This window comes from Oryctolagus cuniculus, chromosome 1, assembly GCF_964237555.1.
Source record: "Oryctolagus cuniculus chromosome 1, mOryCun1.1, whole genome shotgun sequence".
NCBI classification, from domain to species: Eukaryota; Metazoa; Chordata; class Mammalia; order Lagomorpha; family Leporidae; genus Oryctolagus; species Oryctolagus cuniculus.
In genome coordinates this window covers 16,446,378-16,518,466 of record NC_091432.1, presented here as the reverse complement: position 1 = coordinate 16,518,466, position 72,089 = coordinate 16,446,378, and the positions used below count along the sequence as shown (strand labels likewise).

The following is a 72,089-nucleotide window of genomic DNA, read 5'->3' as shown; positions in this document are numbered from 1 at the left end:
AATACTCCCAGTCCACCAACATGGAAGATTTTTTACATTTTTTGTGTTGTTTTATATTTCTCCTTTCTTTCTTTCATCCTTCCTTCCTTCCTTTCTTCTTTATTTATCTTTAATTTTTTGTAATTTTCATGGTAGAGATCTTTCACGTAGTTGGTTAAGTTTATTCCAAGGTATTTAAATTTTTGTAGCTATTGTGAATGGGACTGATCTTACAAATTCTTTGTTAGTCATGTCATTGTCTATGTATACAAAGGTTGTTGATTTTTGTGTGTTATTTTTATATTTTGCAACTTTACTAAGCTCTTGTATGTTCCAAAAGTCTCTTAGTTGAGCCTTCTGGTATATATATATATATATATATATATATATATATATATACATATATATATATATGAAATAGTTGGAAGCATTTCCACTAAGTTCTGGAACCAGACAAGGATGCCTACTTTGACCACTGTATATATATACAGAATCATATCATCTGCAAATAGGGATAATTTGACTTCCACCATTGAAACTTCTATCTCTTTCATTTTTTTTTTCTTGCCTAATGGTTCTGGCTAAAACTTCAAGGAATATGTTGAATACCAGTGTTGAAAGTGGGCATCCTTGTCTGGTTCCAGAACTTAGTGGAAATGCTTCCAACTAGTTCCCATTCATTATGATCTGTCTGCCAATCCCTGGAGAAAGAATAGTCTGTTCAACAAATGGTGCTGGGAAAACTGGATCTCCACATAGAGAAGTATGACATAAGACCCCTACCTTATATTTTATACAAAAATCAACTCAAAATGGATCAATGATCTACATCAATGATCTGATATCACTAAGTTACTAGAAAGGAATGTTGGGGTAAACTCTGCAAGATATTGGCATAGGCAAATACTGCTTATAAAAGACCCCAGAAGCATAGGATATCGAAGCAACAATAGACAAATGAGGTTACATCAAGCTAATAAGCTGCTGGACAGTAAAGAAAGCACTCAACAGAGTTAATTAATAAGTATTTGAAAAAATGGGAGAAAATATTTGCAATCTATGCAACTGATAAAGGATTAATACCCAGAATCTCTAGAGCTCAAGAAACTCAACAATCATAAAATTAAAAAAAAAAAAAACTAGTTAAGAAATGGGCAAGACTTGAAAAGGCATTTTTCAAAGAGGAAATTCAAATAGTCAACACACACACACACAGAGATACAGAGCACAGGATCATTCGTCATCAGGGAAATGCAAGTAAAAACCAAAATGTGGTTCCACCTCATACACGTTTGAATGGACCTCACACAGAAATCAAAAAACAATACCTGCTGGTGAGGATGTGAGAAAAACGCTCCCAAATCTACTATTGGTGGAAATGCTGGCTAGTATAGCCATTGTGGAAGACAATATGGAGTTTCCTCAGAAAGCTGAAAACAGATCTATCATATGACCCAGCCATCATACTCTTAGGAATTACCCAAATGAAATGAAATCAGCATATGGAAGAGTTATCTGTACCTCCATGTTTAGTGAAGATCAATACACAATAGCTAAGATATGGAGTAAACCCAGATGCCCATCAAGTGCTGACTAAATTAATAAAATATACATATACAGTATGGAATATTATACAGCTGTAAAAAAGAAGGAAATACTGTCTTCCTCAACAAAGTGTATACAGCTGTAAATCATTATTCTTACTGAAATAATTCAGTCCCAAAAAACAAACCTCATATGTTTTGTCTGATCTCTGGTAACCAATAGGGTACCAGAATATAATGTATAGTTATTTCCTTTGCAGTGCTGCATAAAATTATTCCTGTGCTTAAACTGTTGAGAGGAAATGGCTTATACCCAAATTGAACTTAATCAATATCTTATAGCTGCACAGGGTGTATTTAGATGTCACATTATCATTGGATATGTTTCACTGAAAGAAATCGTGAAAAACTATTTGACCAAAAAAAGTATATGAGTGAAATGATCATTTATTCACTCAATTATTGTTTGCAGTTGTTGTGTATATTCCCACTAACCTTGGGTTCTTTTGCTTTTTACTTGTTACATTTCCTATTCAGTGAAGTATTACACCTTTTTTGCTGTAATGCATCTTTAAAATGTTGTCTTAAAAACTAAAAAAAGAAAAGAAGTTAGAAGGAAGGAGGGAGGAGAGTAGTTAGGAGAGGAATATCATTGTGTTCTGACTTGTATCTACAAACCATAGTGGACCTGCTAAATTAAAGTTAAAAAATTAAAAAGGAAACATTTGCTTAAGTTATAAATTGTGCTAAAGTTTTAAAGTTAAAAAGGATGCTTATCAGTTTTGCTAAAAATACAATCTTGTCAGACATTATTTTAAAAAAGTACATATTTTTAAACATTAATGATTTTTCATGATCTCTGAATGAAACTCTGGGCTTTTTGGAAATGAATGTAAAAGGTAAGTTTATCAAAAAAAATGACCCAAAATTTTGAGATAAAAGCATTGTTTTTTCATCATAGGCTTTTTCATGAAACTTTGCCACTCTTGTTCAATGTCTGCGTTTTGCCTATTTTTGTATTAAAAATAGCCTGTCTATATGCTAATAAAATTAACTAATTTACTTCTCCTTTTATCTTATTTTAGGAGAAAGTCTAAACTAAATTTTAGATCATAAAATAGAGGATAAACTTTAGATTTCTACTGCAACTAACATACGAAGTGGGAACATGGTTGAGGAAAACTGCACTGCTGTGACAGAGTTCATTCTCTTGGGATTATCAGATGCTCCTGAGTTGAGAGGCTTTCTCTTCCTGGTGTTTCTTCTCATCTATGGAGTCACGGTTTTGGCCAACCTGGGCATGACTGCACTGATCCAAGCCAGCTCTCAGCTTCACACTCCCATGTACTTTTTTCTCAGCCATTTATCCTTCGTGGATTTCTGTTACTCTTCAACCATTGTGCCGAAGATGCTGACAAATATCTTAAACAAGGACAAAACCATCTCCTTCTTGGGATGCATGGTGCAATTATATTTGTTTTCCACATGTATAATCACTGAGGTCTTCCTGCTGGCGGTGATGGCCTATGACCGCTTTGTGGCCATCTGTAGCCCCCTGCTGTACATGGTCATCATGTGTCAGAAGCTCTGTGTGGAGCTGGTTTCTGGCTGCTACCTCTGTGCATCAGTGTGTTCTCTGATCCATTTGTGCTTAGTTTTTAAGATCCCATCCTATAGGTCAAATGTGATTAATCACTTCTTCTGCGATCTACCCCCTCTCTTAAGTCTTGCTTGTGATGATGTCACTATGAATGAGATGCTTTTGTTCATTGTGGCCACATTCAATGAGTCTATTACTATTGTGGTCATCCTCACCTCCTATTTGTTCATTCTCATCACCATCCTGAGGATGCGCTCTGCAGAAGGAAGACGCAAAGCCTTTTCCACCTGTGCCTCCCACCTCACAGCTATTGTTGTTTTCCATGGAACAATCCTCTCCATTTATTGCCAGCCGAGTTCAGGCAACAGTGAGGATATTGGCAAAGTGTCTGCTGTGTTCTACACAGTCGTGATTCCCATGCTGAACCCCTTGATCTACAGCCTGAGGAATAAGGATGTGAAGGAAGCTCTTAGGAAACTGGGGGGCTCCAGAGTACGTCTTTAGGGAATATTTTTTTTTCTTTTCTTTATTTATGTATTTATTTATTTGATGTGAACATAAGAAGCTCTAATTAAAGGGTGAATATTTTTATTCACTCTTCTTTTTGACTTTTTAATATGTAAGTGTAGATTTGAACACATTCCCAAGTTTGAAGCCCATTTCGTTGCTTTTCTTCAACACATTGATACAAATGATAGTGCTATTCAAGCACACACATTCAGTTTCCTCTACAACACTCATGAGTTTCATGAAACACTCCCAAAGTCACACTTAATTTCAGTATCTACTATAGAAACTATGATTCTCTTCAAAATAGAATTGCTGTTGTGTTGTAATCCAGATCACAGCGCAATCCAACAGTGTATGCCCAGAATACGGATTTCATACACGTATGCAGTTTCTTACTTGTCTTCTTTTGCTCCTTTATGATTACTTATTTTATTTTCTCTTTATCAGATTTTGTAGTTGTTTTTGCAGTTTCCAGTGTTCTTTTAAATTTGGATCCTACATTGTTTGATAAATGGAGAATATTAATAATAGCTATACACACACAGGAGCTTTGAATAAATCCTAGAATATAACTAGTTCCCACTTCATTCTGTCTCTCCTCTTCTGACCTCATAGCTAATTCAGAACAGTTGTTGAAAAACAGCATTTCTGACTCATCTTCATTCTAACTCTATATTGTCATGGGTGAAGTGCTTAATGAAACTTGTTAGAGGATTTGTAGCATCTCTTTATCTTCTTTGCATATGTTTTCTTGAAATGACCTCTCGTCCCCATTTGTTCCATGTAAATAAACCACATCCCTTCATTCAGTCCTCATTCACATGTACTACTAATGCTTTATTTGTAGTTCTGCTATTATTTATATCAATTAATAAGTTTCATGTGCTTGTTGAAATGAAGCTTCTCTCTATTTTGATGTATATAGTGTTGGAAAACTAACAGATTTCAGTCTATGAAAACAAGATTGATGCTTTGATCTTGATTTTTAATTGGGTGAATATTACCTACTTCAACTCCAGTCATCCTCTATTTTAACAATGGTTAATATTGCTAACCTCATGGACTTTTGTTGAGATTAAATTTTCAAAATGCTTATGTACTCAGTGACAATGAGAAGCTACTCTGTGTACAAATGAAGCCATGAGTGAAGAGTTATTTAGTCGTTTTTCTGGTTTACCATAAATGGAACATGACAATTTCTCATTATTTTTCTTTTTTATTAAATGGGTGAATATGTAAGTACTGGTGAATTAATGATATGGAATTAATAAATGAGTTTAGAGTACTATAGGAGCTATTAAGAATTTTGAATTGGCTCTGCATTGTCCTACAATATCATAAGATTTCTATCAATGGGGTCCACTTCAGAAAAAAAAATCCCCAAAAGGATTTAATGTAAGAAAAGTTAGGTATTAGAGGACTGAAGGAATGTAGAGATTTATTAATTGAAGGACTGTTAACAGCAGGATGTAGCATGGCTTTTGATGTTGGTGATGAGTAGGAAAGAATCAGTCAGTCAGAACCTCAGAGTTAAGAAGACCCACTCCATTCAGCTGCCTTTAATCTGCTGGAGAAGATTTTGTAATTCTCACCGAAGAGAACTTTAACATCCTTGGTTAAGTTTACTCCAAGTTATCTGATTGGTTTTGTATTGTGAATTGGATTGATCTTAGAAATTCTTTCTCAGCTGTGGCATTGCCTGTGTATACAAAGGCTGTTGATTTTTGTGCATTGATTTTATATCCTGCTACTTTGCCAAACTCTTCTATGAGTTCCAATAGTCTCTTACTAGAGTTCTTTGGGTCCCCTAAATAAAGATGATATCATCTGCAAAGAGGGATAGTTTGACTTCTTCTTCCCTAATTTGTATCCCTTTAATTTCTTTTTCTTGCCTAATGGCTCTGGCTAAAACTTCCAAACTATATTGAATAGCAGTGGTGAGAGTGGGCATCCCTGTCTGGTACCAGATCTCAGTGGAAATGATTCCAACTTTTCCCCATTCAATAGAATGCTGGCTGTGGGCTTTTCCTAAATTGCTTTGATTTTATTGAGAAATGTTCCTTCTATACCCAGTTTGCTTAGGGTTTTCATCATGCAAGGGTGTTGAAATTTATCAAATGCTTTCTCTGCATTTATTGAGATATTCATATGGTTTTTCTTCTGCAGTCTGTTAATGTGATGTATCACATTGATTGATTTGTGAACATTGAACCATCCCTGCATGCCAGGGATAAATCCCACCTGGTCTGGGTGGATGATTTTTTCTGATGTGTTGTTGTATTCTATTGGCAAGAATTTTATTGAGGATTTTGGCATCTATGTTCAACAGGGATATTGGTCTGTAATTTTCTTCCAATGCTGCATCTTTCTCTGGCTTAGAGATGAAGGTGATGCTGGCTTCATAGAAAGAATTTGGGAGGATTCCATTTTTTTGAAATGTTCTGAATAGTTTGAGAAGAATTGGAGTCAGTTCTTCTTTGAATGTCTTATAGAATTCAGTAGTGAATCCATCTGGTCCTTGGCTTTTCTTTGTTGGGAGGGCCTTTACTACTGTTTCAATTTCTGTCTCACTTATGGGTCTGTTTATGTTTTCTATGTCCTCCTGGTTCAATTTAGGTAGATTGCATGTGTCCAGGAATCTATCCATTTCTGATAGGTTTCCCTGTTTGCTGGCATACAAGTCCTTGTAGTAATTTCTGATGATTCTTTTTATTTCTGTGGTGTCTGTTGTTACGTTTCCTTTTTATCTCTGATATTATTGATTTGAGTCTTTTCTCTTCTTTTTTTAGTAAGTTAGGCCAATGGGGTGTCGATTTTGTTTGTTTTTTCAAAAAACCAGCTCCTCGTATGGCTGATTTTTTGTAATTTTTTTTTTGGATTTAATCCTATTGATTTCTTCTCTGATTTTAATTATTTATCTTCTCCTACTAGATTTGGGTCTGGTTTGCTGTAGCTTTTCTAGAACCCTGAGATGCATTGAAAGCTCATTTATTTGGTGCTTTTTCAATTTCTTGATGTAGGCACATATTGCTATAAATTTCCTCTTTTTTTAAATTATTTTTTGACAGGCAGAGTGGACAGTGAGAGAGAGAGACAGAGAGAAAGGTCTTCCTTTGCTGTTGGTTCACCCTCCAATGGCCACCGTGGCCGGCGCGCTGCGGCCGGTGCACCATGCTGATCCGGTGGCAGGAGCCAGGTACTTATCCTGGTCTCCCAAATGGGTGCAGGACCCAAGTACTTGGGGCATCCTCCACTGTGCTCCCTGACCACAGCAGAGAGCTGGCCTGGAAGAGGGGCAACCGGGACAGATCCGGCGCCCCAACTGGGACTAGAACCCAGTGTGCCGGCACCGCAAGGTGGAGGATTAGCTTAGTGACCCACAGCACTGGCATAAATTTCCTCTTAACACTGCGTTTGCTGTATCCCATTGTTTTGATATGTTGTGCTGTTGTCCTCATTTACTTCCAGAAAGTTTTTGATTTCTCTTTTGATTTCTTCTATGACCCATTGTTCATTCAGGAGCACTTTGTTCCATCTGGATGTGTTTGCATATGTTCTAGGGATTCCTGAGTTGCTAATTTCCAACTTCATTCCACTATGGTTTGAGAAGCTGCATCTTATGATTCTAATTCTTTTTGAATCTGTTGAGACTTGCTTTGTGGTCTAGTATGTGGTCAATCCTAGAGAAGGTTCCATGTACTGCTGAGATGAATGTAAATTCTTTATGTGTAGGATGAAAAATTCCATAGATATCTATTAGATCCATTTGTGCAATAGTGCTGTTTAAATCTACTGTCTCCTTGTTGATCGTCTGTCCTGTTGATCTGTCTTTCTGAGAGTGGAGTATTGAAGTCCTCCAGTAGTATTGTATGGGAATCTAACTCTCCCTTTAAGTCACTTAACATATCTTTTAAATAAACCAGTACCCTGTAATTAGGTGCATATACATTGATAATCATTGTATCTTCCTATTGAATTGATCCCTTAATCATTATATAGTGTCCCTCTTTGTCTCTTTTAACAGTTTTTGTGTTAAAGTTTATGTTGTCTAATATTAAGATGATTATGCCCGCTCTTTTTTCATTTCTGTTGGCATGGTGTATCTTTTTCTAACCTTTCACTTTCAGTCTGTATGCACCTTTGTGTTTCTTGTAAGCCGCAAACAGATGGGTTCTGTACCTTAACCCACTCAGCCAATCTGTGCCTTTTAATTGGAGAGTTGAGGCCATTAATATTTAATGCGACTATTGATAAGTGGTAACTTTGCCCTGCCATTTTCCCAAATAGATTTTCTAATATATGCTTTGAACTTCCTGTGATCTTTTGCTGTGAGGTTTCTTTCCTTTACTTACTTTCTTTTTTTTTTAAAGTACGGCTTGTGTATTACAATGGCTTCCCCCCCATAACGTCCCTCCCACCCGCAACCCTCCCCTTTCCCACTCCCTCTCCCCTTCCATTCACATGAGGATTCATTTTCGATTCTCTTTATATACAGAAGATCAGTTTAGCATACATTAAGTAAAGATTTCAACAGTTTGCTCCCACACAGAAACATAAAGTGAAAAATAATAGATGATTTTTTAAATGATGATGAAATCAAATCAGACCTATTGTCATGTTTAATCCCAGTGATGACTATGTTTCTGTGTTTCTGTGTGTTACACATCTTTAAGCATCTTTTGCAGGGCTGGACGAGTGGTGACAAATTCTTTCAATTTCTGTTTGCTATGAAAGGTCTTTATTTCACTTTCATTCAAATGAGAGCTTTGCAGGATATAATATTCTGGGCTGGCAGTTTTTCTCTCTTGGCACCTGGGCTATGTCTCACCATTCCCTCCTAGCCTGTAGGGTTTTTGAGGAGAAATCTGCTGTGAGTCTAATTGGAGGTCCTTTGAGAGTAATCTGACGTTTCTCTCTTGCACATTTTAGAATCTTTCCTTTATGTTTCACTGTGTTGAGTTTGATTACAACGTGTCATGGTGAGGGTCTCCTTTGGTCATGTTTACTAGAGGTTCTATGAGCTTTCCGTACTAGAATGTCTCTGTCCTTCTCCAAACCCGGGAAGTTCTCTGCAAGTATCTCACTAAAAAGGCCTTCTAATCCTTTCTTTCTCTCCAAGCCTTCAGGAACTCCTAGAAACCAAATGTTGGTGTTTTTAATAGTATCTTATAGATTCCCAACAATATTTTATAGATGTCTAATTTCCTCTTCTTTTCTTTGGTTTGACTGTATACTTTCCTGTGCTCTGTCTTCTATGTCCAATATTCTCTCTTCTGCTTCATTGACACTGTGTTTAAGGCTCTCTAATGTGTTTGTCATTTGAGCTATTGAATTCTTCATTTCTTTTTGATTTCTCTTCACTTTCACACTTTCCTGTTCTACTAGTTTCTGCATTTCATTTTGATTCCTCCTTAAGATTTCATTTTCATGAGAGAAATTTTCTATCCTGTCCAGTAAGGATTTCCATAGTTCAAGAATTTGTTTTTGAAAACTTCTAAATGTTCTTATCATATATTTTTTTTGAAATCTGTATCTTGCATTTCTTGTATCTCATCATTTTCATAATCTTGTTCATTTTGGGGTGGCATAATGTTTTCCTTGTTCTTGTTTCCTCGGTTTCTGTGTTTGTTGCTTGGCATTGTATAGATATTCTTTGAATTCTTCCCTCGCTGTGGTATTTTTTTCTTGTTATAGTAAGACTGTACTAAGTGGACTGTTGGCATTTGGAGAAGCCTTAGAGGCTTGAGATGGGTGTGGCCAGAGAGCTCTGCTTGGTTCTTCAGGGTTAAGGGTGTGCTAAAGTTGACACACTCAGGTTAGGCATGGTAAATCTCTCTCTCTCTCTATTAATTAATCAATTTATTTTGATTCATAAAGGAAGTAATACTGCACAGCTGTGTGGAATTGAAGGTAGTCAGTTTCTGATCTCTGGCTTCTGTTTCTATATCATTCATCTGCTTTTTCCCAAGGTCCACACAAAGAATCTGTTCTGCCCTCAGTGTGGGCTCAAATTCTCCTGCAGTGTCCCACCGGGTTGCCAAGTTTACTGAATTTAAGCATCTCTGGAGAGTACTCATGTGAATTCCGTGAGTTCTCTCACCCACTGTCTCTTTTTGCACCACCTCAGTTCATTAGCTCCACCCATTCACTAGGTCCTAACCTCCTGTTATTTCACCCCACCCCCACAGACTCAGGTTTTTCTGTTTGACTGAGGGCAGGCACAGCTCTGAGGTCAAGCACAGCCCTGAGGTTGCACACATTTTACATATATCCAAAATGGCGCCTGCTCTTTGGGAGGTGGGTGGGGAGAGAAACTCATCCATACTGGTTCCTTTTTATTTGTCTCTCTCTTCTAGTTAGCCTGGTGAACTTTCCCCAGTGGGGCTTCAAGCCTATTTCCTTCTAGGCTCTATCTGCTGTTTCCCACCAATGTCTTGGGTTACTGACCTCACCTCCCCTTCCAGCACAGATGTGTAGACTCTGCTGTTGGGCTCTGGAGTTGCGGGCATTCTTGCTCTCCCCACAGGTTGTCCGTGTCACATCCACTAGACCCGGAAGAGTTTCCTCTGCAATTTTTTCCTTGAGCTTTTCCCTGAAACTCATACTCCCTGTTTTCAGCTTCCAGGGACTCCGGGCATCCTCTCAGGGCCCTGTGCTGAGGGAAGTTTAGGGTAGAAGTATCTGAGCCGACTGGGGCTTTCTTGGGAGCAGAACCAGGAGCTGAACTCATGTTGTTCCAGAATGACAGTGTGAGCCATGGCTCAGGTACTCAACTTCAGTTTGTAGAATTCCATAATGAACCATAAAACATGGAAGGAGACATTGTAGATTTTTGATATCTATTTCCCACATATAGGTAATTTTTAGAAACCCTGATGATACTCCACAGAGACTAATTATTTTTGAGTCTTAGATCACATATATTGTAGTTCAATATTTAGTTATGTTGTTGTAACTTAGAGGTTCATTATTTCACATTAGGGGCCCATTTCCCAGGAGCTCAAATTACATGATAAGTGTCTAACTGTGAACTCTACATATCACCATATTCAGCATGAGGGAGTGAATGTCTGTACCTTAGGTTTGTACATGAGAACTAGACTCTGGAGATTAACCATTGAAATGAAGGTATTTGCCAAGCAAAAAGTAATTACAGAGATGAGTCTAAAGTTTCTCTTTTCTAAATAGAGAATGTCCCTCTACTTTTACTCTTAAAAATTGTTTTCTATTTTTTTTATTTTAAGAAAGTTTTTATGAAAAAAAATTCTCTCTGGTTTTGTTTCTATTTTATTGGTTTTTTTGTTTGTTTGTTTGTTTTTTGGACAGGCAGAGTTAGACAGTGAGAGAGAGAGACAGAGAGAAAGGCCCTCCTTTTCTGTTGGTTCACCCCCAAATGGCAGCTGTGACCAGCACATTGTGCCAATTTGAAGCCAGTAGCCAGGAGCCAGCTGCTTCCTCCTGGTCTCCGATGCAGGTGCAGGGCTATCCTCCACTGCTCTCCATGGCCACAGTAGAGAGCTGGACTGGAAGAGGAGCAACTGGGACAGAACAGGTGCCTTAACTGGGACTAGAACCCGGGGTGCTGGTGCCGCAGGTGGAGGATTAGCCAAGTGAGCCGTGGCGCCGGGCTGAAAAAAATTTCTCTCTGCAATATTAATACCTGGATGAATTTGTAAAAAACAGAGTAAACAAAATTATAGACGTTTTCCTTCCCTGTCTCCTCTTCCCTCATTATTCTACACCAACTTGTTTTATAAAAACCTATAATGACAAGAGAAGAACTCCTAATTGTCTCTTTGGTTATGTAAGTTGAGTTAACGTACCTGTAGGCAGGACATATGGAGTGAGAACCTGTGAATTTATTTTTAATATTTATTTATTTATTTGAAAGTCAGAGTTACAGGCTGGCGCTGTGGCTCAACAGGCTAATCCTCTGCCTTATGGCGCCAGCACACCGGGTTCTAGTCCCGGTCGGGGCTCCAGATTCTGTCCAGGTTGCCCCTCTTCCTGGCCAGCTCTCTGCTGGGGCCAGAGAGTGCAGTGGAGGATGGCCCAAGTGCTTGGGCCCTGCACCCCATGGGAGTCCAGGATAAGTACCTGGCTCCTGCCATCGGATCAGCGCGGTGCACCGGCCACAGTGCGCCAGCCACGGCGTCCATTGGAGGGTGAACCAACGGCAAGGGAAGACCTTTCTCTCTGTCTCTCTTTCTCACTGTCCACTCTGCCAGTCAAAAAAAAAAAAAAAGAAAGAAAGAAAGAAAGAATAAAACCAGAATAATTTTCTACCAAAATGTGGTGCACTGGGTTTAACAATTCATCCACATTTCATAGGTTTTTTATTGTGAAAATCAAACAAAGGTACAATGTACCTCTTAGCATAGTTTTTCACAGTTATTTCAATATATTGTTTATTACATTAGGAAGACTAAACTAGCTTAATAAATCATTTATAACTTATTGTAATTATTCAGTTTGCACAAATATTAACTAATGGCTTTTGCAAAAAGATTTACACAAACTTTCCATTTCTCTGAGTCATTGTAGACCTTCATAATTATTTTGAGTTAATAATTTATTTTGAGTTAAATAACCTTGTAAGTTAATAAATAAAAATACAAATTCCAGTGTATGTTTTATAATCTCCCTTTTTATTATGTAAAATAAGATATAGGTAAGGAACAGTGTTTTACATACTGAGTGATGAAGAAATGTTTTCTTGTTGTATTGACTTCTTTCCCTCCAACTAGTTAGCTTAATCTTTTATACACATCTAACACTCACGCATTTTCTTGTTTTGTTTGAAATTGGGAAATGATTTATGTTAATTTCATATTGAATCAACAATTGGTAGTTCTTTATATGAAATTTTCATTTACTTCTACTTTGCCTAGATTATGGATAGTCACATTCAGAGGTGGAAACAACACAAACTCCTTAACTTTTATCTGAGCAACCCAAAGCTCATAAATTTAAGCAATCTGATACAAGTTGTAAAACTAACTGTTGGCAGGTTTAAGACCATCTTTTAAGACCCCAGCCATATGAGCAATCACATATTTCACTAAGTAGTGACATACAGTCTTGTATTCTTTCGTTTACAATTCCTTATACTTCAGATTCTATGTCCTAATCTCGTGACTTCTATGTAGTATAGAACTTATATTCACATTCTTTGCCACTTGCTTCTTAATTTGAAAGGTAAATAACTAAGAATTTAGGTTTTTAGGTTGACATTTACAACACTTTTCACAAGTTTAAAATAGAAAAGATGTAATTTCCATTGCATACAAATCAATTTTCATTTAAAATACATAAATACGAATATTTTTAAAGATTTATTTCATTTATTTGAAAGACAGAGTTACAGAGAGAGAAAGAACCAGAGAGAGAGAGGTCTTACATCCACTGGTTTACTCCTCAAATGGTCGAAAGGCTGGAGATGAGCTGATCCAAAGCCAGGATTCAGGAGCTTCAGAGTTACACAGAAATAGAAGGAGAGCAGAGAGAGAGAGAGAGAGGTCTTCCAACTGCAGGTTCACTCCCCAACCTGAAGGCAGGAGCTAGGAGCTTTCTCCAGGTCTCACATACATGGGTGTAGGAGCCCAAACTTGGGCCATCTTCTACTGCGTTCCCACTCCATAGCAGAGAGCTGGATTGTAAGTGGAGCAGTTGGGACTCAAACTGGCACCCATATGGGATGCCTGCAGGCCAGGATTTTAACTCATTTTGCCATAAAGTCTGCCAATATTAACATTTTAAACAGTAGTTTTTTTTGTTTGTTTGTTTTGTTTTGTTTTTTTTTTTTTTTTTTTTTTGACAGGCAGTTAGACATTCAGAGAAAGAGACAGAGAGAAAGGTCTTCCTTTTTCCGTTGTTTCACCCTCCAAAAAGCCACTATGGCCAGTGCGCTATGCAGATCCAAAGCCAGGAGCCAGGTGCTTCCTACTGGTCTCCCATGCGGATGCAGGGCCAAGCACTTGGACCATCCTCCACTGCCTTCCTGGGCCACAGCAGAGAGCTGGGTTGGTAGAGGAGCAACCGGGACAGAGCCAGAGCCCCAACTGGGTCTAGAACCCGGAGTGCCAGTGCCATAGGTGGAGGATTAGCCTAGTGAGCCGTGGTGCCGGCTGAACAGTAGTATTTTCATTTTTCCTTCTCTTGAATTAATTTCATTTCTAAATCCCCAACAACATTATAGCTTTATTAATTAGAATTATACATTTTATTTTTTGAGATCATGTTGAACTCTTTTACTTAGGGTAGGGTTAACCTCACAATCTTTTAGTAAACTGTAAGTAAATTTTAGTAAAATTAACAATGGAAATGAGAGAGAGAGAACGAAGCAGGTTAGGAGTATGAGCAGGAGGGAGGATAGGGTGGTATTACTATGTTCCTAAATCTGTACATATAAAATACATGAAACCTGTATAACTTAAGTGATATTTAAAAACACGGTGACCATACAATAAGTGGGTGTTGCATTTATTTATTTATTTATTTATCTATCTATCTATCTACCAGACAGTCAGAGTTAGACAGTGAGAGAGAGAGAAAGACAGAGAGAAAGGTCTTCCTTCCGTTTGTTCACCCCGCAAATGGCTGCTACAGCCGGCACACTGCGCCAATCCAAAGCCAGGAGCCAGGTGCTTCCTCCTGGTCTCCCAGGCCCAAGGACCTGGGCCATCCTCCACTGTACTCCCGGGCCACAACAGAGAGCTGGACTGGAAGAGGAGCAACCGGGACAGAACCGGCGACCCAACCAGGGCTAGAACCTGGAGTGCTGGTGCCGCAGGGAGGATTAGCCTAGTGAGCCATAGCACTGGCCAGGTTGTTGCTTTTAACCAACAGCTTTTGTAGTGGCTTGCTATTCCATGATTGAGAGTCACTTTCTCAAATTCTGGAAAAACTCACATTTTATGAAATTTTATCATACTCTAATTAGAGATATTTTTTAATCTTCAACTATAAAGTCTTTTTTTGCTGCATCACAATTAAAAAGTATCATAAATCTAACGTGGTTTTTCCCTAATTTTGATGATAAGTAGATTACTTATATTGTGTTAAATGGCTTAAATACATTTATCAAAAATTTGAAATAGTTACATTGCTTAAAATATGGATAGTGGTCATGAAATGCATTCGGATAAAAATTTTTTAAAGATTTATTTATTTGTTTTGAACAAAGAAGGAATAGAAAAAAAAAGAGAGAGAGAAATCTTCCACCTGCTGGTCACTCTCCTAATGGCTGCAATGACCAGGGCTGGGCCAGATTGAAGCCGGGAGTCAGGAGCTTCATCTGGGTCTCCCACATGAGTGCAAGGGCCCAAACACTTGGGCCATCTTCTGCTGCTTTCCCAGGAGCATTAGAAAGGAGGTCTATGGAGTTGTAGCAGCTTGAACTGGAACTGGAACTGGCTCTGCTATGGGATGTCAGCACTGCAGGTGATGGCTTAACCCACTGTGCCACTGTGCTGCCCCTCTAATCAATTTTTAGAATTTAAATCAACTTTTAAGACATCTTCCAAGATAAACAGAACTCGGATATCACTGATATGATGTTTTCTGTGCACATGCATTGGCCGTGTAGCCATGAGTTCTCGCTTTTGAGAGGAATGCATATCTGAGAATAGTTTGAGGCTGTACATAGAACAACAACAGTAAGTATTCAATAGATATTTTCATCAAAGTGCAATATATCTCATTTTAAAACATTCTCCATTGGCTAAAGTCATTGTTTTCCATGTAAAGAAATTTACACACACCAGAGAGAAACAAGAAGTCAGACTACAGGCTTGAAGTATTTTGATCAGGGAGAACTCAAGCCTCAAGGGGAACAACTTTCCTGTAACACTTGGTTTTAGGTTTTAGGTTTTGTTTTTCTAATCAGGGTTATTTGCATAGTAAGGTGGGAGAAACCCCCTGTTGTTGAATATTGAGAGTGAAGGGGTTGTGAAATGCTCAATATTCAACAGCAAGGGGTCTCTCCTACCTCACTGTGCAGATAACCCTGATTAGAAAACAAAAGCGAATGCCTAAAACCTAAAACCAGGAAGCCTGAGGCCAGCAACCTCTGGGTCTTCCACATGCTGGAGCCAAACACTAGGACCATCTCCAGTTGCTTTCCCAGGCACATCAACAGGGAGCTGGATGGGAAGTGGAGAACCCTGGATTCAAATCAGTACCCTTGTGGGATGCTGGCATTGCAGGTGGCAGCTTAACTCCCTATGCCACCAAGGTGGTTGCATGTATGGCTTTTTTGTACCAAGAAATTTGTGTGTGACTGAGTAGTTTACACATGTATAAGTTTTGGTCACCTCATTTATGATGAATGGACCATGCTTATCTACAAATTTTTATAAAGATGCAATGTATTAATAACTGCACTTAGAATAACAACTTGTACTTGGTTATCACTGTGAATATGTAAGCAACTTTTATTACTTTTAGTAAATGGGGTTCATCATCCTCACTTCTTTCTGATATTTCTGGGATAGCTTTAGCCCTCATGCCCTCCACAAAGAATCTGTAACAGAGTGTATAGTAAGTCCTGTTTCTGTTTCCTATGGCGATGTGAGTACTGGCTCACAGAAGCGAGGCTGGAATGCAGCATGCAATACTCTGCGGTGCATCATGGACTCCAGATGGAACCACGCACAATGATAATAAGGGTCTCAAGCTGGAGAGTTTTCACCCTGTGCTTGTATTCCATCGTGATCAATAATTGACTCCCAAGATAGTGTGGTTTCCTTGATATCCCACAGAGATAAGTGGTTACTTTGGGAAGCTTGTTGAGCAAACCCCCCAAGAATACACACAGGAACATAAAGCCTTAAACATCTTCCATCACAGCATCTCAGAAATAGTAGAAACCGCTGTTTCCCGTAGGTTGGTTGTCCCACACTTTGTTTAAGAATAGACTTGAACGATATTTTTTGGAAACAGGAATGTTGTTCTTAAGTTTGTCATGGGAAAATTTATTCTATGTAAAAGGAGGAATAGTGTTAGCGGGGAGACTTGTTTTTAAATCTCTGTTTTCTTTCCTAATTAAAGAATATTTTGAGAATACCATGACCGGAATAGAAATTGGAACATTAATCTGCAAACCAAATATGTAATAATAGCTTTTTATGAGTGGGAAAATAGTGTGAACAAATTGGAATGAAGGATCATTTTCTGTCTCCTTCCCCTTTCCCCTTATCTCTTCCATGAAACATGGTAACCACTGCATGAAGATCTTACTGAGAGTCACCATGATGACATGGGTGGTCGTAAAAGGGTGGCAGAACCGTCTCTGAAGGAACAGGGATATGTGAACTTCCTCTGAAAACACAGAGCAAAGGCATTAATCTGCTTTGTGCAGAGGACTTTGAAATGTCTCTTTATGGTAAGTTTCTGAACCATGGCGCTAATGGCATTTTAGTCCAGGTAATGTTTTGTTGTGTGTGTTGAAGCTCGTCATGCAGCCTGCCATGTGCATTTAGAGCATTTGGTAGCATCCAGATGAGATGTCAGTCACACTTTTTCTTTGTTATGACAATAGAAATGTCCTGTTGCCTTTGGGATCACACTTATTCCTTGGAAGAAAGGAGTGTTCTGTGCAGAATCCACAGACTGAAAACAAGAGAGTTTTCAGAACTGCATACCATTTATAAACCGTCAAAAGATAAATAGTTTACTTTTCCTGGCCATTTGGAAAGAGAACATATTGTAATTATAGCTATTATTTGTTTTCAAAGTATTATGTGTTAACGTATATATCATGCAATGATAATACACGTATAATCGATCACCTTTGAAGGTGATCCGTGGGGAAAATACCTTGTTCTGTTAGTCTCTAGTCCAGATTATTTTTCCTCCAGAAATGCCTGACTGGTGCCCCTAGACTCATGGATGTGTCTATGAAGGGCCAGAGACAGAGAGTGAATGAGAATTTCTCATTCTCTTGTACTTGCTATGTGTCCAGGCCTTGTATTTTTAAAAAAGTCACATTCTCCTTTCCTACTCTACTCCATGATACTTTTATTCTGTGATAATTCAGGAAGGTTTATAGATTACACTTTAGAAAATATTGGGAATGCTCTGATGATTAAATTATATACAATGCTTTTTGTGTATGCACATAATGTACCTGTACAATATGGCCTACATTTTCTAGACTTTCTGCCACCATCATTTTTTCTGCCATTAAACATAAGTAAAATTATTGTTATAGTTACTTAGTTTCTATATTTTATTTGTGTGTATATATGTATATATATATATAAAGTTCATTTTTGAGTGTTAATGTCATAAGTAATGTTTCAATGCAGCAGTGGATTTTTAAAATAATTTCTTATTTACTCATTAATCAATTATTTACATAGATTAATAACAGTAACTGAGTCACCAAATAAACACCCATGGTTGTGTGAAGTTTGTTTTTAGATATATACAAACCATGAGTGATCTTAACCATGAGTCATAATAAAGAGTATAATTAACAAAATAATGATGTAGAAAATGTTAGTCTTGGGTATAAAATTTATTTTCTTCAACTAAAATATATCAATAAAATATAAACAATGTGGATTAATAACCCAATTATCATATTTTTATTACTTTAGTGGTAAACTCAGGGTAAGGTAATAGATATGTTAAAATTATTTTTGTTTTTAAAAAAACATTTTTTATACTTATCTGAAAGTCAGAGTTATAGAGAAAGAGAGAAAGAGACAGAGAGAGAGTAAGGTAGTCTACCAGCTGGTTTACTCCTTAATTGGTGACAGGGCCAGAGTTGGGGTGAACTGCTGCCAGGAGACGGGAGTTTCTTCTGAGTCTCCCAAGTGGGTGGCGGAGGCCCAAGGACTTGGATCATCTTCTGGTGCTTTCCCAGGCAAATTGGCAGGGACCTGGTTGGGAAGTGGAGTGTCTGGGACACAAACCAGAGCCCATAAAGGATACTGGCATCACAAGCAACAGCTTAACCTGGTATGCCACAGCACCAACCCTAAAATTATTTTCTAGGAAATAAATGCTTGGAGTATTGCTTAAAGAGTCTGCCAGGGAAAAGAGATTTGAATTTCACACAGCAAGAAGGCTAATCAAATTATTCTTTGACCTCTTTCATAGGGGATAAATGTCAGGCTCTAAATTTTGAATCAATTAATTGAAATAATGATAAATTTTTACCTTCTCTGTCAAAGACTAGTTGGATTTACATGTTTGGATTGATTTCTGGGATTTTAGTGTATTCCATTGGTATACATGTCTATTTCTGTGCCAGCACCAGATTGTTTTGATTATAACTAACCCAAAATATGTCTTGAAATCTGATATTGTGATGGCTCTGGCTTTGTTTGTGTTGTTTAAGATTGTTTTAGCTATTTAGGGTCTCCTGTGCCTCTATATGAATTTTAGTGTTGTTTTTTTCTTATCTGAGAAGAACGTCATTGGTATATTGGTATTTTGATTGGGATCTCATTGAATCTGTAAATTGCTTTCAGTAGTATGAACACTTCGATGATGTTAATTTTCCCAATCTACCAACATGGAAGATTTTTTACATTTTTTGTCATTATATGTTCTTTCTTTAATTTTTTTATAATTTGCATGGTGGAGATCTTTCACCTCCTTGGTTAAGTTTATTCCAGGGCATTTAAATTTTTTGTAGCTATTGTCAATGGGACTAATTTTACAGATTCTTTGTTAGTCATGTCATTGTCTATGTTTACAAAGTTTATTAATTTTTGTGTGTTATTTTTATATTCAGCAACTTTACCAAGCTCTTATAAGTTCCAAAAGTCTCTTAGTCTTTGGTTCCCTTATATACATAATCATGTCATCTGCAAACAGGCATGATTTGACTTCCACCATTACAATTTGTATCTCTTTCATTTCTCTTTCTTTCCTGATGGCTTTGGCTAAAATTTCAAGGAACATATTGAATAACAGTGGTGAAACTGGGCATCCTTGTCCAGTTCCAGATCTTAGTGTAAATGCTTCCGACTATTTCCCATTTAATATGATGCTGGCTGTCAATCCCTGGAGAAAGGATAATCTACTCAACAAATGGTGCTGGGAAAACTGGATCTCCATATAGAGAAGTATGACATAAGACCCCTACCTTACATCTTATACAAAAATCAACTCACAATACATAACTACATAAATGATCTGATATCACTAACTTACTAGAAAGGAATGTTGGGGTAAACTCTGCAAGACATTGGCATAGGCAAATATTTCTTAGAAAATACCCCAGAAGCACAGGAAATCAAAGCAATGATAGACAAATGGGGTGACATCATGTTAATAAACTTTTGCACTGTAAAGAAAACACTCAGTGAAGTGAATTAATTAGTCATTGACAGACTAGAGAAAATACTTGCAAGCCATGAAACTGATAAAGGGTTAATATCTAGAATCTATAAAGAGATCAAGAAATTCAGTAACAATAAAATAAAAAAAATCCAGTTAAGAAATGGACAAAAGAGTTGAAAAGACATTTTTAAAGAAGAAATTCAAATGGTCAACACATACACACACACACACACACACACACAGAGAGAACAGGATTATTAGCCCTCAGGGAAATGTAAGTAAAAATAAAAATGTGGTTTCACCTCATACACGTTTGACTGGCTCTCCTACAGAAATCAAAAAACAACGCATGCTGGTGAGGATGTGAGAAAAAAGTTTCCAAGTCCACTGTTAGTGAAAAATCCGGCTGGTACAGCCATTGTGGAAGAAGATACGGAGTTTCCTCAGAAAGCTGAAAACAGATCTATCATGTGACCCAGCCATCGCACTCTTGGGAATTACCCAAATGAAATGAAATCAGCATATCGAAGAGTTATCTGTACCTCCATGTTTAGTGAAGATCAATTCACAATAGCTAAGATATGGAATCAACACTGATGCCCATTAAGAGATGACTAGATTAAGAAAATATACATATACAGTATGGAATATGACTCAGCTCTAAAAAATAAGGAAATATTGTTTTTCACAACAAAATGGATGCAACTGTAATCCATTATTCTTACTGAAATAAATCAGTCCCCCAAAGACAAATATCATGTTTTGTCTGATCTGTGGTAACCAAGAGAGTACAAGAATATAATGCATAGTTGTTTGCATTGCAATTCTGCATAAAATTATTCCTATGCATAAACTGCTGAGAGGGAATGGCTTACAGCCAAAATGAACTTAACCAATGTCTTATAACCACACAGGGTATATTTAGAACGAAATAATGAAAAACTAGTTGACCAAAAAACTGTGTATGAGTGAAATGATCATTTATTCATTCAATTATTTTTTGTACTTATTGTGTATATTCCCACTAAACTTGGATCCTTTTTCTTTTTACTTGTTCCATTTCCTATTCAATGAGGTATTATACCTTTTTTACTGTAATTTATCTTTAAAATGTTTTCTTAAAAACTAAAAAAAGAAAAAAGGTAGAAGGAAGGATAGAGGAGAGTAGTTAGGAGAAGAATATCATTATATTCTAAACTTTTATCTGCAAACCATAATGGACCTGCTAAAATTAAAATAAAAATTAAAAAGGAAACATTTGCTTAAGTTATAAATTGTGCCAAAAATTCTAAAGATAAAAAGGGTCTTTATAAGTTTGCTACAAATACAGTCTTTGTCTAACATTAAAAAAATTATATATTTTAAAATATTAATGATTTTTCATGATCTCTGAATGAAACTCTGGGCTTTTTGGAAAATGAATGTAAAAGGTAAGTTTATCAAAAAATGACCCAAAATTTTGAGATAAAAGCATTGCTTATTTATCATAGGCAATTTCATGAAACTTTGCCACTCTTGTACAATGTCTGCATTTTGCCTACTTTTTGTATTAAAAATATCCTGTTTTTTTTTTTTGTCTTATTTTAGGAGAAAGTCTAAACTAAATTTTAGATCATAAAATGGAGGATAACTTTTAGATTTCTATTGCAACTAACATATGAAGTGGGAACATGGTTGAGGAAAACTGCACCGCTGTGACAGAGTTCATTCTCTTGGGATTATCAGATGCTCCTGAGTTGAGAGTCTTTCTCTTCCTGGTGTTTCTTCTCATCTATGGAGTCACGGTTTTGGCCAACCTGGGCATGACTGCACTGATCCAAGCCAGCTCTCAGCTTCACACTCCCATGTACTTTTTTCTCAGCCATTTATCCTTCGTGGATTTCTGTTACTCCTCTACCATTGTGCCGAAGATGCTGACAGATATCTTAAACAAGGACAAAACCATCTCCTTCTTGGGATGCATGGTGCAGTTCTACTTGTTTTGCACATGTGTGGTCACTGAGGTCTTCCTGCTGGCGGTGATGGCCTATGACCGCTTTGTGGCCATCTGTAGCCCCCTGCTGTACATGGTCATCATGTGTCAGAAGCTCTGTGTGGAGCTGGTTTCTGGCTGCTACCTCTGTGCATCAGTGTGTTCTCTGATCCATTTGTGCTTAGTTTTTAAGATCCCATCCTATAGGTCAAATGTGATTAATCACTTCTTCTGCGATCTACCCCCTCTCTTAAGTCTTGCTTGTGATGATGTCACTATGAATGAGATGCTTTTGTTCATTGTGGCCACATTCAATGAGTCTATTACTATTGTGGTCATCCTCACCTCCTATTTGTTCATCCTCATCACCATCCTGAGGATGCGCTCTGCAGAAGGAAGACGCAAAGCCTTTTCCACCTGTGCCTCCCACCTCACAGCTATTGTTGTTTTCCATGGTACAATCCTCTCCATTTATTGCCGGCCCAGTTCAAGCAACAATGATGATATTGGCAAAGTGTCTACTGTGTTCTACACAGTAGTGATTCCCATGCTGAACCCCTTGATCTACAGCCTGAGGAACAAGGAGGTGAAGGAAGCTTTCAGGAAACTGATGGGCTCCAGAATATTTCTCTAGGGAATATTTTCTTAGCAGGATTCCAAGTTTAGGCAGAGGAGGGGTCATGAGGTACACTGTAGTGTTGATGTGAACAATAAGAAGCTCAGTAAGTAAAGGGTGAGTCTTATTAACACTTCTTCATGCCTTTTTAATATGTAAGTGTAGATTTGAACACATTCCCAAGTTTGAAGCCCATTTCTTTGCTTTTCTTCAACACATCAATACAGCTGATTGTGGTATTCAGGCACACACATTTAGTTTCCTCTACAACACTCATGAGTCTCATGAAACACTCCCAAATTCACACTTAATTTCAGTATCTACTATAGAAACTATGCTTCTCTTTAAAATAGAATTGCTGTTGTGTTGTAATGAAGATCACAGTGTAGTCCAACAGTGTATGCCTAGAATGAGGATTTCATACACGTTTGCATTTTTTACTGTTCTGTTCTATTTTTTTCTTTCATGTTCACTTATTTTATTTTCTAGTTCTGAGATTTTGTAGTTTATTTCCAGTTTCTAGTTTTCTTTTAAATTTGGATCCTACATTGATAAATGGAGAATATTAATAATAACGATACACACAAAGGTCTTTGAATAAACCCTGGAATATAACTAGTTCCCACTTCATTCTGTCTCTCCTCTCCTGACCTCATAGCTAATTCAGAACAGTTGTTGAAGAACAGCATTTCTGACTCATCTTCATTCTAACTCTTTGTCGTTATGGGTGAAGAGCTATCTGAAACTTGTAAGAGGATTTGTAGCATCTCTTCATCTTCCTTGAATATGTTTTTTTGAAATGACCTCTTGTCGCCATTTTTTCCACATCCCTTCATTCAGTCCTTATTCGCATGCACTACTAATGCTGTATTTGTAGTTCTGTTATGATTTATGTCAATTCAAAAGTTTCATACACTTGTTGAAATCCAGCTTATCTCCTTGGATCTACAGAGTGTTGGAAAACTAACAGATTTGAGTTTATGAAAACAACATTGATGCTTTGATCTTGATTTTTACTTGGGTGAATATTACCTACTTCAACTCCAGTCATCCTCCATTTTGACAAAGGTTAATATTGCTAATCTCATGGACTTTTGTTGAGATTAAATTTTCAAAATAGTTATGTACTCACTGACACTGAGAAAATATTTACTCTGTGCAAATGAAGCCATGAAGTGAAGAGTTATTTAATCATTTTTCTGTTTACCATAAATGGAACATAACAAGTTCTCGTTATTTTTCTTTTTTATTAAATGGGTGAATATGTAAGTACTGGTGAATTAATGATATGGAATTAATAAATGAGTTTAGAGTACTATAGGAGCTATTAAGAATTTTGAATTGGCTCTGCATTATCCTACAATATCATAAGATTTCTATTAATGGTGTTCACTTAAGAAAACAAATCACACCTTGGCTGGTGCTTTGGCTCACTAGGCTAATCCTCGCCTGTGGCACTGTCACTGTGGGTTCTAGTCCCGGTTGGGGCGCCGGATTCTGTCCTGGTTGATCTTCTTCCAGCCCAGCTCTCTGCTGTCGCCCAGGAAGGCAGTAGAGGATGCTCCAAGTGCTTGGGCCCTGCACCTGCATGGGAGACCAGGAGGAAGTACCTGCCTCCTGGCTTCGGATCAGTGCAGCGTGCCAGCCATAGCAGCCACTTGGGGGGTGAACCAACGAAGGAAGACCTTTCTCTCTGTCTCTCTCCTACTGTCTAACTTTGCCTGTCAAAAAAAAAAATCCCCAGAAGGATTTAATATAAGAAATGTTAGGTATTAGAGGACTGAAGGAATGTAGAGATTTATTAATTGAAGGACTGTTAACAGCAGGATGTAGCATGGCGTTTGATGTTGGTGATCAGTAGGAAAGAATCAGTCAGTCAGAACCTCAGAGTTAAGAAGACCCACTCCATTCAGCTGCCTTAAACTGCTGGAGAAGACACACAGCTCTCAGTGTTTCTGTGCCACTGATACTAGGTCAGGATTTAACACTTTTCAGGTATTGGTGATATGCCTTCATAAATGCCAAAGGGGACCATGCCAGTACTACTCCTACTTCTGAAGAAAACATCATAAGTAATTAAAAGATGGCATTAAATATTTTGTACCTGGATTCACAACAATGGAAAATTAAAAGTATAGCTATTCCATTGTTTTCCCTTATTTCCTTATCTTTTTTCTTTCCCTACCTCCTCTATTCTTTCTACCCATTGGCAAAACTGAATAGGAAGCCCCAAGAAAGGGAATCAGAAGAATGCAGTTGGATAGTCTCCAGGCACTGTCCTAGCACAAATACGAGAGTGAATGAGGAAATGAGACAAGAGGCCACAAACCCAGCTTCTGAAGTACCTGCAATTTATGAGCAAGAATGATTCTTTTTTCATGCTTCTCATATCACCGAACTGTTTTGTGAATCTTTATCCTTTTTTAAAGATTTATTTAATTATTTGAAAGACAAAGTTACAGATTAAGAGAGAGACAGAGAGGGAGATCTTCCATCTGATCACTCATTCCCCAAATGCCACAAGCCTGGGGCTGGGACTGGGCCAGGCAGGAGGCAGGAGCCAGGAGGTTCTTCTGGGTCTCCCACATGGGTAAACAGCTTGAGAATTTGGGCCATCCTCGGCTGCTTTTCGTGGTGCATTAACAGGGAGCTGGATTGGGAGTTTAGCTTCTGGGACTTGAACCAGCACACATATGGAATGCCACGTGTGGCAGGTATGGCTTTACCCACTACCCTCTATCTTATCACCTAATTGTGGAACCTTTCAGGTTTCATTCATTGCTTAATTATATAGATACAACTGATTCTAGATACCACTTGTAAACCAAATGCAGCATAAATTGTTGGTCAATCTTTAAAGTCAAGTTTAGCAAGCTTCCATGGTGCAAATCGTATGGCAAAACTAATACTTTCTCCACAATTTTGATGAAGTAAGGACACTTATATTTTCCTTGGTTGTTCATGGAAAATACTGTGAAAACACTACGCATTGATTTCAAAACAACTTTGCACCAAAACAAAGTTATCTGTTAACTCAATTTTTCCAGAAAGCTTTGGAATATTCTCCCATTAACTTTGATGAAACATTACAACTTCTTTCACAAATATAATAAAATCTAATAAGCGTGAACTCTTCTTAAAAGTCTTTTGAGAGGCCAGCATTTTGGTACAATGGATTAAGACCCTTTCTCTGCAATTCCAGCATTATATGCAGGTTCCAGTTCAAGTCCTGACTGTTCTAATTCTTATCCATCTCCTTGCTGGAAAGCAGTGGGAGATGGCTCAAGTCCTTGTAACCCTGCACATGTGAGACCTGGATGGAGTTTCAAGCTCCCAAATTCTGCCTAGCCAAATCCACACTGTTGTGGCCATCTGGGGAATGAACCAGCAGATGGTAGATCTTTCTCTTAGTCTCCCCCTCTGTAAGTCTCTCCCTCTCACCCTTTAATCTACCTTTCAAATAAAATAAATAAATAAATAAATAAACATATTTTCAAAAGAGTCTTTTATCCACAGGTTCTGATTTTGAAGGAATCTGATAGAGGATTTATATAATCAGCCTTGTCAGAAATCAGGGGATTTGGTGTTATGATGAGATAAACAATTCATGTTGTTCCAGAATGACAGTGTGAGCCATGGCTCAGGTACTCAACTTCAGTATATAGAATCCCATAATGAACCATAAAACATGGAAGGAGACATTGTAGATTTTAAATAACTATTTCCCAAATATAGGTAATTTTTGGAAACCCTGATGATACTCCACAGAGACTAATTATTTTTAAGTCTTGGATCACATATATTGTAGTTCAATATTTAGTTATGTTGTTGTAGCTTAGAGGTTCATTATTTCACGTTAGGGGCCCATTTCCCAGGAGCTTAAATTACATGATAAGTGTCTAACTGTAGACTCTACACATCACCATATTCAGCATGAAGGAGTGAATGTCTGTACCACAGGTTTGTACCGAGAACTAGACTCTTGATACTTCAACATTGAAATGAATGTATTTGCCAAGCAAAAAGTAATTACAAAGATGAGTCTAACGTTTTTCTTTTCTAAATAGTCTGTCCCTCTACTTTTACTCTTAAAAATGATTTTCTACTTTTTTTAGTTTAAGATAGTTTTTTAAGCAAAAATTTTCTCTGTAATGTAAAAACCTGGATGCATTTGTAAAAAACAGAGTAAACAAAATTATTGACTTTTTGATTCCCTGTCTCCTCTTTTCTCTTTTTCCAAACCAACTTCCTTTATGAAAACTATAATGACCAAAGAATAACTCCTAATTGTCTCTTTGGTCCTGTTAGTTGAGTTAACATACCTGTAGGCAGGTCATATGGAGTTAAAACTTGTGATTTTTTTTTAGGATTGATTTATTTATTTGAAAGTCAGAGTTACACAGAGAGAGGAGAGGCAGAGAGAGATAGAAAATTCTTCCATCTGCTGGTTCACTTCCCAGATGGCCACAGCGGCAGGAGCAGTGCTGATCCGAAGTCAGGAACCAGGAGCTTCTTCTGTGCTTCCCACATGGGTGCAGGAGCCCAAGGAGTTGGGCCATCTTCTACTGCTTTCCCAGGCCATAGCAGAGAGCTGGATCGGAAGTGGAGCAGTCGAGACTTGAACCGGCACCCATATGAGACACTGGCACTGCAGGCAGCATCTTAACATGGCATGCCACAGCACCAGCCCCCCTTGAACTTCTTACTCTCACTAAAGGAGATGAATTATTTGGATGCACTTTAGATTCATAGATTATTGTCTTTTTACCAGCATACAATATTGCAAACAAAAAATGCCAAGAAGATTTTCTCCCTATCCACGCAAATGTGTCACCTTTTTTAGGATTGGGGTCAGGTAATGAGACCAGCCCTGAATTCAAGACCATAATTTGTTGTCATTTCTTTAAAATTATTTAAATATTGTTAGCAGGTAGTGTTGGTAAGGCAGATTCTGTAATGTCCCTGAACTGACCAACAATCCTGATCCTGAAAAATGAAAAGCAGGTGCCGTATAAGAATGAAAGAGTTTAGGTAACTCTCATATGGGATTCCAGATGGAGGTGGTAGGTGCTATAGGTACGGCGGCAGCAAGGCTTGCTCTGCTTCTTCCACAGAATAGTCAAGGTGCAGAGGTTTTACACCTCTACAAACCATAGGGATCTGGGGGTAGGAACGTGAGTCACAGCATCCTTCATCATTTTTTAGGAATGATATCTTCAATATCTTATTGGGGTGTCCCAACTTAACAGAAAGTCTCCTGATAGCATTTACACTTTATGGCTGGAGAGAAGTTCCAGTTAGGACAACAGGTGGTCCACTTCCTTCTGTGAGAGAGGGAGACCCAATCTGGTGGCACTATGGTTTGTTGTCACAAAGATATGGTGAAAGTACCAAGCTGTATTACTGGTCCAGGATGTTCTCACTCATTTTCCTCTCAACCTATTATGGAAGCCATGTATGAAGACAATAAAGTTGTTCAACTTCTGTGTGTCTTTTCCTTAAGGCAAAAGCCTGGGTGACAGTTCATCCTAAACAAACAACTTAATCACTTTCTTAAACAAACTTTTTATAAGTTTGTAAAGTTTCCATGTACTTGTATCTTAGTGTACATTCATATTACAGGGATGTGCCCCAATAAATCATAACATGTAATATATATGTATGTATACAGATTTCTATATACACATTTAATTTATATCTATATGAATACACTAAATATAACATGGATATCTACTTTTTAAAATTGATAATTCCAAAAACATCATAAAATAATAGAAATAAAATAAAAAAATAGAAATAAGAAAAACAGAATAATTTTCTACCAAAATGTGATGCACTGTGGTTTAACATTTAATCCACATTTCACAAGTTTTTTTTTTTTATTGTGAAAATCAAAAAAAGCTGCAATGTACCTCTTAGCATAGATTTTCACAGCTATTTCAATATATTGTTTATCACATTAGGAAGGCTAAACTAGCTTAATAAATCATTTTTCATTTATTGTAACTATTCAGAGTTTGCACAAATATTATCTAATAGCTTTGGCAAAATGATTTATACAAACTTTCCATTTCTCTGAGTCATTGTAGACCTTCATAATTATTATTATATTGCATTAAATTTTTTAAATAATTTAATTACTAAAAAGTGCAAATTCCAATGTATGTTTTAACTCTTCCTTTTCATTTCATATGACTACAGATTTGAAAGGAATGTATGAATATTGAAGCAATTTGTCCTGTAAAGAATTGTAGAAAACATGGCTTTCTGCAAACTAGCACTATGGGTGGATTGAACAACAGCAAGGTAGCACATATCATATACTATCAGAGTAGCTACTAGCATGTGTGGGCAGAAACTATTCATTTTCAGGAAAAATGATTAATTTGCAAGTGAAATGAAATAATGTCACTGAATCAATTTCTACATCCATCAAACTATCCAAATTAATTGATCATGTAAATTCTGCCATGGAATGAAGTGTTTATGAATCATCCAACATTATTGATGGATCAGAAATTAATTTTACCTGTAAGACCCCCTGAAATAGTTCACATTTTCAATTATCATAACCATTGTTTAACATTTGGGAAACAATGACAATTGTTCTCTTATTCTTCATACATGCATTGTATTTGGAATTAATTTTTTTTCTGAAATTAGCCAACAACAACTGTTTTCACTTTTGTTCTCATCTCAGAAGCAGCAAGAAATGTATTTGATGTCCCTGGTCTGATTATAGTTAACAATGGATGAGAAGAATTGCACTGCTGTGACAGAGTTCATTCTCTTGGGGTTGTCAGATGTGCCTGAGCTGAGACTGTTTCTCTTCCTGGTGTTCCTTCTCATCTATGGAGTCACGGTTTTGGCCAACCTGGGCATGACTGCACTGATTCAGATCAGCTCTCAGCTTCACACTCCCATGTACTTTTTCCTCACTCAGTTATCCTTTGTGGATTTCTGCTACTCCTCCATCATTGTGCCGAAGATGCTGGCTAATATCTTAACCAAGGACAAAACCATCTCTTTCCTGGGGTGCATGGTACAATTCTATTTATTTTGTACTTTTGCAGTCACTGAGGTCTTCCTGCTGGCGGTGATGGCCTATGACCGCTTCGTGGCCATCTGTAACCCCTTGCTGTACATGATTGCCATGCCTCAGAAGCTCTGTGTGGAGCTGGTGTGTGGTTGCTATCTCTGTGGAACCATTTGTTCTCTGATTCACTTGTGTTTGGCTCTTGAGATCCCATCCTATAGATCAAATGTGATTAATCACTTCTTCTGCGATCTACCCCCTCTCTTAAGTCTTGCTTGCTCTAATGTCAGTATGAATGAGGTACTGTTGTTCACAGTGGTCACTTTCAATGAGATCATTACTATTGTGATCATCTTCACCTCCTACTTGTTCATTCTCATCACCATCCTGAGGATGCGCACTGCAGAGGGAAGACGCAAAGCCTTTTCCACCTGTGCTTCCCACTTCACAGTCATCACCATCTTCCACGGAACAATCCTTTTCATTTATTGTCAGCCTAGTTCTGGCAATAGCCTGGATATTGACAAAGTGACCACTGTGTTCTACACTATAGTGATTCCCATGCTGAACCCTCTGATCTATAGCTTGAGGAACAAAGATGTTAAAGATGCTCTCAGAAAAGTGGTGGGCTCCCAAATATTTTCTTAGAGAATATTTTTTTAGTAATACTTGGGACTGGAAAAATGGGCAAGGGGTGAATAGATGGGCTGAAAATTTGAAGTAAAGAGAGTTCTCAGAAACTAGATAGTTATGTGTGTCTTTTGTTTCACTTATGTTTGTGTATCTACAATGAAAAATAATTGGATTAAGCATTCTCAAAATTTGTATCGTAGTTATTTGCTGTTTACAAGCTGTAGTGCTTTAAACTGATATGGTTAATAACACTGTTAAAATGCAAATTATTATTTTATTATAATCTTTAAAAGTTTAATCAATAATATACATGATTCATACTTTCAACAAAATTTATGAAAATACACTTTTAAAAAAATTAATTTCTGATATTTTACAATGAAGAACACTCCTGGATCAAATGGCTTATACAGAGAGTAACAATCTAAAATATGCTCATATACTGTTATTTGCTTATTTCATGTTTCCTTTATTATTATGTTGCAGTTAATACAGTGTACACTGTTTTTGGGACTTTAGATACTGTCTAAATTGAAAGATGGGGACAATACTAATTATTTCAAAAATGTTGGAAAAATACTTTATGTGCAAAGAGCTTGGAAGAAGTTAGATGCATAATTTCCAGCAGAGATTTGGATCTGAAGAGGAGCAATCGGGACACAAAGTAGAGTCCATATGGGATGCCAGTGCTGCAGGTGGAGGTTTAGCCCACTATGTCTCAGAGCCAGCCCCCACATTGACATTTAAAATTCCACAGAAAAGAAACATTGTCAGTTAAGCAATGGCATAATGCAATCTTTACTGTTAATTCTGAGGTATATTCAATTACAGATGTCTTAATAGATACATGTATATCTTAGAATAGATTAAATGTGATACAAATCGTTACTTTTTTTAAGAATTCTATCATCAAATAAACAATAATTCTATCATCAAATAAACAATAATTCAGTTATTATTGTAAATTTTGTTTACGTTTAAATGATTTATTTTCAAGTCAAAGTGAAAAAAAGGAAGAGAGAGAGAGAGAGAGAGAGAGAGAGAGAGAGAGAATATTGTATTGGCTACTTCCTTCCCCAAATGATTGCAATATCTGGGGCTAGATCAGGCTGAACACAGGAGCCAGGTGCCCCATCTGGGTCTCCCACGTAGGTGGTTAGAGACTAAAGTAGTTGAGCCATCACCCACCAACCATCAGGTTGCACATAAACAGGAAGCTGGATGATAACTTGGGTGCAACCTGGATACCCTGATATGCGATGCAGGCCTCTCAGTGCCAGCTTAGCCAGCTGCACCACAGTGTGCAAATATTATGTTTTTTAAACTTACTTTTCATAGCTCAATCAATACTTTCCAATTAATGACTATTGGATATTTAATCTGGGAGCCTAATGTCAGAATGATGTAGAAAAATCCCAGAAGACGAGAACTTAAGATTTATGATGCAGTCCTGGCTGTGGGAATTTGTACATTACTTTTTTTTTTTTTTTTGACAGGTAGAGTTATAGACAGAGAGAGACAGAGAATGGTCTTCCTTCTATTGGTTAATTCCCCTAATGGCCGCTATGGCCAGTGCTATGCCTATCCAAAGCAAGGAGCCGGGTGCTTCCTTCCAGTCTCCCATGCCCCATGTGGGTGCAGGCACCCAAGCACTTGGTCCATCCTCTGCTGCCCTCCTGGGCCACAGCAGAGAGCTAGACTGGAAGAGGAGCAGCCAGGACAGAACCGGCACCCCAACCATGACTAGAACCCGGAGTACTGGCACCGCAGGCAGAGGATTAGCCAACCAAGCCACGGCACTGGCCCATACATTACTTTTAACTATGGGTACATTCATATTCCCAATACAAAGTATACTCGTGATAGAGCAAATATTTTAGGTGAAAAAAAATAAATATAATCATTCTGTTTTGTATCCTTTACACGGGTACATCGATTCTCAAGTAGACATAGAACTAAGTGTTGAATATATTTAGGTGACAAAGCAGTTGCTGTGTTCTCCCAGAATCCCCACTTTAACCAGAATGAAATTACACAAATTTGTAAACAATTACCTACCTCACACCATGGCCTCAGAAATAATCATATAACAACAGATTCACAGAAATTGAGATTATCAATAAATCATGAGCTTTGGAAGAGGTAGAAACGTTTCGCTGAGTATTTCACACATCATAGTGTTAAAGCATTATTGGGATCAGACCCTAAAATTACAGAAAACAAAAGCAAAAATCGACAAATGAGATATTACCAAACCAAAGAGCTTCTACACTGTAAAGGAAGCAATCAACAGAGACAAGAGATGGCATGCATTATAGGAGAAGATATTTGAAAGCTACAATCTGACAAATTGTTACTAATAAAAATATTTAAGAAACTCAAATAACCTAAGAGAAAAGACCCAAATAATCTAATATAAAATGAGTAGTATTTAAACAGACACTTTTTAAAGTAAGATATACAAATGGCTATCAGGTATATGAAAAAATGCTCAATATCACTGATCATGAGTGAACTGCCAATCAAAGCAACAATAAAAAGTTTCATATCATCCTGATTTCATATCATTCTGATTTGATCAGAAATGCAAAAGATAGTGGTCTAGAGGTGGAGAAAATTCAACATTTGTACACTGTTTTGAGGGAATGTAAATTAGTATACACACTAGCTAAACAGTATTGTGGTTCCTCAAAAAACTAAAATTTGAGTTACTATACTATCCAGAATCCCATTCATGAATATGTATCTAAGAAAAAGAAAATAATTTCTGTTGAAAAATTACCTACATGCTCAATTTATTGTAGTCCTATTTATAGTAGCTAAGAATGAAAACAATTAAGTGTTCTAACATTGACAAATAAAGAAAGAAAATAGATAAATAAGATGTGGTACTTATACACAGTGAAATTCTCCTCAGTCATTACAAAGGATAAAATCCGGTTGTTCTTGACCACACGGATGGACTTGGAGGCCATATGTTAGGTGAAATATACTAACCACAGGAAGAAAAGTATCATATTATCTCACTCTTCCAAAAGGTATAATATAAGGTTATCAGTTAGAAATTCAAAGAGAAATGATTGCCATTCAAGGCTAAGAGGGAAGGGAAAAGGAAGAGATGGGAAATATGGATTAGGTACTGACTTAGAATTAGGAACAGGTAACAAGTTCTGGGGTTCTAGTGCATAATATTACAGTTTGTAACAGTAATACATTATATAATCCCATGCCAAAAACTGGAAGATAGGCTTTCAAATATCTTCATCATAAAAAAAAAAAAACTGTTAAGGGTATGCATTTGGCTAAGGTGCTACTTAGGATTCTCACATCCCAGTCATGGTGCCTTTGTGCAAGTCACTATTCCACTTCTGATTCAGTTTACTTTTAATGCACACCTTAAGAGGCACCAGGTAATGATGGTTCAAGTCCTTGGAACCCTGCCACCCACATGGAAGACCCAGATGGAGTTCCAGGTTCTTGACTTCATTTTGGCCCAGTCATGGCTGCTGTAGATATTTGTGATTTAAACCAGCGTATGGAAGTTCTCTCCATGTTGAAAGGTATAAATTTGAAACAATAAAATTTGATTAAAAATGTCAATGATGACAGAGAAGATAATCAGGAATTTAATAGTACTGTCAAATATGAATAGTCCAATGATTCAATGAAAATTATATGACAACTCAGATACAAAGAAGAGACCATTGTATGAAAAGTTGACATTATATTTGTTCATAGGCCATCTGAGATTTTGAGAAAAAAATATTTGATACCCTAATAAAGTATTTCCAGCTCAATGTAGCTTATCTTGGAATACTGGCAAAAAAATCACAAACATTAGTGGTTTTACTTTCAATAAATATGATGAGTTGCTATGTACATAATACATAGTAATACATAATAAACCTTTGTCGCAAGGAAAGTAAGAAATCAAGAGACTGAATGGAAAGTCTCCTTGCTTCTCCAGTGTGATTAGTGGAAAAAGGGGATGTTAAGTATGGGAAAGACCAGGGGTATGATAGATATTTTACAAAATAACTGTTGAGTAAGTAAATTATTGTTTTCATTATACCAACAAAAAATTTAAGATAATAACTTGGTCATAGAGCACAAAAAGTTAACCTTTAAACTTTACAGTAATTTTTCATATAAAATGTTTCTCATAGTTGCCTTCAGGGATTTTTTTTAATGAAGCTAGAATTACATCAGAAAGGAGAACTCAATTTTAATTGCTTCCTTTGAGGCCCCTTAACACTAAGACAATCGATGATCTTTAGGTTATGATGCTGGAGGGAGTGAGTAGAAATATGAGTTTTGGAATCTCCCCTAAATAAGATCGTTAGTGGCAGGAGGAATCTGACATTTCCTCCGGCAGATTTACTTGCAGGTGAGAGAAAATGGAGAGAATCTTTTTCATGGAAATTATCTAGAAGCAGCCTTGAGTTTTGTTGATTCCTCTCAGGAAAAATAATTTCTGTGGGGGGGTGGATTTATGCCAATATGGACATAATGTATTTGCATAGTAGTAGAATGGGAAGCACTTTCTATACACCTTTGTCCTGGGACCCTGGCGTAGCTGATTTCTGTTACAGAAGTGTCATCAATAATTGTGTCCTAGGATTAGTAGAGCAGAATGGCTTTCATAAGTTTCCAGAAATAGGTGTCTCCTTGTTTCTGAGAAGTTTTAGAGGAGTTGTACAAGGAAAATGTATTTTAAAAATTGAATTGGAAAGAACACAATGTGGATGACTCTTCTGGAGACGAATAATGATAACTCAATGAAATAAGATTTTAGAACATGGAATATTAAAAAAACAGCTCATAAGGATAAAAATGAGAAGAAATTAGAGGGTAGATTTTAGATATAATGTTTCCCAGATTCAAATATAATACAAATCATTTAGTACACAAAATACCACCTTTAGAGAGATAAGGAAAAATGATATTTAAGTTGTGCTTCAACCTTAGGCTGAAGTCAGATTGAAGAAACAATAGATCTGTCAGAATTAAGGCATAAGGCATCGGTGGTATTTTAGAGTAGATTATGCAACACCTCCTCCTGTCCCCAAAGGAAACTTTGACAAGGTCTGAAGACATTGATGACTTTCACAACCCAGTGGAATCTGTGAAATACTCAGCTAGTGAGCAGAGCCAGGGATGCTGCTACACAAGGAACAGTTTACAAAGTAAATTCCCAAAACAAAGAATGTCCCAGTAGAAAAAAAAAATCAGTACTACTAATATTTAGAAACTCTGAAATAGGGTGATAATCGATTATGAGTTCTTATTCTGCTCATTCCTGTGTTGGGACATTTCTTTCATAGCAGTGAGAATTAACTGGAAAAGACTGTCTTTCCTTTGGTCCTTAAATCCTTGGACCTTTGAATATTCATGACCATGGAGAGGTTCTCTGTGTTGCATGGGATCTTAGTTCTTCAGGGAACAAACACCTAGAACAGATTTCCGTGATTCTAGAACCAGACATATCCTTATCAGAAGCGTTGCCTGAGTAGGAAATGCTCATTATAAGGGAATGTGTTTGAAGTTATTCCTGGTGGGTGTGACTGACCACTCTGAAAAGAGAAAACTGAGATGTGAACTTGATGTGCTGGTTGCAGTGGTTTTCTCAATTGTGAACATAGGTTTGTTAGATTTACCAAATAAACATATAGGATGCCCAAGTAAATCTGAACTTCAGGTAAACAAAGAGGTGGATTTCTTTTTTAAGTGAGAGCATATCTCATGTGGGTTCTGAGACTTACTATTTTATTTATGTGAATCTCAGACTTAACTGGGGTTTGTAATTTATTGAATTACCCTCCTTGGTACCAGTTAGGGAACACCCACCATTCTTGTTTATTAAGAAATCCTTTCTCAGGATCATCTGTAGATTGTGATTACATCTTCAGTTTCCCATTCATTTTCTTGTGAGAGATAGAATAAAGATTCCAGGAGACCTACAAGAGAAGGAAAGGGAGACCTAGAAAAAAGGAAGTGATTTTTTCAATATGTATAAATTTTTTCATACTTATTCCTAGAGGAGGAAATTTTTCTAATTTCTATCCTGTAGGTTTTACTTTGAAAAAAAAATACAGCATTTCAAGGCCCTTTACACTATCAATGGATTAATTTTCAGACATTTATATCTTAAACATATTGCTAGTTAGTCAAAAGTATTATCAAATGAAGTATGAAAACATGACCTTCACTAAGTATATTGTTAAGATCTCTTTTTGAAACATGTGTCAGATGCTGTCACAGAGAAGAGTGCATGCCTGAAAATCTAGGAAACTGGGCTCACTGCACATCAGTACCTGTCTTTCAGTGGGAAGTCATGATATTGACTTCTGTTTGCTCATCTATACATACAGTAAAGTCGATAAATGATCTCTATTGAGAACTACTGGTGTTTAGCCTACTTAGTCAAAGAGAAGGTCAAACTAATAACTAAACCACATATTTAAATAATATTTATATTGACTATTCTTTAAATATATTAGTATTTGCAGATATTGTTATGTGGAAAACGGTTATGATTTCAGAAAATATTTCAGGTGTATCTCTTTTCATTAGTCATTGTAGGATGGTCAGAATGAATGATTTCCTTGCAGAAGAATTTGCAGGACTCATGAAGTTCAGTGAGAGTTCAATGCTTTATATGAGGATTTTATTTTATGTTACCACCTAAATATAATTAATAATTATAATTATTTTATTTTATATTATAATTATACTATACTATTATACATAATATATAATTATAGTGTTATAATATACTGTATAATATATTATATAATAATTTTATATTATTATAATTAATATAATAAAATATTTACAAATAATTATAATTGATATAATAATTATTTTATAACATAACTATATTATAATTTATATTTATAATTATTTTATTATAATTATAATTAATTAATTAACTTTGAGAGAATAGTATTTTAATAGCTTTATTTCTGGACATTTTGTTTTGGCTGTCTTATTAGTAGTACTTGTCAACATTATAATAGATATATTCTGCCTCATTTTATATTCTACTGAGGGGTAGTTAAGTATGCTTTCTGTGTTAATCACTTTCTGTATTTTATTTCCAAGATTTATTTCAGATTCCAGCAGAGAGAAACATGTCTCTGACAAGAAGAAATACAACTTCTGAAGCCATATTTGTACTCTTGGGCTTCTCAGATTACCCAGAATTACAGGTTCCTCTCTTCTTGGTTTTTCTGACAGTATACAGCTTCAGTGTGGTGGGGAATCTTGGGATGATTGCACTCATCAAAATTAACCCCCAATTGCACACCCCTATGTACTTTTTCCTCAGCCATCTCTCCTTTGTGGATTTCTGCTATTCTTCTATCATTGCTCCCAAGATGCTTGTCAACCTAATTGTAGAAGACAGAACCATTTCATTTACAGGTTGCATAGTACAATACTTTCTGTTTTGCACTTTTGTGGTAACTGAAGCATTTTTGTTATCTGCCATGGCCTATGACCGCTTTGTGGCCATTTGCAACCCTCTGCTCTACACAGTGGCCATGTCCCAAAAGCTCTGTGCCATGCTGGTGGTGGGGCCATATGCATGGGGAGTAGCATGTTCCTTGACATTCACATGCTCTGCTATAAAATTATCTTTCCGAGGTTTTAACATGATCGATCACTTCTTCTGTGAGTTCTCCGCACTTCTCTCCCTCTCTTGCTCTGATACTTACATCCACCAGTTGCTGCTGTTCATTTTCGCCACCTTCAATGTAGTCAGCACACTCCTCATCATTCTCATGTCTTATGTGTTCATCGTTGTGACCATCCTCAAGATGCGTTCAGCCAGTGGACGCCACAAAGCCTTCTCCACCTGTGCCTCCCACCTGACCGCCATCACCATCTTCCATGGCACCATCCTCTTCCTCTACTGTGTGCCCAACTCCAAGAACTCCAGACACACAGTCAAAGTGGCCTCAGTCTTTTACACAGTGGTGATCCCCATGTTGAATCCTCTGATCTACAGTCTGAGAAATAAGGATGTCAAGGATACAGTAGACAAAGTAATACATACACTTTTCTTTTGCATTTGAATGTATGTACTAGTACATGTTTAATTTGTGGATTACAGAAATATTAGTCTTTAGTAAGTTTGTACTTATATAAATCTGACAAGATTTAATGTCCTTTGCTTCAAATTTTTTCTATAAAACAATAATGAGTTCATATAGGCCGGCGCCGCAGCTCACTAGGCTAATCCTCCGCCTAGCGGCGCCGGCACACCGGGTTCTAGTCCTGGTCGGGGCACTGGATTCTGTCCCGGTTGCCCCTCTTCCAGGCCAGCTCTCTGCTGTGGCCTGGGAGGGCAGTGGAGGATGGCCCAGGTGCTTAGGCCTGCACCCCATGGGAGACCAGGAGAAGCACCTGGCTCCTGGCTCCTGCCATCGGATCAGCGCGGTGCGCTGGCCGCGGCGGCCATTGGAGGGTGAACCAACGGCAAAGGAAGACCTTTCTCTCTGTCTCTCTCTCTCACTGTCCACTCTGCCTGTCAAAAAAAAAAAAAAAAAAAAAAAAGACCCTTGTCTCTCTCTCTCTCTCTCTCTCTCTCTCTCTTTAACTCTACCTCTCAAATAAATAATAAATAAATAAAATTTAAAAAGAACAATAATGAGTTCATACAGTGGTTTTATGAAAGAAATTATATTTACAATATAATGGAATATCACATACATGTAGGGAAGTCTCACTGAAAATTCATAGACTGTAGGCACTAAGCAGATAACAATATGCTTTTATATAATTAGTGATATAAACAACAGAAGAAATTAGTCTCATTTTATAGAATTAGAAAAATCTAGTGGTATTGATAAACAACAGAATTGATGGGGAGAGATCAAATCCATATTTGCATGTAAAATTTACTGCTCCATCTTTGCATACTGTTTTAACATGGCTTGAACCATGGGCAGATTTGTAGGAGAACAAAAGATCAAGACAGAAGAAAAGAGTGAATGATGTTCAGGGAATTACTATAGATAAACAAGTCAATAATTCAACATGTATTTTTATGAACACTTAATCACAAAATGCTATTTTACTAATCATAATAGCTTTAATTTAATGCCAGCTATATGTCAGATATATTGTAAGATGCTCCAAGAAATTCACATCTGAAAAATATGTTGCTCTTCTTCTAAAAAGCCAGTATAGAGGATGAAAGAATTTATAGTTTTTGTAATATGAGATTGCTTATTATAATATTAAGTACAAAACAGAAGTGATGTGTTAATTTAAATGTTTATACTTCTTTTCTAAAACCTACCAATCAAAATAAATATTCATTAAGTCAGCTATAACAAAGACATATAATACTTCTCATTTAGAATTTAGAAAATCTGCATCAAACACTGGTATCACATAGCTCTAAGTATTGGTGATTGATTTTCTTATTTGGACTTGACTATTGTCTTAACTGTCATTTCTAACAAACAAATGAGGATTGAGATTATTGTATTGTGTGTAGGCTTGATGAGTTTTGTTAGGAAATTGTGATACTCCTCTAACTTTTGCAGGTAGATTCCTGCCTACACATGCATACACACACACACACACACACACACACACACACACATTGGAGACCTAAATTGAATTTCTGGCTCCTGTCTTTATCCTGACCCAGCCCTGACATTACAGTTATTTTGTGAGTGAATCAATGGATTTGTGGGCATTTGGGGAGTGAACTAAGTGCTCAAACCGCGTCTCTTTCAGCTCTCAAATTAATAATAAATAAATAAATAAATAAGTCAACAAACATTTTTAAAGATTTAATGTTGAAAATTTATATAATTATTGGAATTTTAAGATAACTTCAAAAATAATGTCCTACATATGCTTAAAAATAAAATATAATTTTCAATATATATCAAAGCTATCTAATGTTCATCATGACTAATTTTATTTTTTAGAAAAATTTATTTAATAATATAAGTTTCAAAAGTACAACTTTTGGATTATAACAATCCCCCCCCATATCCACCCTCCCACCTGCAAACCATCTCATCTCCTACTCCCTCTCCCATCCCATTCTTCATTAAGATTAATTTTAATTATCTTTATATACAGAAGATCAAATTAGTATATATTAAGTAAAAATTTCAACAGATTGCACCCACACAGACTTGCAAAGTATAAAGTACTGTTTGAATACTAGTTTTACCATTAATTCACATAGTACAATACATTAAGGACAGAGATCCTACATGGGGAGTAAGTGCACAGTGATTCCTGTTGTTGATTTAACAATTAACACTCTTATTTATGATGTCAGTAATCACCCGAGGCTCTTGTCATGAGCTGCCAAGGCTATGGAAGCCTCTTGAGTTCCCAAACTCTGACCTTATTTAGACAAGGCCATAGTCAAAGTGGAAATTCTCTCCTCTCTTCAGAGAAAAGTACCTAAATGTGTAGATCATCAGATTTCATATAATTTCATTTGCACCTGATTCTTTTCTTTATTTGTATGCATTTCATAAAAAACAACTTTAGGAATATATTAATTCTTCCCATCATTCCCACCCACACTCCTACCCCTCTCCTTTTCTCAATCCTTTTTTTTTTTTTTTTTTTTTTTACTAAGATCTATTTTCATTTAACTTTATACCATGAAGATTAACTGTATTCCAGGTAAAGAATTCAGTACTCTCTATGAGGGAGAAAAAGAAAGGAAGAGAGAAAGAAAAAACAAAACAGAACAAACAAACAAAAAACCTAAAAACTAAAAACAAAGAAAAAACTAGAACAAAAGCTATTTCTCAACAGTCCAGATAAGGGCTGTTCAAAGTAATTGCATCTCGTTGGTAATTTACCTGTTCTTTTTCTTTTTTTTTTTGAAACTTAATTATCTTTAAACAGGAACTCAAGAATGATATGCTTTTTGTGAGCACTTAGACATAACTATAATTTGTGTGAAATGAGAATATCCTCCACTTAATACACTAAAATAAAGTAATTCTTGGAGAACAAGTTTTACTATTAAGTCTCATAATACAGCTCTTTGAGGACAGATATCCTGCATGGGAAGGTAGTGCACAGTGACTCTTGTTGTTTATTTAACAGTTAACACTCTTATGTATGATGTCTGTGATCAGCCGAGGCTCTTTCTTTTTATTTTTTTATTTTTATTTTATTTTATTTTATTTTTTTATTTTTTTAACTTTTATTTAATGAATATTAATTTCCAAAGTACAGCTTGTGGATAACAATGGCTCCCCCCCACCCCATAATGTCCCTCCCACCCGCAACCCTCCCTTTTCCCACACCCTCTCCTCTTCCATTCACATCAAGATTCATGTTCGATTCTCTTTATATACAGAAGATCAGTTTAGCATACATTAAGTAAAGATTTCAACAGTTTGCTCCCACACAGAAACATAAAGTGAAAAATACTGTTTGAGTACTCGTTATAGCATTAAATCTCAATGTACAGCACACTAAGGACAAAGATCCTACATGAGGAGTAAGTGCACAGTGACTCCTGTTGTTGACTTAACAAATTGACACTCTTGTTTATGGCATCAGTAATCACGCTAGGCTCTTGTCATGAGCTGCCAAGGCTACGGAAGCCCCCTGAGTTCACTGACTCTGATCATATTTAGACAAGGCCATGGTCAAAGTGGAAGTTCTTTCCTCCCTTCAGAGAAAGGTACCTCCTTCTTTGAAGACCCGTTCTTTCCACTGGGATCTCACTCGTGGAGATCTTTCATTTAGGTTTTTTTTTTTTTTTCCCCAGAGTGTCTTGGCTTTCCATGCCTGAAATACTCTCATGGGCATTTCAGCCAGATCCGCATGCCTTAAGGGCTGATTCTGAGGCCAGAGTGCTGTTTAGGACATCTGCCATTCTATGGGTCTGCTGTGTATCTCACTTCCCATGTTGGATCATTCTCTCCCTTTTTGATTCTATCAGCTAGTATTTGCAGACACTAGTCTTGTTTATGTGATCCCTTTGGTTCTTAGTCCTATCATTACGATCAATTGTGAACAGAAATTGATCACTGGGACTAGTGAGATGGCATTGGTACATGCCACCTCGATGGGATTGAATTGGAATCCCCTGGCATGTTTCTAACTCCACCGTTTGAAGCAAGTCAGCTTGAGCATGTCCCGAATTGCACATCTCTTCCCTCTCTTATTCCCACTCTTATATTTAACAGGGATCACTTTTCAGTTAAGTTTCAGCACTTAAGAAGAATTGTGTATTGATTACAGTATTCAACCAAAAGTATTAAGTAGAACAAACAAAAAAACTACTAAGAGGAATAACATATTAAGTTGCTCATCAACAGTCAGGGTGAGGGCTGATCAAGTCACCATTTCTCATAGTGTTCGTTTCACTTTAACAGGTTTCCTTTTTGGTGCTCAGTTAGTTGTCACTTATCAAGGAGAATAAGTGGTATTTGTCCCTTTGTGATTGGCTTATTACACTCAGCATAATGTTTTCCAAATTCCTAACAGGGATCACTTTTCAGTTAAAATTTAAACACCTAAGAATAATTGTGTGTTAATTACAGAGTTCAACCAATGGTACTAGAACAAAAAAAATACTAAAATGGATAAAGTATTACATTGTACATTTACCGTCAGGACAAGAGCTGATCAAGTCACTGTTTCATACAGTGAGAGAGAGATACAGAGAGAAAGGTCTTCCTTCCTTTGGTTCACCCCTCAAATGTCTGCTATGGCTGATGCGCTGCACTGATCCAAAGCCAGGATCCAGGTACTTCCTCCTGGTCTCCCATGCAGGTGCAGGGCCCAAGCACTTGGGCCATCCTCCACTGTACTCCTGGGAGACAGCAGAGAGCTGGGCCTGAAGAGGAGCAACCAGGACAGAATCTGGCACCCCAACTGGGACTGGAACCCAGAGTACTGGCACTGCAGGCAGAGGATTAGCCTAGTGAGCAATGGCAATGGCCCCGAGGCTTTGACATGAGCTGCCTTGTCTATGGAAGCATTTTGGATCCTTCCATATTTCAATAAGGCCATGGACAAAGTGAAAGCTCTCTCTTCCCTTCAGAGGAAAGTACATCCTTCTTTGGTGGCCACTTCTTTCCACTGGAGTCTCCCCCACAGATGTCCCTCATGTAGGACATTTTTTGCCTCAGTGTCATGACTTTCCAGGCCTGAAATGCTCTCATTGGCTTTTCAGCCAAACCTTAATCCCTTAAGGGTTGATTCTGAGGTCAGAGTGCTACTTAGGGCAATTGTCATTCTTTGAGTCTGCTGTAGGGACTGCTTCCTACGTTGGAACATTCACTCCTTTTTAATTCTATTAACATTATCAAACGTTTAGTTCTATTTATATGATCACTTTAATACTTAATCCCATCCACATGATCTCTATAACACTTGGAATGCCATTTTTATCACCCAGTTTAAGGGGTTTTGGGGTCCCATGGCAAATTCTTACTTCAATGAACTTATGCTTCGGAATCATATCCTATGTAACCATGTGAATTTATTACTTTTATTTTCTGTGTTATCTATCTTGAATAATCTTTAAAAAATAATTAGCTATGCAGTCACAATTTTTAGGTAAAAATTTCAAAGAAAAATATAAAGAGTTACTGAAGATACAACAGTTAATTATATTCATTTGTATGCATTTAATTTTAAAAATTTATTTTAGTATATAAAATTATTTTCACTAATAGAATAACATGATTTTCAGCACTCCTCACCTTGATCATATGGAAATCAAGATGGCCAGAGATTTGTGTGTTTTATAATAACACTGTCATTCACTGTTTTTAACATCACTCATATGATGATCCTTATCATCAATGATTATTTTAATAATTGAAAATGTATTATTTTGTTATTTTTGTTTGTTGGTTAATGTACATGTGATAGTATCCTTGTTTTCAAATGGAATTAGTATTCTGTAAGAGACTTTCACAAGATATTTACAGACAAGTTTATAGTACAACTTATTAAATGGCAATTATAAAAGCAAGTTTCATTTTTTTTTGAGGTTGACTCTTTTAAAAGCAATATTATCAAAATTATAAATTCAATTCAAAAGATACCCATCTATAAAGAGATTTGTACTAACATCACAGCACCAAATTCTTCTAGAATTAGATATTTTGGAAACTAACAATTTTTCTTGAACCCATTAGAGAGCGGAGGTCACTGGAAAACCAACTACGACAAGCATAGAATGGGCCATAACCATATACCAATGCTAGGGACGTGTGAAGTATCTGAAGATGAACTATATATTTCCTTATAAAAAGTAAAGAGAATATATTCAATGTTTTCACAGTACAAAATGTAAAATGCTTGATAAGACAGACATATTCACCTGATTGGACATTAAACAATATATACATTACAAGGTACCCTATAAATATGTGCATTTTTTTAAGCAGGGTATGACTTTGGCACAGCAAAGATGCCATTTGGGATGTCTCCATCCTATACAGAGTTTGATTCTTTGCTCCAATTTAGATTCCAGCTTCTTGCTAAATAAAGCACACTCTGAGAGGCATTAAGTGATGTTTCAAGTACTTGGATCCAGCCACATATTTGAGAGTCTGAATTAAGTTCCCAGATCGTGGTTTCAGCTAGTTCATCCCGAGCTTTGTGGCTACTTGGGAACTGAACAAACAGGTGGGAGATCTCTGTCTCTCTCTCCCTCTCACTCTTTCTCTTTCAAATAAATAAAATAAATTAAAATTAGAAAAATAACCTGAAATGTTTCACACCTCAGCACTATTTTTATGTATAAATATAAGTGATAAGATAAAGATATGTAGGATAATGTGTCATTATGTAAATATGGAGGTATGTATTTATGAAAAATGAATTTATAGAGAAAAATGAGTAAAATTAAGTGTTGAAGAAAATATTTAAGATTATTAGTAGTATATTTTTCATGGAACCCAAGGCATTTAATTTAGAAACATAGTCCAATTTTTCTTCTTTCTCAGCCAATTGAAAAATATTCACTATGAAGTATCTAAAAATTATGAAGATGGGATTAAAAGATGTCTTTGTGCAAAGAAATTTGAAAAATTCATGCCAGTTTCTTTTTAATGCAAACATCTATAAACTTCTAAAGACCTTTTGGAAACATGAATTTCAAACCCTATGAACCAAAATAAAATTCCCTTTCATTGTATTTAATAAAGGTGTTGTAATTTATTTGAAAGGTAGAATTAGAGAGAGAGAGAGAGAGAGAGAGAGAGAAAGAGAGATGTTCCATTCATTGGTTCATTCCCCCAAATGCCCACAATGGCTAGAGCAGAGCCAGGAGGAAGTCAGGAATCAGGAATGCCAGCTGTTTTTGCCACATGGATATTAGAATCACAAATATTTAAGCCATCTCTTGCTATCTTACCTGGCACATTAGCCTGTAGCTGAGTTGGCAATGGAGCAACCAGGACTTGAAGCGGTGCTCATATGGGATATGAGCTTTGCAGGCGGTGGTTTAACCTGCTGTGTCACAATGCCAGTCTCTTTTCATTCTATTTTCCACAAATTTTTGAAATGTTCTAATATATATATCAATAGATATAAAAATACACATAAATATATAAATACATATTCCTTTCTTTTATAAAGAGTCATTTTACTGGCCATGTGGCAGACATGTATAAGAATGTAAGAGAATGAATTCACAATGAATTAATTGAACAGTACAGTCATGAAACAATAAAATATGACAGAAAGAAATGTCAATGATCATAGAGATTATAATTAAGAATTCAATAGAAAGGTGAGATTTTTGAGAATTTGGTGAGTTGGTAAAAACAAATCATAAGCAAATAGAGGCCATTCTAAGAACAGTAAATCATTCATTTGTGAATAGGACATTTGGATTATTTGCAGACTCATATGCTGTTTCTAGCAAGATAATTGCTCTTCTGAGAACAGTAATAAACAATCAACAAAAGTTGGGTTCTTCAATGTATATGAAGAGATGCTATGAGCATGCTGTCTTTGACAGGAATCTGATTCTTTTGTGTAGTTAGTGTAAAGGAAGGAAGCTGCATTTCCCAAAGATTAGAGGATGATAGGTATATTCAAAACACACACAGTGTTGGGTAAATAAAAAGATAAATCCTGTTATGATTTATATTAACACATCCACAAGTAGAGACTCTAGGAATAATCATAATCACAGAGATGGAATTTAAGTCTCTAACTTTCATATAAAATGCATCAAACAAGGCTGTCATCTTCTTTTAAGCTTTTCATGAAACCAGAATTATGTCAGAAAAAAATATTTAATTTTAATTGCTTCTCTTGAGGTCCTCGGAGAATAAAGCAATCATTTTTTCTCTAGGTTATGATGCTACAGGGAGTGTGAAAAGAAATAAAGAGTTGGCATCTCCATTAAATAAGCTCTCTTGAGGAAGGAGGTGTCTGGCATTTCCACTAGCAGGTGTATTTGCAGGTGAGAGAAAATATAGATATCTTTGTTCACACTAGGTACCTAGATGAAGTCTTAGGTTTTCTTGTTTCTTCACAGAAAAGTAGCCTGGGGGAAAGAATGCAATCCGCTATAGACAGAATCTCTCTGGATGTTGAGGTACAGAAAGCAAACACTTTCTATAAGCCTTTGTATGGGGTCCTGGCATAGCTGATTTCCATAACAACAAGGTCCAAAACAGCTGTTTCCTTTAAATGGCGGATTGATGGACCATTAGAATATTCAGGAACATGTGTTTCCTTCTTTATGTGCATTTTAAAAGAGTTATCAAAGTTAAAAGATATTTAAAAATTGAATTGAAAGGATGGTATATCTTCTATGGAAACAACATAAATAGAACTTAGTCTGGTAAGGTTTTAGAGTATGAGCTAAAAAAACAAGACTCATGAGGGAAAAGAGGGAAAAAAAGAGCAGAAACTCGAAGACATAATTCAGATAGCACATTCCCCAGAATAAAAGATAAGAAAAACTGTTTAATACATAAAATCCATAATTTGGGAACTAAGAGACCATGATATTCAAAGTGGACATAAGTCTTGGGTTGAAATCAGAAGGAATATAAAGTCTATAAGAATGAAGGGAATTGGGCAATCACCCTCAACTATAGTGGACTGTACAACACTGGCCTGCCCTGCCCCAACCCCACTTCCTGAAGGAATCTTTGACAAGGTTTGGAAACATTGCTGATTTTCACAGCTCACTGAGGTCAGTGAGACGTCCAGCTATGGACCGAGGCCAGAATACTGCTACTCAATTCACAGAGCAGCTTCACACATGATCTGGTCGAAAACATCAGTACTGCTCAAACTTAGAAACTCTTAAATATAGTGATAATAAAGAGATTATGAATTCTTCACAAAATCTTACAAGGGGACAGTCTACTCTCAACAGTGAGAATTAACTGGAAGATGCTCTCTCATTCATTCTTAAATCCTCAGCTGAACATGCAGGACTGTAGAGAGTTTCTCAGGGGTGCTTGGGACCTCAAACTTTTAGTACCCATATATCTGAAACTTACTGCTTGGATTGTAGAACCATAGATGGACTTCCCAGAAATGGTCATTTGAGTAAGAAAGCTCATTTTTAAAGGCATATGATTGAGAGAAATCCTTGTATGCATGACTTGGCAATACTAGAAAAAGAAGACCTCCAAGTGAACTATATGTGCTGATTGCAGTAACATTCTGTTACTGTTTATTCCTACGTGGGGACACTTCTGTGACTTCCATTTTGTATGTTGGACTGTGAAACATATATTCAAATCATCTCCAGGCCCTCAATACTTCCATTAGGCTAATTTTCATATTCCATGTATAAAACAAAGACTATTTTAACAAATAGTCAAAATAATTATTATATAGGACAGCGCCACGGCTCACTAGGCTAATCCTCTGCCTAGCAGCGCTGGCACACTGGGTTCTAGTCCCGGTCGGGGCGCCGGATTCTGTCCCGGTTGCCCCTCTTCCAGGCCAGCTCTCTGCTATGGCCAGGGAGTGCAGTGGAGGATGGCCCAAGTGCTTGGGCCCTGCACCCCATGGGAGACCAGGAGAAGCGCCTGGCTCCTGGCTTTGGATCAGCGTGATGCGCAGGCTGCAGCGCGCCAGCCGTGGCAGACATTGGAGGGTGAACCAATTGCAAAAGGAAGACCTTTCTCTCTGTCTCTCTCTCTCTCTCTCTCACTGTCCACTCTGCCCATCAAAAAAAAAATTTAAAAAAATAATTATTATATGAAATGTGATCTTTACAAAGCAAAGTTTTAAGAGCTGTATCTACAATGTACATCAGATACTGATATATATCGGATACTGGTATATAAGATGGGTATGTGACTGGGACTCAAGAGAGACTGGTTCACTGGTTACTCACTACCAACTGTCATAGGACAAGTTTTGAGTTCTTCAAGCTTCCACATATTCAGCTGTTTAAAAGTGCTGTTCAATAAATAACACCTATTGAACAGCAGAGATAATATTGCTGAAAAACATTGATGTTTGATCTATTTAGTGAAAAGAATATTAATTAAAATGTTAAACTAATGAGAGCCTTTTATATATATGATAACTAGATGAAGTATTCTTTAGATATATCACAATATATGCATATATCATTGTTATATAGAAAATAATTTTAATCATGAAGTTATTTAGATTTTTTACATTCATTATAATTGCATAATTGACATAACAAGCTATTTCATTGTTGCATTTTTCTTTGTAAGCCTTATGAATTTCAGTGCAATCTGAATATTTAAAATGAGTAATTATACATTATCACCTAAACTGATTGCTTTAAGTATCATTATCTTTAATGTTTTTAAAACTATATTTTAAAAAGTGGGTATAGTTAACAATTTTTGGAAACTAACACTTTATAATAATTACACTTCTGAAACTTTATTCTTTTTATTTTCACCATTAACATCTTTCAGGGGTATAAAAAATATCTATTTGTCTCATTTTATATTCCATGGAGTGGGTACTTATATATGCTTTATGTGTCAATCACCTTCCGTATTTTATTTCCAAGACTTATTTTCAGATTACAGCAAAGAAAAGCATGTTTCTGACAGGAAGAAATATAACTTCTGAAGCCACATTCACACTCTTGGGCTTCTCAGATTACCCGGAACTGCAGGTTCCCCTCTTCTTGGTATTTCTGGCGGTGTACAGCTTCAGTGTGGTAGGGAATCTAGGGATGATGGTGATCATCAAAATTAACCCCAGATTGCACACCCCCATGTACTTTTTCCTCAGCCATCTCTCCTTTGTGGATTTCTGCTATTCCTCTATCATTGCTCCCAGGATGCTGGTGAACCTCCTTAAGGAAGACAGAAGCATTTCATTTACAGGATGCATGCTGCAGTTCTTTCTGTTTTGCACCTTTGTGGTGACTGAATTAATTTTGTTTGCTGTGATGGCTTATGACCGCTTTGTGGCCATTTGCAACCCTCTGCTCTACACAGTGGCCATGTCCCCCAGACTCTGCGCCATGATGGTTGTTGGATCCTATGCATGGGGAGTGGTGTGTTCCTTGACACTCACGTGCTCTGCTTTAAAATTATCTTTCCGAGGTTTTAACACCATCAATCACTTCTGCGAGTTATCCTCACTGATGTCCCTCTCTTGTTCTGATTCTTACCTCACTCAATTGCTTCTTTTCACTGTTGCCACCTTTAATGAGGTAAGCACTCTCTTCATCATTCTCATGTCTTACATATTCATTGTTGTCACCACCTTGAAGATGCACTCAACTAGTGGGCACCGTAAAGTGTTCTCCACCTGTGCCTCCCACCTGACTGCCATCACCATCTTCCATGGCACCATCCTCTTCCTCTACTGTGTGCCCAACTCCAAGAACTCCAGACACACAGTCAAAGTGGCCTCTGTCTTTTACACAGTGGTGATCCCCATGTTGAATCCTCTGATCTACAGTCTGAGAAACAAGGATGTAAAGGATACAGTCAGCAAAATAATGCACATCAAATTTTTTTCTATCTGATGTATGCACTAGAATGCATTTCAAATGTTTATTGCACATTAAAATTTTCTTTTTTGGATGAACTATGAATCAAGAATTCATTGTCTAAAGATTATTTCAGATTTTCAAGAATTAAGAATATTTTACAATAGAATGAATATGAATTATGAGTTTTAGGACAGAGAGGCTTTACTCAGGACTGCTTATTCTTCTATGAATCAGACAGATTGATTGATTTTGACCACAGTCTTTGTCCACAAAATCATATATATGATTCATTTCATATGATGGCTTTGTGGAGCAATAGCAAGATTAGTAAGCATATATGGCATATAGTATGTATGTAATGAATTCTAGCTGTCCTTATCTCCTGATAATTCATAGATCTACATGTGATAAATTAATAACAGTTTTCTATTGTAAATTGAAAGGAGTAAGTGACTGGAGAAGTTAGTCTCACATTCTGGTACCTCGAAATACAGTGATAACATATACATAATAATAATAAATACAGTAAACACCATAGTAGAATTATTAGAGAGACTACCTGCAAACACATTTTAGGATCTTAGATGTATGTTTCATCCTTGCATGCTATTGGATGGATGCTCAGCTTTTTCTGAAAACAAAAGATCAAGAAAGAAGTTTGATTCAGAAGTTAAGAGCTTGAATGTTCAGTAAGTGACTCTGTATAACTAAGTTAGTGATTCAATAAATGTTTGTGAATATTTACTAATATTATACTATTTTCCTATTAATAATAGCTACTGTTTAATGTCATGTATGTACACAGTATATTGTATTGTGTCCCAAGGAATGCATATTTGAATGTGATGTTGCTACTTTTCTTGTGTGTAGGAAGATAAGTTTTATAAGAGATTTGGAATTACTAAATAGATACTGAGAATAAATAGAAATGTTACATTTGTTTTCAATGTTTATTCTTCTTTCCATCATCTACCTACTAAAATAAATACTCATGGGGCTGCTTAATGAGAGCATAGGATGCTTTTCCTGACCAGTACTCTTTAGATATCTATACATAGCTATAGATAGCTCTAAGTATCAGATTAACTTTAAAGTCTGGAGATCTATCTATTTTTTAAAGATTTATTTATTTATTTTTAACTCACACTTACAGAGAGAGAAGGGGAGAGAGCTGGAGTGAGGGAGACATCTTCCATCTGCTGGTTCACTCCCCAGAGGCCACCAGCCAAGAGCTTCATTTGGGTATCCTACTTGGAGAGCAGGAGTATAAGCACCGGAGTTATCCTCTGCCACCTTCCCAGGCCATTAGCAGAGAGTTGGATCAGAAATGGAGCAGTTAGGACACAAACTGGTGCCCATAAGGGATGCCAGTGTCACGAGCAACAGCTTTACCCACTACACCCACAATACTGGCCCCTATAGTGTTTTATGTAAACTGTCATTTTTAGCTATCATCTCCACACACAAAAAATGAAAAGCCCCAGAATCCTGCTTAAAGATTTGATCAATGTGTGATGGGGAGTTTTTATTTTCCTCTAGTAATTGTCATGTTTATTAGAGGAAGCCCTCATAGTCTGGCTATCAAGTTTGGAAATTTTTAAAATTGATATTTATCTTTTTTTTAAATCACATCTCTATAAATTCAACTTGACCGCGTTTTTCTTTACTTGAATTTCTTATTTTTTCTGTTTTTTTTTTTTTTTTTTTTTTACATTAAACAAAGCTTTCCAACCTCAGCATTGCTGACGTTTTGTTTTGAAAAATTTGGGTTGTGGGTGCTAACCTGTGATTTATAGGGTACCTAACAGTCTCCAGGTCTCTATACACCAGATACTGTAGTGCCTCATTCCAGTACAAAAAGAAAATCTCTATATTTTGCAGAATTTCCTTGTTTCTGTGAGTGGTTGGAGTACAAATTCATCTCTACCTTAAAACAAGTGATCTAGTGAAAGTAAAGATTGCAGCATCTACTTATCATAAGCTGTGAAAATTAGGAGTACAAAGAAAGATTTCAAAACTAAGCATTTTGAAGGGGAAACAACAAAACTCTCGATCCAGATTTGTGTGTACTATAAAAATACCTTTTAAATCCTAAAAGTAAAGAATACATTTACTATCTAACAAAAGTTGAGAAAATTTATATCCAACAGACCTCCACAACCAGGAATGTTAAAATAAATTATTCCAGAGGACAAAAGTTATACTAGATAGAAATTTAAAACCACTTAATATATACAATATATATTATTGGCAATTATATCAAAAATATAAATGTAAGATTCATGTTTGTTGGCCGGCGCTGAGCTCAATAGAATAATCCTCCGCCTGCGGCACAGGCACACCAGGTTCTAGTCCCAGTCAGGGCGCCGGATTCTGTCCCAGTTGCTCCTCTTCCAGTCCAGCTCTCTGCTGTGGCCTGGGAGTGCAGTGGAGGATGGCCCAAGTCCTCGGGCCCTGCACCCTTATGGGAAACCAGGAGAAAGCACCTGGCTCCTGGCTTCGGATCAACGCAGTACGATGGCCGCAGCGGCCGTTGGGGGGTTGAACCAACAGAAAAAGGAAGACCTTTCTCTCTGTCTCTCTCTCTCACTGTCCGCTCTGCCTGTCAAAAAAAAAAAAAAAAAAAAAAAAGTTTGTATGGTGGCAGGCATTGTGGCACAATGGGTGCACCTGCTTCTTGGAATGCCTGCAACTCAGATCAGAGTGCTTGAGTTTGAGTTCAGTCTCTGCTTACAGTTCAGTCCCTGCTAATCTGTACCCAGACAGGCAGTTGAAGATAATTCACATGGGGGATACCCAGATGGAATTCTGGATCCTGGTTTCCCAGCCCAAGTGTTGGGGACATATAAAGAGTGAACAATTAAATGGAGGATCTATTTAGTCTTTTTTAAAAAGATTTAATTATTTATTTGAGAGGTAGATTTACAGACAGCGAGAGGGAGAGACTGAGAGAAAGGTCTTCCGTCCGTTGGTTCATTCCTCAGTGGCCACAAAGGTCGGAGCTGTGCCAATCCGAAGATAGGAGCCAGGTGCTTCTTTCCGGTCTCCCACATGGGTGCAGGGGCCCAAGGACTTGGGCCATGTTCTACTGCTTTCCAAAGCCACAGCAGAGAGCTGGATTGGAAAAGGAGGAGCCAGGACTAGAACCGGCGCCCATATGGTATGCTGGCGCTGCAGGTGGAGGATTAACCTTCTGTGCCACAGCACTGGCCCCCTATTTAGTCATTATCATTCTGCCTTTCAAACAAATAAAAATAAACTTCTTAAAAAGTAATATTTCTCATTTTTCAAATATTTATATTTTTATTAGAAAGGCAGAGTTTTATTTTTTATTGATTCATTTCTTTTGACAGGCAGAGTTAGACAGTGAGAGGGAGAAACAGAGAGAAAGGTCTTCCTTCCATTGGTTCACCCGCCCAGAATGGCCGCTACCACCAGCGCACTGCACTGATGCGAAGCCAGGAGCCAGGTGCTTCCTCCTGGTCTCCCATGAAGGTGCAGGGCCCAAGGACTTGGGCCATCCTCCACTGCACTCCCAGGCCACAGCAGAGAGCTGGACTGGAAGAGGAGCAATCTGGACAGAATCCCATGCCCCAACCAGGACTAGAACCCAGAGTACCGGCGCCCATACACTTTTCCCAGGGCATTAGTAGGGAGCTACATCAGAAGTGGAGCAGCCAGGACACTAACCTGCACCTATATGGGATGTCAGTGTCGTAGGCAGTGGCTTAATCCACTGCACCACAATGCCACTACCCATTTGCTTTATTTTTAAAGCATATAAAATGTTAAAACGTTTTTTTTAATTTTTGTCAAATTAAAGTGATACTTTGATATATTCATGTCTTCATTTCTCTACACATTTATGCTAATTCAAGTCTACTTAAATAAAGCAACATGTCCTTCAGTAACTTTTTTAATTAATCATATCCAAAGCATCATGTACTTTTTCCTCACTCAATTGTCCTTTGTGGATTTCTGCTACTCCTTGATCACTGTGCAATATTAACAAATTTGTAGATTTATTGTGCCCACTTTAATGAGATCCTTACCATCGTGGTTATCGTCATCTCCTACTTGTTCATTCTCATCACCATCCTGAGGATCCACTCTGCAGAGAGAAGATGCAAAGCCTTTTCCACCTGTGCATCCCATTTTGCGGTCATCACCATCTTCCATGGAACAATCCTTTTCATTTATTGTCAGCCTAGTTCCGGCAATAGCCTGGATATTGACAAAGTGACCACTGTGTTCTACACTATAGTGATTCCCATGCTGAACCCTCTGATCTATAGCTTGAGGAACAAAGATGTGAAAGATGCTCTCAGAAAAGTTGAAGGCTCCAGGGCTGGCACTGTGGTGCAGCAGGTTAAAACCCTGGCCTGAATCACTGGCATCCCATATGGGCGCCTGTTCTAGTCCCAGCTGCTCCTCTTCTGATCCAGCTTTCTTCTTTGGCCTGGGAAGGCAGCAGAAGATGGCCCAAGTGTGTGGGCACCTGCACCCATGTGGGAGACCCAGAAGAAGCTCCTGGCTTCTGGCTTTGGATCAGCCCAGCTCTGGCCGTTGAGTCCATTTGGGGAGTGAACCAGTGGATAGAAAACCTCTCTCTCTGTCTCTACCTCTCTCTGTAATTCTGTTTTTCAAATAAATAAAATAAATATTAAAAATAAGTTGAGGCTCCAAAATATTTTCTTGGAAAATATTTTATTAATAGTATTTGGGATGAGAAAAATGGGTGAAGGAGCAAATAGCTGGTCTGAAGATTAGGAGTAAAGAGAATACAAAGAAAGTAGATAGATATGTGTCTTTTGTTTCTTTTATGCTTGTACATCTACAATGAAAAATAATTAGATTTAGCATTCTCAAAATTTCTATTGTACTTCTTTGCAATTTGTAGTGTTTTAAATTGGTATGGATAATAACATTGTTAAAATACAAATGATTACTTTATTATAATCTTTAAAAATTTAATCAATAATATGTGTGGCTCATACTTTCAGCATACTTTATGAAAGTACACTTTTCAATAATGAATTTCTGATATTTTACTTTGTCACCACCTCACAGCCATTGTTGTCCTCCATGGAGCAACCCTTTTCATCTGTGGTCGCCTCAACTTAGGCAAAGCCAGGAGGCTGAATTGGAGGCCACAGGGATCTACACAGTAGTGATTCCCATGCTGAATCTCCTGATCTATAGTCTGAGGACCAAGGATGTGAAAGCATCCTTCAAGAAACTGATACAATTCAAATGTCCTTCTGTGGAAACATTTTCTTAGGTGGACAAAGGGTTGCCAAAAGTGTATTTTAAATGGTGTGTGTTTGGGTGGATGTGGAGAAGGTGGGAATTAGAGAAATGTTTTAGGAAGAGAAGGATTGTGTGTTATTTTTGTTGTTGTCTATTTTGGTCTATAATGCCATAACTTATACACATTAATCAATAATTGAAATAAAACTAACCCTTGCCCTCTCTTTTCCTACCTACATTTCCTTAGAGTGTATTTGTGCAAAAGTACATATCTTAAAATTATTTGAGATAAAACCAATATTTCTAATAAAGTGTATTTATAGATTTGTAATGAGTTTCTTATGTGTTGATATGTATCTGAATATAATTTTAGTCATTTTCTGGATATTATATTGAGTCATTCTCTATTTTGTATTAACTTTTTCCTGTGAGGTTATAACTTAAGAACGTTCACAAATTTTTATTTACAAAATGGAGACAATATTGCTCTACTTTTCTTTCATAGTCCAAACAGTTCATATTAAATTCTTAGTACTATGTGATATAACTGATTAGTAAATTATCTGATTTTTTTATATTACTTTTACCTTTTGCTTTCCACTTTGTTTAATTTTTGCTTAAATAATTGGAATGGATTATATAATAGAGGTCATACTCTTTTGGTGTTTCATGTTATTTTTAATTTCTTTTTCCTGGTAAAAATTGTGTTAAAGTTTCACTACAATTTCTAAATGCATTTATTATTGAATTGGCTTTTTATTTACTCTGAAAAAATACCACAGAGTTGGTGTTTTAAACCATAGATTTTATTGTTTCAGAGTTCTGGAAAGCAGAAGCTGCCATCAATAAAACTGGGCCCAAATCAAGGTGTAGACCCCCTTAGGAGGTTCTAGGAAGAATCTCTCTTTCTTTTTACAATCATTAACCCAATCATATCTATAAGCATCTTAAATAAGGTACTATTTGTAGATTCCAGGGATTAGAATCTGATAATCGTAAGGTCCACTTACAAGTTTATGCACCCATCTTTTAAATGCCAAATCATACCATATATTTATGTTATACAACTTCATGTTTTAATATACATATACAATGTGGAAAGTCATCGCATTCAGGATAATGAAGTAACACATCATATCGCACACTCATAATTTTCTTTGCTTTTCTATTCCTTGTGGTGAAACATTTAATTCAATCATGGGGTTGAAGCTGTTGCATACCAGGTAAAGCCGCTACCTGCAGTGCTTGCATCTTATATGGGCAGCAATTCAAGCCCTGGCTGCTCCACTTCTGATCCATCTCCCTGCTATGACCTTGGAAAGCAGTAGAAGATGTGCCAAGTCCTTGGACCCCTGCACCCACATGGGAGACCCAGAAGAAGCTCTTGACTCCTGGCTTTGTATCAGCCCAGCTCTGGCTGTTGTGGACATCTGGGGAGTGAACCAGTGGATGGAAGACCATTCTCTCTCTCTCTCTCTCTCCCTCTCTGCCTCTGCTTCTCTGTAACTCCATCTTTCAAATAAATAAATAAATAATTTTTAAAGATTAAATCTTTTAGGTGTTTCAGCTATAAAATACAGTATTTCAAAGTACAGTCATAGTATTTTTTTTTTTGACAGGCAGAGTGGACAGTGAGAGAGAGAGAGAGAGAAAGTTCCTCCTTTTCCGTTGGTTCACCCCGCAATGGCTGCTGCGGCCGGCACACTGCGGCTGGCGCACCGCACTGATCCGAAGCCAGGAGCTAAGTGTTTCTCCTAGTCTCCCATGCAGGTGCAGGGCCCAAGGACTTGGGCCATCCTCCACTGCACTCCCGGGCCACAGTAGAGAGCTGACTGGAAGAGGAGCAACCAGGGCAGAATCTGGCGCCCTGACTGGGACTAGAACCCAGAGTGCCGGCACCGCAGGCGGAGGATTAGCTATTGAGCCGTGGCACCGGCCGGTCATAGAATTTTTAAAGGATTTATTTATTTAAAAGTCAGAGTTACTGTATGAATTACAAGATCTTTACTAGCATTCTTGGCTTCTACCCATTGGATGCCAGTGTACTGCCTCTCATTTGTAATAAGTGAAAATGTCTGCAGACATTGCCAGATCTCTGCTGGAGAGCAAACTTCCCACAGGTGGAGCCACTGGATACTGCTTTAACCTAGGAGAGCCCTAGTCTCTTCCAGTAAAGCTCCAGTATTGAAGTTCCCTACATTTAAGAAGTTTACTCATCTCCTTCACTATGCTAATGTTAGTCAGACACTAATTTGCTCTTCCTCCAGAATCCAAAACGTGCCTTTAACAGATCACAGATTTCAGGACCTCAAGCTCATGGTAACTTTCAGTTTAGTGTGGATAACCATCAGTCTCCTCATCACAATAAGTTATCGGTGTGATTCTCATTTCTAAAGGCTCACTGTCATGTTAGCAAAAAGAAGGTTTGCTTTTTATTCAGCTTCATGCACACAAGATTAAGAATTGTGCTTCTCTTCCCTCACAATGATACATCACAACTCCCCAGTTTACTTACTGAGATAACCCAGGCACGCTGGGTACTTCTAGACAGGTGTAAAAAGCAAACATTCACAAATCATTTTTTCATCATTTTTGGATACACACACTGGAACATACACACACGTATTTTAATGTGTCCCCATGTATATATATGAAATATTAGGTACAAAATTTAATTAAATGGTAAGTTTATTTTGATGCAAAATCTTTGGAAGTCATGCACACTTTTTTTATAAAACCCATTTTTCGTGAACTTTTTAAGTACCTTTCTCTCTCTTGTATGTGTATATATATATATATATATATATATACACACATACATATGCATGCCTGTGCTTCTGTGTATGTATTTACGAAATAATATGCATACCTCTGACTTAAAAACTGAAGAAATCAACATACATCTCTAATTCTCTTACTAATATTATCTTAGACTTCCCGTAAGAATGTGCATTCTTCTATTTTTGTGAATCTCTTTGCAACCAGTAGGGAAGTGTTCATGACCAGTCATCAATCAAGACACATGGAGCTAGAGGTCAAAAGCATGACAGACAGCTGGAAACAGATAAATAACTGACATTACATTGTTTTGAACATTTGCATCCTCTCTCAAATTTCCTACATCCACATTTTTCAAGTAATATCAGCAAAAATTCTTGTTTATATTTAAGCCATTGTAAAATCATATGCTGCTACATTCAAGCAAAAGATGACTAACACATCTTATATATGTCCTCTTTATTAATTAATATTCAAGTTCTTTGTTCCGTGAAGCTGATTCTAAGACAATTTTAGGCATATATCCTCAGATGTAATATGCATTTCCAACTGTACTTATCTTTGTTTATTAGGCTATATATGCTTTCTAAACCTCTTTTTCAATTCCCCATTTATGCCGTGGACTTTCCCTTGTAAATTATTGTATTTTCCCCTACTGTCTCTCATTCTTTATACTATTCTTGACAAAGTTTTTAATGCACAGTTAAGGTCAGTCTCCCCTTCTCTGCTTTTGACCTTGAATGATGCCTGAAACAAAATATTCACAAAGTAAATATAAGTGTTGAAGAAGATTTTCTGACATAGTATCGCTTTGTGTGACTAGAATTTAATTTGGATATGGATGCATGGATAAGAAGTTAGACTAGCAGTTGAGATTCTCCTTAGGATGCCTGCATCTCACATTGGAAAGCCTGGCTTTGAGTCCCAGCTCTGCTCCCAATTCCAGCTTCCTGCTAATGTGAACCTGGAAGACATCAGGTGATTCGGTTAGTTGTGCTCCTGATATCCCTGAAGGAGATCCAGATTGATTTCCTGACCCCTCGTGTAGGCCTGGCCCAGCCCCAGCTGCTGCGAGTATGTGTAGAGTCACTCAGCAGATGAGACTTCTTTCCCAACTGTGTGTATCTCTGTCATCAAATTGATGCAATTAAAATTAATATGCATGCAAAATATCACAGTACATATTGAGTTATTAAATTAGTCATTATTGGTTTTCCTTTAACATGTCGACTCTGAAGATCTAGTTCTCACTTGTTAGATATGAATGCTTTGTTTCTTTTTTTGTCATTTTTTTATTTTTTATTTTTTAATTTTTTTGACAGGCAGAGTGGACAGTGAGAGAGAGAGACAGAGAGAAAGGTCTTCCTCTTGCCTTTGGTTCACCCTCCAATGGCTGCCACAGCTGGCGCATTGCAGCCAGAGCACCGCTCTGATCCAATGGCAGGATCCAGGTACTTATCCTGGTCTCCCATGAGGTGCAGGGCCCAAGGACTTGGGCCATCCTCCACTGCACTCCCTGGCCACAGCAGAGAGCTGGCCTGGAAGAGGGGCAACCGGGACAGAATCCGGTGCCCCGACTGGGACTAGAACCCGGTGTTCTTGTGCCGCAAGGCGGAGGATTAGCCTAGTGAGCTGCGGCGCGGGCCCACTTTGTTTCTTTTCAATTTATTCCACTGTCAGTTGACATAGAATATTGTGAAAATTATTTGATAAATTATTTTGAGTTGGATAAACCAAATTAAAAAACAAGTGCCATAATCTAATTTTACACATAGTAATTTATCATGTTGAAAGCCTAAATATATTTCCTTATAGTAGTCTCAACATGTAGAAAAACACATTACCTCATTATATTTTGTTTAATAAATCCCTGAGTGGAATTGTTTAATTGTTCACATGGCTTTTTCTTCTGGGAATTTGGATATATGAGTTTGAGTTCCTGGTATCTTTTGTAAGATCAAAAAGTTGATCTCAAAAGCCTCAAAGCAACATATAAAAGAACAGCTTCTACTAAGCAATCACAGCCTTCTTAAGGGAGGCACAAAATTCTTCTGTCAATGTAGAAGACCTAGTCCAAGGGATTATGATACATATTGCAATGGATTCATTTTTGTGTTGTTACTCTGTAAGTGCTAACTTTAATTTTGTTCTGTGGAAACTGAACTGAGATATACTCCAGTAGAGTAAGAAGGTGACTGGAAGGAGGGTAGTGACTTTGTGAGTATTCTCAACAATTCTAGCATATTACAGTTGGATAGGATTTTATGTGCATGTTTCCTTCTATTCAGTTATTTTTCCATCCAGGAAACTGATGTTTTAAGGGTAAACATGCCTAGAATACATTTTTTAAGTCTTCAAATTGTTTCCAGTGAAAACAGTGACAACAACAAGTAAGCATTTGTAGTACATGATATTCTTAAAATAATCCTCATCATTATTATAGAACTTATTGCACTCATGTTTTGGATCTTGCTAATCTTTTGTTTTCTGTAGTCATTTCCCTTCCACTGATCCATTTGGCTTTCATTTTTGATTTTTGTATCCTTGAAGTTTATTTCAGTTCTGAAGCATGTGATGTCCTTGAAAGAATATTACTACTAATATTTCCTGCATTAAGTTGATATCTTTGTCACCTTTAATTCTGTGTTTGAAAATAAGGATGTTTGATAGAAAAATATATTAACCAAAGAAATGGTTTTTCCTCAGTGACCCAGATCTCAATATTATTTAAGCATTGTTTTTAAAGATGAGTCTTTTCCTTCAATGCCTACTTTTTAATAGCTATTATTTATAATCACATAACAGAAAACTACCAACAAGAACTCCCTCTAGCCTTCATTTGCTAGCCACTTTGTATAATCATGTCTTCTCCCCACCTACACAGCAGAGGCCATGGCTCCGTTCCTTAGTTTTTAGTCGCATTTTATTTTATTGCATATCTGGAAGCATGGATGATATTCTAAAGCACAGCATTACCTAGGAAGAGTACATGGTAAAAGGAGAAGCAGGTCAAGAAAGAAGCCCTGAGAAAGTGCTACCATATGTGCAGGAAGTTGACTTGGCTCATATTGAGATTAGCAAAGATCAAACAGGCAACCAAGAGAGGTAGGGATTTTAAGTTTTAAAGGAATGTATTAACACATACTGTACATATTTATGGCTCACAGTGTGACATTCAACACATGTAAATAACATGTGTGATCAAACCATTTCCCCTCCCTCACATTATTGTTTGACTTGAGCCCTGATGCACCTATTTTCAATTTACTTATAAATTACATAATAGATTATTGTGAGCTTCAGTCACCCCACTAGGCTGTTTGAACTTGTTCCTTATAGTAGAAACTTATTCTTTCTATCTAATTCTGATTTGGTACCTTTAATCTAATATATTCCTATCACCCCATGCCCTTCCCAAGCTCTAATGATTACTCTTATGCTTTCACATTGAATTTTAAGAAGATTTATTGATTTATGTATTTGAAAGTCAGAGTGACAGAGGGAGAGGGAAGAAGGGAAGGAGAGAGAGAGAGAGAGAGAGAGAGAGAGAGGGAAATACCTTCCATTGACAATTTCACTCCCCAGATGTCCACAATATCCAAGATTGGGACACGCCAAAATCAAGAAATTCATCCATGTCTTCCATGTAGGCTACAGGAGCACAAGTGCTTGAGTCATCATCCACTGCCTTACCGGGCTCATTAGCAGGAAGCTGGATTGGAAGCAGAGCAGCTGGGACTTGAACCAGCACTTTGATATGGAATGCTGGCATTGAAAATAATGGCTGGACCTGTTTCACCACAATGCTGACCCCATTCAGACTTAATTCTTGCAACTTCCACATATGAGAGAGAATATACCTTTGTCTTTCTACATCTGACTTATCTCACATAACATAATGTCCAGTTCCATCCATTTTGCTGCAAATGACAGAAGTCCGATATTTTACATAGCTGAATAATATTCCATTGTATATTTATAACATGATTTCTTTATCCATTTATCTATTGTTGTTCACCTTGGTTTATTTCCAATATTTATTGTTGTGACTAATGCTACAATATGCATGGTGGTGCAAGTAACTTTCTAATATAATGATTTCATGTTTTTGGATTGATACCCAATAGTGGGATTTATCTTTCAAGTGGAAGTTCTTATCATAGTTTTTTAAGGACTCTATATTGTTTTCCGTACTAGCTGTACTGCTTTAAATTCTTATGTGGGGATTTAAAGAAAGAAGTCTATTACATGGTGCAGGGAAATAAAGGTATCTCACATATTTAAAAGTATTAAAATTTGGTATCTAGGATGCAGTTTGCAATTCTGAAAAAGAAATAGACTTTAATTAAATTGCCAGAAAAAAATCCTATCTTAGTAGGCTGAAGTGAGAATGTGCAAATCTGAGGAGATGCCTATAAGGACACATCAAAATGAAACTAGTGAAAATAAAGGGAAGTGGATGATACAGGAATATGCTTTAAAAATGAAATCTTTTTCAACATTCTGCATTAAAAATTAATGCAGAAAAATTAGTGATAATGGTATAAGTGATTTAATTGACCATAGGATGACCTGATGAGAAAATTGAGGGTTTTCATGTTTGTTATATTTTTGTTTAGCAAAATGTAAATTACTTTCCAGGAGTGAGAAGAAAGTGGAATAGTAGAGTATTAAATAGAGTAGTAAAGATTTGAAAGTGAAAGTTTGAAGTAGCTATCACATGAAGGAAATAGTTCTGTGAGGTGCTGATAAGTTATATGTTGTGTACATATAGGTACAATTTTAAATTGTTTATCAGTTAATAAAATAATTAAAACATTGTAATTGATACAAAAGAGACAAAATAGTATTCACAAATAAATTTATAGAGAGATACGAAATATTTTTCCCACAGAGGTGAGAGAAATCAATTGTCTTTACAGTAGATAAAATACACGTTGTGGACAATATATTTGTATTGGGGTATATAATTTACAGAGTAGCACACTACAACAAGAATAATGAAAAGAAGAAATAACTTAGAGGAACAGGTGGTAAGCATATTTCAAAGTGGTTTTTTACACTTTTTCACCATAGAGAATCTGGAAATATTTTTTGGTATCAATAACATACATATCTAGATTGAATATATTAAGGTTGTAAGCATGAATATTTCTCTAGTTTAATTCATAGCTTGGATTACAGATAACAGAGAGAGGGAGAGGAGAGTGGGAGAGGGAAAGAGAGAGAGAGAGAGAGAGTGAGCATACTGATGCTGTAGAAAAAATTATTTAACATTTATAATTTCATGAGAGTGATGATATTATTTTCATATTATGGATGATGAAACTGAATAATTTGGGCAGTCCAAGATTTTGAAACTGCTGAGAAATAGCTAGGACTCAGCCTTTTAAGTAATTCAGAATTTTTATATCTATTTTATCTATAGACTTCAAGCAAGTCTGAGCTCCTTGGTTCTTCAGAGGGAAAGCCATGCGTCACAGTGAGAAATGTAGACATTCTGCTCCTCCATGCCACAGGGTTTCTCCTGGAACTGCAGTGTTTTTATCTATTGAAGAAATAAGTAAACAATATGAATGAAAACAGGGAATCCGCATTTAAAGTTTAGGGTTAGCAAGAATTGAAAAAATTAAGGATAGAGCCCTGGATTCTAGTTTGCAAATTTTCTTGTTGGTAGTTTTATTTAATATGAAAAAATAGCTTTGAGGAATACAAATGGTAAATTACTGAATTGATTTTAAAAATTGAAAAACTATTCATTAAACTACAATGACTGCAGACATGCCTAGTTGCTATTCAAATGTCAGTGTGGATTTAGAATGCTCTTCTGTTTATTCTTGAAACTTTACTTTGTTTTTTCCTTTTGTCAGTGCCCAGGTTTTGTTATCATTCCCATTGTTGCTCTGTCATGACTCCAGAAATCCAGATGCACCATAGACAATGGAGTTGGAGAATGGCACGGTGAAGACGGAATTCATTCTTCTTGGATTTAGCAACCATCCAGAACTTCAGAGTCTTCTTTTTGCTGTGTTCTTTTCCATCTACTCTGTTACCCTGATGGGAAACCTTGGGATGATTTTGTTAATCACAATCAGTCCCCATTTGCACACCCCAATGTACTTTTTCCTCTGCCTTCTGTCCTTTGTAGATGCATGCTACTCTTCTGTCATCGCCCCCAAATTACTTGTGAACCTGTGCTCTGATGAGAAGGTGATTTCTTATAATGGCTGTGCTGCACAGTTATACTTTTTCTGCTCCTTGGTTGACACAGAGTCTTTCCTCTTGGCTGCCATGGCTTATGATCGATACATAGCAATCTGCAACCCACTGCATTACACAGTTGTCATGTCCAAGAGAGTTTGTTGCCAGCTTGCAATTGGAGCATTTCTGGGAGGCACCACGAGCTCAGTTATTCACACCACGAATACTTTCTATCTGTCTTTCTGCTCTAAAGAAATTAATCATTTCTTTTGTGATATCTCCCCACTCTTCTCTCTGTCCTGCACTGACACTTACATGCATGACATTATCCTGGTGGTGTTTGCCAGTTTAGTGGAAGCTATCTGTCTCCTAGCAGTTCTTCTTTCTTATATCTGCATTATAGCAGCGATTCTTAGAACAGGGTCTGCCGAGGGAAGAAGAAAAGGCTTCTCCACTTGTGCTTCTCACCTGATAGTAGTCACTATTTATCATGGTACCCTGATCTTCATTTATTTGCGCCCCAGCACAGGTCATTCACTGGACACTGATAAAGTGACCTCTGTATTCTATACACTGATTATACCTATGTTGAATCCACTGATTTATAGTCTAAGAAATAGAGATGTCAAAAATGCCTTTAGAAAAATGATTAATTTGGGCCAATGCTGTCGCACCGCAGATTAAGTTGTGGCCTGCAGCACCAGCATCCCAAATGGGCCACACTTTGAGTTCGGGCTGCTCCACTTCTGATCCAGCTGCCTGTTAATGTGCCTGGAAAGGCAGTGGAAGATGGCCGGAGTCCTTGAGCCCCTGAACCCATGTAGGAGACTCAGAGAAAGCTCCTGGCTCCTGGCTTCAGCCTGCTGCAGCCCTGGCCATTGTGGCCATTTGGGGAGTGAACCAGTGGATGGAAGATCTTTCTCACTCTGTAACTCTGCCTTTCAAATAAATAATTTTTTTTTAAAAAAAGAAACACTATTAACTGAAAATTGTTTTCTTAAGATGTGGTGGAACATGCCTGATAGTTTGAACAAGGTCAGTTCTTAACCTTTCATCCTAACTGCTGGAAAAGTAAATTTAGCATAGACATTCCCAATACGTGGGTGATGAGGCCTCAGCCACAGAATAGGACCAGGTCGTAACATTAGAATGGGGCCCCCTCACTTCACCTGTGTCTCCAATATTTTAAACTTGAAAATCCACTCCCTATTGAATCCCCTACATTTCATACTCTTACTTCATTCACCTTCCCACCCTAAACTTTTATCACAATTACTTTCAAAATGTATAAGTCATTGATATATAAAAATTCCCTCTTGGTGAGAGAAAAGATATGCAATTTGTTCATCGTGTTTGTACATTGATTTAAATTTCCAAGTAACTGTGTATACATGGGAACTTATCTTTCTGAATCTTATACTAAAATTCTTCCTCAAACCTTAGCATCTATGTTTTTTGTTGGAATGCTCTGCTAATTTCAGGTGATAATTCATATTCTAAATATCACTGGAGTGTTGTTTTTCTTTTAAAGCTCTCATTATTTTATATTTTATTTTGCAGATATTTGTGTCTGTTGTCTTTTGCCAGAGTTAAATTCTTCATTATATAACTGTTGTCTCTGTATCATGGTACCTTCCACATTGCATTTATTTATTTATTTTATTATTCATTGAGGTTGATGTTTTTCAAATGTTTATATATTTATTTGAAAACAGAGTTACATGGGGGGGCAGAGAGAAAGAGAGAGAGAGAGAGAGGGAGAATCTTCCATCTGCTGGTTCGCTACCAAATGGTTGCAATGGGCAGAGCAAGGCCAGGCTGAAGCCAGGAGCCAGAAGCTTCTTCCAGGTCTCCCACAGGGGTGAAAGGGTCCAAGCATTTATGCCGTCCACTTATGCTATCTCAGGCCCATTAGCAGGGAGCTGGATTGGAAATGGAGCAGCAGGGATTTGAACTGGAGCCTATATGGGGTGCTGCCATTACAGGTAGTGGCTTAACCCAGGACACTGCAACACCAGCCCCTCAACTGTATTTCTTGAGGGATCTTTTTATAAGCTAAATATGAAGAAGTTTACATTCAATTATTTTAGTTTAGATTGCATGCTTCCAATATGTAGAAATTATTTCTCTTTTAGTGTTTTTCATTCCTTCTCTAGATTGATTCTGTACTCAAGAGTGACTATTATAAGGTATTACCACATACAATTAAAAATAATTTTTATATACTGACTATATTAAACTGTGGCTTATAAAACATTTTCTTAAGAATATGTGGAATCTCAAAAATGTCTTCATTGTGTGCAAATAGGTGACATTTCTGAGGTAAGTTATGTTCTAAAACCATGGATAAGAAGTGAAGCATGGGCCGGTGCCGTGGCTCACTAGGCTAATCCTCTGTCTTGCGGCGCTGGCACACCGGGTTCTAGTCCCAGTCAGGGTGCCAGATTCTGTCCCAGTTGCCCCTCTTCCAGGCCAGCTCTCTGCTATGGCCAGGGAGTGCAGTGGAGGATGGCCCAAGTGGTTGGGCCCTGCATCCCATGGGAGACCAGGATAAGTACCTGGTTCCTGCCATCGGACCAGTGTGGTGCGCCGGCCGCGGCAGCCATTGGAGGGTGAACCAACGGCAAAGGAAGATCTTTCTCTCTGTCTCTCTCTCTCACTGTCCACTCTGCCTGTCAAAAAAAAAAAAAAAAAAAAAAAGTGAAGCATATGAATGGTGGAATTGTAAAGTAGCTGGTTGGTGGAGCATGGTCTGCAGAGAAGTTATGTTTGGAACTGATGTTTACCGAGTGTTAAACTCAAAGCTGAGGTTTAATAGTAGGAGAGAAGGTAAACTAGAGTGGAAAGCCTTTTGGTTAATCTAGGTCACTATTCCATTCACTGCAGGGGATGCATTTTTCCAATTTGGGATTTGTCTATACAGGTCAATGGTGAGGTAGGGCAATGACTACTGTGGACTTTCAATAGTGAAGACTAGAATGATATCCTGAGACTGATAGGAACTAAATGCTTTGTCCTAAATACTGACCAGGAAATATGCTGTAACATGTAGGGGTTTATCTCAATAGTTCCTTTGTAGCTAAGGGTGCCGTTGCAGCTACCCCATGGGAAAGAGCCACAAAGGATAATGTAAGATGAGGCACTCTGAGATTAATTATTCAAACTCACTTCTTGGAAATGTGTGATCTGGGACTCAGATCAGTTAGCAAGGTTGCACACATCTGTCCTAAACACGGTCATGGTATGGTCAGCATGAGTAGCTGTGGGGAAGTTTCTATTCAGTTCTAATCCTGGGTGAAGACCGAGTCAGAATAAAAGTCCCAAAGTGGCTGTATGGCCATTTACAAACCTGGCCTGTGGCTGGGATCTACAGCTGCAATGTCATCAAGTAGATGAGCAAATCCTGAAACAGACAGAACGTGGAGCCTGGAGGCTACGTTTCATGATGATTTTAACAGCACCAGGAGGTTCATCACCATAGTTGGCTCAGTGTGAGCTCAGAAACCCTCCTGACCAATATCCTGTGTTTCTATATACACCGGGCAGATGGACAGATTAAACCTGTGCTAGAGATGAGGAAACTGAAACCTAGCTATGATCACACAGCTGACAAGTCAATGACAGACTGGAACCCATGTATGCCTCACTTTAAAGTCCAAGCTTGTATCTTAAACTTTCTCTCATGTTCATCATTTTCTTAAAAGAAAAAGAAAAAGAAAAAAAATTCCACAACATGATGGATTCCTGACACTGTGTAAAGACTATTAAATCAATTTTGTCAAAGGGAAAGATAATTAAAAAATAACCAACAAATCCATTTTTCCTTTCACACATGTATATGAATGATGGGCACTGAAGTGGATTTTATATAACACAAATATGTTTAATTTGTATAAATATGAATATATTCAATATATTTCCAATAAAATAAATGGAGTTTAAAAGTGATTTGGACAATAATTGAAAGGGCCTAATAAATGATGTATTCTATGAAAATATGTTATTTGAGATTTAGAGGAAATAATATTTAAGAGAGAGGAAAATACTTTAATGTGTTTTAAACTCTGATCATTCAGTAAGTAATGACAAATGATTGTTTTCATATATTGTTTCTTTCCTATGATATTATGAATTATCTAGTTCTCAGCAGACTTACCAATAAATGAGATGTAGAATAGTACTTAAAAAGTTTGTGGAAAATATAAGGAAAAGATGTTTGCTTTGGCATAATTTTTTTAAAATCCCAGGAACATAAGAGGTCTTCAAAGAGTTAACCAAAAATGTGTATTAAAAAAACTGCATGGATTTAAAAAAAATATTACTAGAAAGAAGCTTATATTTTAATTTCTAATTTTCCATAATCCTTTTGAAGTACCCTTGTAAAATTAAGGTAGAAGAGTCATATGAAAAACTTTTATAACCCTCCATATTCTTTTCATGAAAACAATCTAAAATAAAATGAATAATTTTGAAAAACTGAAATTCTATATATTTCATTACATAGTTAATTGCTTATTGATTACAATGAGAAAATATATGCAATTATACTAATTAAATTATATATTAAATATATTAATGTGTTCTAATGTCCAACCACTCAGAAATCATCACTTCTAATGTTCTTTTTCGAATAGAACTCCAGTTTATTCTTCAGATACACAGAGAGAAATTATAAATCATTATAAAGGAACTATCAATACAAATACTATTTTCCCACCTCAGTATAGGAATATTCATGTTAATAACTCTTCCTTTACAACTAAAATTTATCAGTTTTTCAGTTGTTTTTATTTTAATTATAATCTAACTACTTCTAATTCCAGAAACTCATGAAAGGAGACAGGTGCCTTTAAAGAGGGTTCAGATCCCTCTCCATCAGCTTCTGCATGTGTAATTTCTTTGCAGTTGTCGAGAGCACCATATCTGTCCTGCAGAATGAGAGCAGGAAGGGAAGTGCACAGCCTGGTGCTACAACTCTGAGGCGCAATAAAAACCTGGAGCTGCCAGTTCTTGGATGACTGCTGATAGAATCGAGGCAGACTGATGAGAAATTGATGTAACAGAAGTTTGTTATATCAAATGATCCATATTTCTGATGATTTATTTCTACCTAGGACACAAGACAAGAAGAGTTACAGGCAGATCCCATCTAAGGCAAATCTATTATTGTAAAAGGAAAGGGAATTTTTTTCCTGATTAATATACACCAGTTTTGCAGGGGACATTAATTTGTTTATTTTTAATTGATATCCCAGAGTCATGTACAATAGACAACAAAGCACAAATAATGGTGAACAAGATAGGCGAGGATGCTTTGTCTATGTAGATCTTGAATCTAAGAAAGGAGATTTTCTCTTTATTCTTATTAATTTACTACTTATTCTAAGAGTAACAATGGAGCATTTATGTGCTGATACTTGTGTACAGGAGGAACATGACTAAGTTTGATTCTTTAAAACTTCCTTTTGGCAGAGAATCTACACCCATTAAACTTATTTTTATTTTTATTTATTTATTTTTTTGACAGGCAGAGTGGACAGTGAGAAAGAGAGAGACAGAGAGAAAGGTCTTCCTTTGCTATTGGTTCACCCTCCAATGGCTGCTGTGGCCTTTGCTCTGCAGCTGGCACACTGCGCTGATCCGAAGCCAGGAGCCAGGTGCCTCCTCCTGGTCTCCCATGAGGGTGCAGGGACCAAGGACTTGGGCCATCCTCCACTGCCTTCCCGGGCCACAACAGAGAGCTGGACTGGAAGAGGAGCAACTGGGACAGAATCCGGTGCCCTTTCCGGGATCAGAATCCCGGGATGCCGGTGCCGTAGGTGGAGGATTAGCCTATTGAGCTGCAGCACCGGCTAAACTTATTTTACTAAGCTGGAAACTGAAGGAGGGTATGTTGAATTGTTAAGGGAAAAGGGACTTCCCATAGCCCTAGCATAGAAGTACAAAAAGACCTTGTCAGAAACACAGCACAATTAATCTGTTTCTGTTCTTATTAGTTTAGAGGGAAGACCAAAATTTCCACTGCCTATGCTCAGTTTAGGTGCAATTGAAGTAACTGAAAATATCTGGGAGGTTGTACTGGCAAAATTATAGGAACCTGTGCCAAAGTAATTGTACCTGAATTTTAATACTCAGAATCCTTAACTAATTTCAGATGGAAAGCCAGTTTCATCCAGGAGAGAATTTAGTGCTGATGACTTTCTTCAGGGCGGCTTTCACATCCTTGTTCCTTAAGCTGTAGATCAGTGGGTTTAACATAGGGATGACAACGGTGTAGAAAACAGAGGCCATTTTGTCTGTGTCCATTGAGTAACTTGAGCTGGGTCGGAAATACATGAACAGGAGAGTTCCATGAAATACAGCTACAGCTGTTAAATGGGAGGCACATGTAGAGAAGGCTTTGTGCCTGCCTTCCGCTGACTTCATCCTAAGGATGGTCGCTATGATACAACTATAGGAGAGTAGGACAGTGACAATGCTGCACCCCACCACACAGCCAATGAAAGTGAACATAACTATCTCATTGATGGATGTGTCTGAGCCAGAGAGGGCTAGCAAGGGTGGAATGTCACAGAAAAAGTGATTGATGACATTTGAGTTGCAGAAGGACAATCGAAATGTGCAGCTAGTATGGATTGCCGAATCCACCAAACCTACAATGAAGGCAGCAGCCACTAGCTGCATGCAGATTCTACCAGACATGGCAATTGTATAAAGAAGTGGATTGCAAATTGCTACATAACGATCGTAGGCCATGACAGCCAACATGAGACATTCCATGTCTGCAAAGGCCCCGAAAAAATACATCTGAATGGCACATAAATTATATGGAATCCTCTTTTGCTCCAATAAGAAATCAGCCAGCATCTTGGGAGAGACAGTGGAGGAGTAGCAGACATCACAGAAAGACAGACTGCTCAGGAAATAATACATGGGCGTGTGAAGTCTGGAGTCCATCTTGATCAGCAATATCATCCCTAGATTGGCAGTCACAGTTATTCCATAAACAAGGAGGAAGAGAGCAAAGAGCCCCAGCTGCACATCTTGCTGGCCAGAGAGTCCTAAGAAGACAAAGTCAGTAAACACAGTGCAATTTTCAATCTTCATTGCTCAGATCTGGAAATCCCTGGTTATGAAAGGAGATGGAAGTAGAAGGTTAACATCATTTTACTACATTAACACTTAACCTACTGGGTTAAGAGATTACAGCAAAAAAAGAGGTAAGTAATAGCAGGATTATTTAAAGTAAACTGACTTTACCAGTGCAATGCAAATTAATAAGATGACAGTGATAATCATGTTTCTTATATTTGTATCTTACTGTAGAGAAGTTGCAGCACACTCTCATCCAAACTAACTGTGTTATTTCTATGGAAAGCTACATAGTACTTATGATTTTTTGGACTACTTCCATTGTGTAGAATGAGAAATTCATGTACTCAAATTCAAGGTAAAAATTCTTACAATCAGTTCATCCAGATAGCCATGTTTTCTGACAATATTGCTACAGATTTTGTAGAAATATTGTTATATTCTGTGATAGAGAACACACGTAAGTGAGCAGTGTCAGTATAGAGTATGTCCCATGATTTTCTCCTTGTCATCCAAAATTTGGAGTAAACAAAGCCATAGCAGATTCCACTTGCCCAATCTAGATCAGTACGTGAGCTGCATCCCACTGTTCCTGGGATACAGACTGCCTGTGATTCAGCATTCAGTGGCATAGAAA

At 37.2% G+C, this 72,089-nt stretch overlaps 7 protein-coding genes across 7 annotated transcripts; 6 read left to right on the top strand and 1 right to left on the bottom strand.

Moving 5' to 3' along the window:
* Positions 1-2,691: 2,691 nt before the first annotated feature.
* On the top strand, positions 2,692-3,627 carry LOC138845906 (olfactory receptor 5L1-like). The gene has a single exon (XM_070059827.1). It carries the CDS (start codon positions 2,692-2,694, stop codon positions 3,625-3,627), a length of 936 nt encoding a protein of 311 aa, XP_069915928.1.
* A 17,975-nt stretch (positions 3,628-21,602) lies between these two features.
* Positions 21,603-22,538, top strand: LOC100340556 (olfactory receptor 5L1-like). The gene has a single exon (XM_002708908.2). It carries the CDS (start codon positions 21,603-21,605, stop codon positions 22,536-22,538), a length of 936 nt encoding a protein of 311 aa, XP_002708954.2.
* A 6,730-nt stretch (positions 22,539-29,268) lies between these two features.
* On the top strand, positions 29,269-30,204 carry LOC100340813 (olfactory receptor 5L2-like). Its single transcript, XM_008272866.2, has one exon. The coding sequence runs from the start codon at positions 29,269-29,271 to the stop codon at positions 30,202-30,204; it is 936 nt and encodes a 311-aa protein (XP_008271088.2).
* A 7,118-nt stretch (positions 30,205-37,322) lies between these two features.
* Positions 37,323-39,003, top strand: LOC103351898 (olfactory receptor 5D18-like). Its single transcript, XM_051831330.1, has 2 exons — positions 37,323-38,237; positions 38,935-39,003. The coding sequence occupies exons 1-2, from the start codon at positions 37,323-37,325 to the stop codon at positions 39,001-39,003; spliced, it is 984 nt and encodes a 327-aa protein (XP_051687290.1).
* A 10,219-nt stretch (positions 39,004-49,222) lies between these two features.
* Positions 49,223-50,164, top strand: LOC100341072 (olfactory receptor 5D16-like). The gene has a single exon (XM_002708910.2). It carries the CDS (start codon positions 49,223-49,225, stop codon positions 50,162-50,164), a length of 942 nt encoding a protein of 313 aa, XP_002708956.2.
* Positions 50,165-64,099: 13,935 nt separating this feature from the next.
* Positions 64,100-65,044, top strand: LOC100341328 (olfactory receptor 5I1-like). Its single transcript, XM_002708911.1, has one exon. It carries the CDS (start codon positions 64,100-64,102, stop codon positions 65,042-65,044), a length of 945 nt encoding a protein of 314 aa, XP_002708957.1.
* Positions 65,045-70,528: 5,484 nt separating this feature from the next.
* LOC103351901 (olfactory receptor 5AP2-like) lies at positions 70,529-71,467 on the bottom strand. Its single transcript, XM_008272900.4, has one exon. It carries the CDS (start codon positions 71,465-71,467, stop codon positions 70,529-70,531), a length of 939 nt encoding a protein of 312 aa, XP_008271122.3.
* Positions 71,468-72,089: the final 622 nt, after the last annotated feature.

Bases quoted from the DNA above. Each gene is read 5' to 3' on its own strand.
- LOC103351898 (XM_051831330.1), top strand. From the start codon at position 37,323: ATGTCTCTGACAAGAAGAAATACAACTTCTGAAGCCATATTTGTACTC. The intron at 38,238-38,934 runs GTAATACATACA...GAAAATTCATAG, and splicing joins TCAAGGATACAGTAGACAAA to ACTGTAGGCACTAAGCAGAT.
- LOC100340556 (XM_002708908.2), top strand. From the start codon at position 21,603: ATGGTTGAGGAAAACTGCACCGCTGTGACAGAGTTCATTCTCTTGGGA.
- LOC103351901 (XM_008272900.4), bottom strand. From the start codon at position 71,467: ATGAAGATTGAAAATTGCACTGTGTTTACTGACTTTGTCTTCTTAGGA.
- LOC100341328 (XM_002708911.1), top strand. From the start codon at position 64,100: ATGGAGTTGGAGAATGGCACGGTGAAGACGGAATTCATTCTTCTTGGA.
- LOC100341072 (XM_002708910.2), top strand. From the start codon at position 49,223: ATGTTTCTGACAGGAAGAAATATAACTTCTGAAGCCACATTCACACTC.
- LOC138845906 (XM_070059827.1), top strand. From the start codon at position 2,692: ATGGTTGAGGAAAACTGCACTGCTGTGACAGAGTTCATTCTCTTGGGA.
- LOC100340813 (XM_008272866.2), top strand. From the start codon at position 29,269: ATGGATGAGAAGAATTGCACTGCTGTGACAGAGTTCATTCTCTTGGGG.